Source organism: Myxocyprinus asiaticus, chromosome 25, assembly GCF_019703515.2.
Source record: "Myxocyprinus asiaticus isolate MX2 ecotype Aquarium Trade chromosome 25, UBuf_Myxa_2, whole genome shotgun sequence".
NCBI lineage: Eukaryota > Metazoa > Chordata > Actinopteri > Cypriniformes > Catostomidae > Myxocyprinus > Myxocyprinus asiaticus.
This window is the reverse complement of record NC_059368.1, coordinates 38,197,106-38,269,194: the sequence shown is the minus strand read 5'-3', so window position 1 is coordinate 38,269,194 and position 72,089 is coordinate 38,197,106. Positions and strand designations below refer to the sequence as shown.

The following is a 72,089-nucleotide window of genomic DNA, read 5'->3' as shown; positions in this document are numbered from 1 at the left end:
TTTATTTAAAAAAACAACAATATATAGATAGAGAACTGCGGAACATCCTTAACATTTAATATAAACTCCAAGTATGGATCTAAAACTCTACGCAAGTCCTGTTTTAGCGTGTTAGCTCAGATGCGCGAGTCGCTTTGTTGATAAAACAACACACAGGCCTCTCATGTCTAAAAGTTCATTTTACAACCAATGAACCCCTTAAACGCCTGCTACAGACAATTGCGCATATCTACGTGTTATGACCACAACGGGGAGAGCATTTAATGAGAATTAATGGAGAAAGCCCCATGACTGATGGACTCACAACATGGCTCCCCTGCACGAACCCCTAAACAAAAGCGGCAACAATTGACGCTCTTGCTCCTAAATATCCATCCCATCTACTCAAAGATACTCACGCGCGGTGTGTGATGTTCAAGGCCGATGCTTCGAGGTTGTGATGGACGCGGTGCTGTGTATAAGTTTAGTTTCCGTGGAGATGTGGTGTGTGTTTTAATGATTAGGTGTTGGAGACGCTTGTGTAGGAGTTTGGGAGGATTGGTGCCCTCCTCCCCTGTGCGCGCGTGCGCGCGCACACACACACACACACACACACACACACACACACGCACACACGCGGCGCATCCAACATCAGACCTGGGCACTGACATACACTATATTGCCAAAAGTATTCGCTCATCTGCCTTTAGACGCATATGAACTTAAGTGACATCCCATTCTTAATCCATAGGGTTTAATATGACGTCGGCCCACCCTTTGCAGCTATAACAGCTTCAACTCTTCTGGGAATGCTTTCCACAAGGTTTAGGAGTGTGTTTATGGGAATTTTTGACCATTCTTCCAGAAGCGCATTTGTGAGGTCAGACACTGATGTTGGACGAGAAGGCCTGGCTCGTAGTCTTCGCTCTAATTCATCCCAAAGGTGCTCTATCGGGTTGAGGTCAGGACTCTGTGCAGGCCAGTCAAGTTCTTCCACACCAAACTCACTCATCCATGTCTTTATGGACCTTGCTTTGTGCACTGGTGTGCAATCATGTTGGAACAGGAAGGGGCCATCCCCAAACTGTTCCCACAAAGTTGGGAGCATGGAATTGCCCAAAATCTCTTGGTATGCTGAAGCATTCAGAGTTCCTTTCACTGGAACTAAGGGGCCAAGCCCAGCTCCTGAAAAACAACCCCACACCATAATCCCCCCTTCACCAAACTTCACAGTTGGCACAATGCAGTCAGACAAGTACCGTTCTCCTGGCAACCACCAAACCCAGACTCGTCCATCAGATTGCCAGATGGAGAAGTGTGATTCGTCACTCCAGAGAACGCGTCTCCACTGCTCTAGAGTCCAGTGGCAGCGTGCTTTACACCACTGCATCCGACGCTTTGCATTGCACTTGGTGATGTATGGCTTGGATGCAGCTGCTCGGCCATGGAAACCCATTCCATGAAGCTCTCTACGCACTGTTCTTGAGCTAATCTGAAGGCCGCATGAACTTTGGAGGTCTGTAGCGATTGACTCTGCAGAAAGTTGGCGACCTCTGCGCACTATGCGCCTCAGCATCCGCTGACCCCGCTCTGTCATTTTACGTGGCCTACCACTTCGTGGCTGAGTTGCTGTCATTCCCAATCGCTTCCACTTTGTTATAATACCACTGACAGTTGACTGAGGAATATTTAGTAGTGAGGAAATTTCACGACTGGACTTGTTGCACAGGTGGCATCCTATCACAGTACCACGCTGGAATTCACTGAGCTCCTGAGAGCGGCCCATTCTTTCACAAATGTTTGTAGAAGCAGTCTGCATGCCTAGGTGCTTCATTTTATACACCTGTGGCCATGGAAGTGATTGGAACACCTGAATTCAATTATTTGGATGGGTGAGTGAATACTTTTGGCAATATAGTGTATCTGTAGATCACATTTATAATCACTTTTTTAGTCATGTAAACATACCGATTTGAATGCATTTGATGATGTTTGATATAAATGGCACAGGTTTGTCAAAATTCGACACTACTGGGTCATGTTAGTCTTTTATAAAAAAAAATTGCTTACTTTGTTTTGTTTTGTTTAAGTGCATCTATCTGTCTGTCTGTCTGTATTTCTATATAATAAACTCAGCAAAAAAATAAATGTCCCTTTTTCAGGACACTGTATTTTAAAGATAATTTTGTAAAAATCCAAATAACTTACAGATCTTTATTGTAAAGGGTTTACTTTAAACAATGTTTTCCATGCTTGTTCAATGAACCATAAACAATTAATGAACATGCACCTGTGGAACGGTCATTAAGACACTAAAAGCTTACAGACCGTAGGCGATTAATGTCGCAGTTATAAAAACTTAGGACACTAAAGAGACCTTTCTACTGACTCTGAAAAACACCAAAAGAAAGATGCCCAGGTTCCCAGTACAGCTGATCATCCTTGCAGTGGTAGACCACGTGTAACAACACCTGCACAGGATCGGTACATCCGAATATCACACCTGCAGGACAGGTACAGAATGGTAACAACAACTGCCCAAGTTACACCAGGAACGCACAATCCCTCCATCAGTGCTCAGACTGTTGGCAATAGGCTGAGAGAGGCTGGACTGAGGGCTTGTAGGCCTGTTGTAAGGCAGGTCCTTCCCAGACATCACCGGCAACAACGTCGTCTATGGGCACAAACCCATCTTCGCTGGAACAGACAGGACTAGCAAAAAGTGCTCTTCGCTGACTGAGTCATGGTTTTGTCTCACCAGGGGGTGATGGTCAGACTCTCATTTATTGACGGAGGAATGAGCGCTACACAGAGGCCTGTACTATAGAGTGGGATCGATTTGGAGGTGGAGGGTCCGTCATGGTCTTGGGCGGTGTGTCACAGCATCATCAGACTGAGCTTGTTGTCACTGAAGGCAGTGTCAATGCTGTGCGTTACAGGAAAGACATCCTCCTCCCTCATGTGGTATCCATCCTGACATGACCCTCCAGCATGACAATGCCACCAGCCATGCTGCTCGTTCTGTGCGTGATTCTTGCAAGACAGGAATGTCAGTGTTCTGCCATGGCCAGCGAAGAGCCCGGATCTCAATCCCATTGAGCAAGTCTGGGACCTGTTGGATTGGAGGGTGAGGACTAGGGCCATTCCCACTAGAAATGTCCGGGAACTTGCAAGTGCCTTGGAAGAGTGGGGTAACATCTCACAGCAAGAACTGGCAAATCTGGTGCAGTCCATGAGGAGGAGATGCACTGCAGTACTTAATGCAGCTGCTGGCCACATGAGATATTGACTGTTACTTGTTCAGTTTATGTCTCGGTTGTTGAATCTTTATTTTCATATAAATATTTACACATGTTAAGTTTGCTGAAAATAAAGGCAGTTGAAAGTGAGTGGACGTTTCTCTTTTTGCTGAGTTTATAAACCCTAATGTTGTCATTACTGTAAAAATTAAGTTGTCTTAATTAAAAATGACTCCGTGACAATCTTGGACTGTGTGGTGAAATCCATATCTTCTGAAGTGATATGATCTGTGTGCATGAGAAACCGATCAATATTTAAGTCCTTTTTTTACTATCAATCTCCACCGACCAGCCCCAACCAGTAGGTGGCTGAAAGTGTAAGTCACTTCTGCACCAGAATGTGGAAGTGAAAGTGAAAATATTGATCTGTTTCTCACCCACACATCTATAATAGTGCTTCTGAAAATGTGGATTTAACTACTGAAGTCTTATGGATCACTTTTATGCTGCCTTTATGTCTCTTATGGACCTTCAAAGTTCTGGTCACCACTCACGTTCATTGTATGGACCAACAGAGCTGAAATATTCTTTTAAAAATCTTTGTGTTCTGCTGAAGAAAGTCAGGCACATCTGGATGGCATGAGAGTAAGTAAATGATGGGAGACTTCTCTTTTGGGTGAACTATCCCTTTAAATGCTCGTTTTGTAGACACATTGTGCCTACATATTAATTTCTTTACTAATTACATATTTACAAAGTGTGTGTGTATATATATATATATATATATATATATATATATATATATATATATATATATATATATATATATACACACTGGCAGCCAAAAGTTTGGAATACAGATTTGTGTTGTTTCGGAGAGAAATTGGTACTTTAATTCACCAAAGTGGCATTCATCTGATCACAAAGTATAGTCAGGACATTACTGATGTAAAAAACAGCACCATCACTATTTGAAAAAAGTCATTTTTGATCAAATCTAGACAGGCCCCATTTCCAACAGCCATCACTCCAACACCTTATCCTTGAGTAATCATGCTAAATTGGTAATTTGGTACTAGAAAATCACTTGCGATGATATCAAACACAGTTGAAAGCTATTTGGTTCGTCAAATGAAGCTTAACATTGTCTTTGTGTTTGTTTTAGAGTTGCCATAGTATGCAATAGACTGGCATGTCTTAAGGTCAATATTAGGTCAAAAATGGCAAAAAAGAAACAGCTTTCTCTAGAAACTCGTCAGTCAATCATTGTTTTGAGGAATGAAGGCTACTATACAATGCTTAAAATTGCCAAAAGATTTCACACAAAGGTGTACACTACAGTCTTCAAAGACAAAGGACAACTGGCTCTAACAAGGACAGAAAGAGATGTAGAAGGTCAGATATACAACAAAACAAGAGGATAAGTACATCAGAGTCTCTAGTTTGAGAAATAGACGCCTCACATGTCCTCAGCTGACAGCTTCATTGAATTCTACCTGCTCAACACCAGTTTCATGTACAACAGTAAAGAGAAGACTCAGGGGTGCAGGCCTTATGGGAAGAATTGCAAAGAAAAAGCCACTTTTGAAACAGAAAAACAAAAAGAAAAGGTTAGAGTGGGCAAAGAAACACAGACATTGGACAACAGGGGAACAGGCAACAAGTGTTACTTACAAGGGAACGTCAATAATGCCAGGATGCCCCTCATGAAGTTGGTTGAGAGAACCTAGGCAAAGAAAAATATACTATATAGCTTTTATTTGTTTTTGTCTCTGTATTGGTCTTTTGTATATCTGTATTAGTCCAAACAGTGTGAGGGAAGTGCGCTAGTGAGCTCACATGAGTTAGTGCGGTCGGAATTTTTTTTTTCAACTCTCTCTCTCTCTCTCTCTCTCTCTCTCTCTCTCTCTCTCTCTCTCTCTCTTTCTCTTTCTCTTTCACAGTGATTGGGTCAGAATTGATCTTTAGCCTACTAGGAGTTAAGTATGTATATACATATTTCTCAAAATGCTTCGTGTTGGTCAATTCTGACCCAATCACTGTGAAATAGTAAAGGAAAAAAAAATTCCGACAGCACTGACTCGTGTCGAAAGAGTGAGCTCACTAGCGCACTTCCCTCACACTGATTGGACAGCTATATTAGGAACTCACAGAGCTCTTATAAAGTCAGCACTGACACATGTTAGATGTCCAAACACTTCTCCATCCGCATTAGAGAGCAGCACAGTCGAGCTACTAGTTCTTTATCAGTATCGTTCGCTGCTCACGGTTCGCGTAACCTTTTAACTAATGGCGAGTATTCGTAAAAAGCTGGTGGTGGTTGGGGACGGGGCATGTGGTAAGACGTGTCTGTTAATCGTCTTCAGCAAAGATGAATTCCCAGAGGTTTACGTGCCCACTGTGTTTGAAAACTACGTGGCGGACATCGAAGTGGATACCAAGCGAGTTCAGCTGGCTTTATGGGACACTGCGGGACAGGAGGACTACGACCGCCTGCGGCCCCTGTCCTATCCGGACACCGACGTCATCCTCATGTGCTTCTCGGTGGAGAGCCCGGACTCTCTGCAAAACATCCCGGAAAAGTGGGTGCCGGAGGTCAAACACTTCTGTCCTAACGTGCCAGTCATTTTGGTGGCGAATAAGAAGGATTTGCGGAGCGATGAGAATGTGAGAAGTGAGCTGTCGAAAATGAAACAGGAGCCCGTGAGGACGGAGGATGGACGCGCCATGGCTGCGCGCATCGGAGCGCATGATTACATGGAGTGCTCTGCCAAAACCAAAGAAGGGGTTCGGGAGGTGTTTGAAACCGCTACTCGAGCAGCCTTACAGAAGAGATCCAGACCGCCCACTGGCTGTTTGAAATGCTGCCTGTTGATGTGAATTATTTAATGATGCTGAAAAGTCATAAACTTCATGATGTCATGAAAAGTCAGGTTCGAACCTGTAACCTTTCGGTTATCAGCGGATGAGCTTACAATGCCAGAGACGATTGTAAATTTGGTGTTTGCTTTTGTAGGCAATATTTCAAAGCTTTTTAAAGTCATAAGATTCACCTTAAAGAAGAGATCCAGATTGCCCACTGGCTGTTGAACTGACTGATGTATAGACATTATGGCACAAGGGTCAAAACTAAAGGAATTGCTAATGGAGTTTATATCATCATTTGGAACTAATCTCAAAAGAACTGAATAAGAATTCAGTATGAATCAAATAAGATTATGCTGATATTTTGTTTCCATGTTCATTGGTCACTGAATTAAAATGCACTTGTGTTGTATTGATGCAGGTACTCTCTCAGAACTTGAAAGTTCACCTGTGTTTTATATGACAGCTGAGCCTTGTTTTAGATGTATGCCACCATCAAGTGTTGAACACAATGTTAACAGTAAATATAGCACTGTAAGGCAAATTATCTTTGCCCTGTTGTGCCATTTTCTTTGTGTTTATTTAAAGTTTCAAAAGGCAAAAAATGGCAAACAATAATTGAAAGAGAGCAGTCTATATACTTGTATATAGTGTATATACTTTTTCTCAGGCCATCCTAATATAACATGTCAATGTACGTTTACAGGAACCAATTACTGGACATGTCTTGTATTCAGTTTGTTACTGTGTTGAATAGGCCTCAACTGAACCATTTCAAAGCTTTGAATAAATTATTTTGTTCCGATTAATGTGACATCGTTTGCTGCTTTTAAGTACAACGTATTTATGGGATTTATAAGTTAGTGCCATTGAATTTTTAGCAACCATAGCAGGTGAAAATATTTCCTCTCCTTAAGGCTTCACATTTTGGTCCATTTGAATCCATGGGCGGTTTTGCTTGTGAATGACACTTATAAATAAAGATATATTTTAAAATTATGAGAGTGTCTGAAATATCTTTAATATAGAGGTTTTGACTTCTTTGGGTAAAACTTGGACTTCTACCACTTCTTAGAGACATTAGTGGATGATTTAGAGCACCGAAGTGGGACAACCCCACCCCCCAGCAAATTGTAAACTCATTTGTAGCACTATTTTTTTAAATGGGTAAGTGTGTCATAAAATCATTTAAATGAAATCAGTTGTAGCAGACCCTCAGGGTAAATTCAGTACTTGTTTGCACAGCTTCCTAAATTAAAGGGATAGTTCACCCAAAAATGAAAATTCACTCATTTACTTACCCTCATGACTTTCTTTCTTCAGCAGAACACAAACAAAGATTTTTAGAAGAATATCTCAGCACTGTAGGTCCATACAATGCAAGTGAATAGTGACCAGAATTCTGTAGCTCCAAAAATCACATAAATGAAACATAAAAGTAATTCATAAGACTCCAGTGTTTAAATCCATGTCTTCAGAGGTGAGAAACAGATTACATTTTAAGTCCTTTTTTACTCTAAATCTCCTTTTTCACTTTCACTTTTACATCTGAAAGTCATGTGGTGCCTGTTTAGTTTCCCTTTCACACCTAAAAGTGAAAGTTAATGTGGAGATTTAGAGTAAAAAAGGATTTAAATATTGATCTTTTTCTCACCCACACCTATTATCACTTCTAAAAGATATGGATTTAAACACTGGAGTCGTATGGATTACTTTTATGTTTCCTTTATGTGATCTTTGGAGTTACAAAGGTCTGATCACCATTCACTTGCATTGTATGGACCAACAGAGCTGGGATATTCTTCTAAAAATCTTTTCTGAGTTCTGCAAAAGAAAGAAAGTCATACACATCTGGGATGGCATGAGGATGAGTAAATAATAAGAGAATTTTCATTTCTGGGTGAATCCCTTTAATGTTTGAAGCTTTATGTATATCAAACTCATTGCAGAGCTTTATAATCCCGCTTTTAGCTGGACAGGCATTTAAACCTTGTGGTATCATCAAACCGTCATACTGCTCCCAAAAATAAGTCGGACTGAACATTACGGTCCATTAAACAATTTCTGTTACTGTATTGTAAGGCCCAAGAGTGATACACAGTTTAAGGCTCTCCGGGGTGTTCATTTTCAATAATTCAACAGTCCGTCATCAATTATTCCTTATAGTTACATAAATCCAATAATATCACTCCTTAATAGCTTATATCAAGCTAGTTTTATCACAACAAATAACATTACTCACTTACACATCTACAGCGAATTCGTCCTCCAATCAACCGTAATGGCTTTAAACAGCATGATGAGATAACTCAAGCGCTGGGTCAAATATTCCACTTGCGTATTGAGTCAACCGAGGAACCCAAATGCTGGGTCAGTGTAAGTGATAACAGAGAAAATAACCCAGCAAGATGTGTTAAAATGCTCAATCCAGCAAAAGAGTAGAAAAAATAACTTCAATTTTTCTAGAGTTATAATTTATAGAGTGAACTAAGTCTGGGGATCCCCATGGCCGGATTTGTTTCATTTCCAGGTTAAAGCATGATGCTTTTTCTTTTTCTTTTTTAAATGTCGTTTTGATTTTGACTATGGCAGAATTGTAATTCAACGATACATAATAAATGGGTCACATTCAGCTCATCATTTCATTATAAACAAAAAATTCTGATGCAGTATCAAACAAGGGGAAAAAACTTCCAATGTCTGGGCAAACAGGAAGTCTGGCAGTGCAATTTTCCTATTAAACAGCTTGAGATTACATGCAATGAGTCAGTTGTAAAGGCAATGAATAACTTGTCTGTTTTATTTTCCTGTTTATACTGCCGCATTAACTGGCATTGTTGTGTATTTTAATGTCTGTATCTTGTTATTGCCAGATGGATGTATCTAGAGTGCGATCTCAAGAAGGAATCTCCCTTTTCTGGGGGAAATTAGGTCTTTGAATCTTTTAAAGTTACCGGCCTTGTCTCAGATGTCATGACAGATAATTTGGTTCAAGGGTGGGCTGATTGGGTTGATGTGATTTGTACTTTAAAATTTGTATTATTTTTGTACTAAAATAGTTGAAATAGCAGTTTTTGGCAATAATAGGATTGTTCAAATTGTAGTCCGAAAACCCGGAAGAGAATTAGCATTTCCGAGCCATGTTCCCTCGGGATTTTCCTATGGGTTTTTATAATGGCAGTTTTGGATTTATAAGTAATATAAGGTATGTGGGAAACAATACTTTAAGATAGGTGGATGTTTTGTTCTACAACAGAAATTATACATTTTCATACCTCAAACATGAATTTAAAGCCGCATTAAGCAACATACTTAAAACACACACACACACACTTACACACACACACACACACACACACACACACACACACACACACATACAAACAGGGGCTTCAAAATTCACATTTGAGGTATGACAATGTGTCATTTATGTTGTAAAACAAAACTTCCATGTATCTTTAAGTAATGTTTACCACAGACCTTATTTTACTCTTAATTATAAAAACCCATATGAAATTCCCAAGGGAACCCATGGTGAATTGGCCTTCCAAGTTTGTCTACAAATTGACGTCACGGCTGAACCGCGTTATGGCATTTGGTCAGTAAATCATGCAAAATAAAAGATGAAGGAAGTGAAACAGTAGATAAGCTGACAAAAATATTCTATATTTTTGATTCGAGGGGAAGTACTTTGAACAAGCCCCTTTTTTACTCTTTAAGCAGAACTTTCTGTGCGTTATGCTTCATGGTGTGTATGGATTGCACACACACACACACACACACACCCACACACACGCACACACACACTAAAGATTTCATTATGAACCTCTATGGTTCTCTTTCCTAAACCAGCATGTGGTGGCCATGTGGTGTGAACAGCTGAATAATGAGTCACACGAGAACAGCAAGCTCCAGATTGGAAAGTATAACTGGGTGCAGGTGTAGAGAGGTACAATGTACAAAGTAAAAGGTACAGAACCTTTGGAGCCTGCTTCTAAATCAAGTGCCTTTTATTGTGGTTGCAAATGACTCAGAAGTCAAATTGTTTGTATTGAGAAGACGCATATTATGTGCCCTTCTCGTTGTGTCTCTCAAATTCATGGAAATATGTTATTTTATGTTAGAATTAGAATGTCAAGTTCTCATAAATGTTAATGTAGTTACTACTACACACAAATTTATCCCATGACCTTTACTTGTCTTTTTATATTGTTATCTGGTTTGTAATTTTGTGAAAATGGATACATCTGTGTTGAGTGTGAACATGGACACATTAACTCATGATCATCTGACATGACATAATGATGCCTGAGTTGAAATTCTTACTACAAAATATATTCACAGCAGATTCTTTAAACGATTTTGTTTAGTAGTATAAGAGGTAGTAAGAGCAATAAATGAGCAATTACTGAAGTTATAAAAGTCCTTCTTTTACAAGTGCTCAATGCATTATGTTTATGTTTTGTTGTTTGCTACTCTTCATTTAAAGCAGCACGCTAGGAACTGACTTTAAAGCTGATGCATGTAATTCCGGTGTTTTGTCGAAGTCTGTTCCCCCTATGTTTCCCTTTAGGTCAGTGTTGAAATCTGTTCCCCCATGTTTCCCCTTAGGTTAGTGTTCCCCATAGCGCCGTTAAACATTAAACTTAAGGGGAACAGACTTCGACACTAACCTAAGGGGAAACATAGGGGGAACAGACTTCGACACTAACCTAAGGGGAAACATAGGAGGAACAGACTTCTACACTAACATAACAGACTTCGACACTAACCTAAGGGGAAACATAAGGGGAAAAGACTTTGACACTATCCTAAGGGGAAACATAAGGGGAACAGACTTCGACACTAACCTAAGGGGAAACATAGGGGGAACAGAGTTCGACACTAACCTAAGAGGAAACATAGGAGGAACAGACTTTGACACTAACCTAAGGGGAACATAGGGGGAAAGACTTAGACACTAACCTAAGGGGAAACATAGGAGGAACAGACTTCGACACTAACCTAAAGGGAAACATGGGGGAATGGACTTCGAAACTAACCTAACAGACTTCGACACTAACCTAAGGGGAAACATAGGGGGAACAGATTTCAACACTAACCTAAGGTAAAACATAGGGGGAACAGATTTTGACACTAACCTAAGGGGAAACAAAGGGGGAACAGACTTCGACTCCAACCTAAGGGGAAACATAGGGGGAATAGTCTTCGACACTAACCTTACTGGAAACATGGGGGAACAGACTTTGACACTAACCTAAGGTGAAACATAGGGGGAACAGACCTTGACACTAACCTAAGGGGAAACAAAGGGGGAACAGACTTCAACACTAACCTAAGGGGAAACAAAGGGGGAACAGACTTCGACACTAACCTAAGGGGAAACATAGGGGAAACAGACTTCGACACTAACCTAAGGAGAAACATAGGGGGAACAGACTTCAACAATAACCTAAGGAGAAACATAGGGGGAACAGACTTCGACACTAACCTAAAAGACTTCAACACTAACCTTAGGGAAACATAGGAGGAACAGACTTTGACACTAACCTAACAGACTTTGACACTAACCTAAGGGGAAGCATAGGAGGAACAGACTTCAACACAAACCTAACAGACTTTGACACTAACCTAAGGGGAAACATTGGAGGAACAGACTTAAACACTAACCTAACAGACTTTGACACTAACCTAAGGGGAAACATAGGGGGAACAGAGTTCGACACTAACCTAAGAGGAAACATAGGAGGAACAGACTTTGACACTAACCTAAGGGGAACATAGGGGGAACAGACTTAGACACTAACCTAAGGGGAAACATAGGAGGAACAGACTTCGACACTAACCTAAGGGGAAACATGGGGGAACGGACTTCGAAACTAACCTAACAGACTTCGACACTAACCAAAGGGGAAACATAGGGGGAACAGATTTCGACACTAACCTAAGGTAAAACATAGGGGGAACAGATTTTGACACTAACCTAAGGGGAAACAAAGGGGGAACAGACTTTGACACTAACCTAAGGGGAAACAAAGGGGGAACAGACTTCGACACCAACCTAAGGGGAAACATAGGGGGAATAGTCTTCGACACTAACCTTACTGGAAACATGGGGGAACAGACTTCGACACTAACCTAAGGTGAAACATAGGGGGAACAGACTTTGACACTAACCTTACGGGAAATATGGGGGGGAACAGACTTCAACACCAACCTAAGGGGAAACATAGGGGGAACAGACTTTGACACTAACCTAAGGGGAAACAAAGGGGGAACAGACTTCAACACTAACCTAAGGGGAAACAAAGGGGGAACAGACTTCGACACTAACCTAAGGGGAAACATAGGGGAAACAGACTTCTACACTAACCTAAGGAGAAACATAGGGGGAACAGACTTCGACAATAACCTAAGGAGAAACATAGGGGAACAGACTTCGACACTAACCTAACAGACTTCAACACTAACCTTAGGGAAACATAGGAGGAACAGACTTTGACACTAACCTAACAGACTTCGACACTAACCTAAGGGGAAGCATAGGAGGAACAGACTTCAACACAAACCTAACAGACTTTGACACTAACCTAAGGGGAAACATTGGAGGAACAGACTTAAACACTAACCTAACAGACTTTGACACTAACCTAAGGGGAAACATAGGAAGAACAGACTTCAACATTAACCTAACAGACTTTGACACTAACCTAAGGGGAAACATTGGAGGAACAGACTTAAACACTAACCTAACAGACTTTGACACTAACCTAAGGGGAAACATAGGGGGAACAGACTTTGACAGAACACCGGCACCAATAGCGCCACCGAATGGAATTGCAAAAATAAACATAGTTTTCTAACAGTTTTTTAAACACGCCCCTAGGAAAATTGCACGAAACAACAGTGGCTACTCAGGTAAGTTTGAGTTCTGTTTCATTCCTTACTGACCGCCAGAGGCAGTGTTAAGCACTAATGGATAATCGCAGCGCCAGCTAGATAGGTCGAGAAAATATAACAACAAAGTCACGTCATGACGTAGACCAAGCAAGAATAAAATCCACAGTAGCTCAGTACTCGCTTTCCCGCTTTATGATAGGTTGTTTCTCTGCGCTGTTCAGTGCAGCTTACCTGAGTAGCGAGGACTTGCCCTCTCAAGCTGTGACAGCGCGCTCTTCACTATTCATCTGGACAGAACTTCATCTTTCGTGAGTGTATATTATTTCATTTTCTGATTGTTAGTGCTGGAGATACACTGCGCTTCACGGTACTATCCGATGGCTGGTATCTGACCACGTTACGGTAACGGTTGCCCTGTAACCTATATTATTTATCGATTCATCTGCCAATACATGGTTATTTCCAGTGATAACTTATTGCGGGCCATACGGTGCTATCCGACGGCCGGTTATTTCATTCTCGTGTTTCTCTGGCTTGCTCGTTCACAACTTACTATTTTTGGTTCTATCCGAAGATATAATTGATAGTCCAAGTTTTTATTGATTATATCTTGGCTGTCTGAATCCCTACGGTCCTAACCGAGGGCGTGCAGTTATCGGATGACTCATGGCTCATAGCTCCATTGTCACCGGCTTCCCGCTGAGCTGTAAGCTGTGTCCAAACACGCTTCTCCCTGATGACGGACACGATCGCTGCCCATCGTGTTGAGGAATCCAGCATTTAAGAGAAGCTTTGACGGATCCGTGTTTGCACTGTAGTATGCTGCCTATGCCAGAGAGACAGCTTCGCCTCGCCGAGTTAGATCCTCGCTCGCCTGTTAGCCTCGCACAGCATGTTTCAGCCCCACGGTGTGCTCAGAAGCGCCGTGTGTCGGCAACGGTTGGTGCTCTGCAGGCAAACAAGAAATCTGTTCTGCAAACCGACAATTCTGAGCATTTGCTGTCGAAGACTGTCACTAATCTCTCATCAGAAATGGCAGAAATGAAACATTTTCTTCAAGCTCTCCAACCTCCAGCATTACCTGCATCCTCTGGGAACACGCCAGTGGAAGAGGGTGACTTCCAGCCTCCACATAATATTGATTTGGATGTTTTCTCCATGAGTGCCTCCAATTCACATTTTCATGATGAGGAGTTGGTTGATACTGTTATAAATCCTCCTTCTCAGGAAGTTTTTCCAGCCTGTCTGCTACAGGTGGCTCGAGCGGGGGTTCGGCTCATTCACCCGGGATGGGCCCATCCTCTCCGGATGACACTTTGACAGTGCTTCAGATGGCAGTGGCACGTTTGGGCCTGGACAAGTCGCCTGTCCAACCCATTCATGCTAATGTGTTTTTCAAGCAAACATCAGATACAAATGCATTTGCCATGCCACCGTGTAAAGACTTTGTTTCAGAGTTTTCAAGCGCTCTGACAGGCTCCAATATGCCTAAAAGGAGATCAAAGATGGCCCGTACCCTAGCTTCAATGGCTAAGGCTGACTCCATAGTTGTGCGGCAGGCTCCAGAAATCGAACAACTGGTGGCAGCTTTAGTAGTTTCACCTTTAAACTACTTTAAAGACAATGTACTGTGTCCAAGCGCACAGTGTGGACGTACTTACACTCTATTAAAGAAGGCTTACAAATCAGTGGCCTATATAACTCGAGCAGAAAATACTGTCTGCCAGCTGCTTCTTGCCTGCAACACCACATTGGGGTCATCAAATGTAAACACTTTGGTACCTCAGTTCCCACAAACGGCTTTGTTGGCCATTTTTAGAAAAAAAAATATTGTTTGCAGAAGAGCTGGTAATGTGATTCTCACACTTTAAAGATTTATTTGTTGTGTGACTGAACAAATGTACTGGTTAAAATTATATTGGAAGCTATCAGACAAAGTGAAATGGATTGCACTTTAATTAAATTATTTTAGGCTTTACATTTAAATAAACATTAAAGCTTTAACAGTTTATAAAATTTAGATTTGTTTATGCTTTTAAAATGAATATGCCTGTATGTTATTATTATGAACCTATATAAATGTAGTTATTACACATTACATTCAGTTATTTTTTCCAGCAGTCACCGCAAACTTTCAAAGGCAGCAGCGGCTGTGTTTCTTCATGCTGTAATGTTGGGTGTCTAGGAGTGGAAGAGCAAGAGAGGAGACGCAGGAGTGGAATCTTTAAATCGTTTAATTGCATTGTTGGAGTAGGACAAATGCTGGAGTGGAAACAAACAAATGGCTTAACAATAGTAATCGCTGGAGTGGAACAAACGCTAACTCTTAATATCAAAAACGAAGCACAATGTAACACTTCAAGGACTGACAAATGATGAAGAAAACTAGAGGGTATTTATACACAGAACTAAATGAGGGAATGGAATACAGGTGAGGGTAATAAGGAACAGATGGAAGTGATGAGGGCAGTGTACTATGGGAAATGAAGTCCGGGGGAAAACTTCAAGGCTCTGGGGGCAGAGCCGTGGAAGACTCTGGAGGCAGAGCTGTGGAAGGCGGGGCCGTGGAAGGCAGGGCCATGGAAGCTCGAGAGATAAAGCTGTGGAAGACGGAGCCGTGAGAGGCTTGAGGGGCAAAGCTGTGGAAGGCAGAGCCGTGAGAGGCTCGAGGGGCAAAGCCGTGGAAGGCGGAGTCATGGGAGATGGACCCAGGGAAGGCGGAGCCGTGGAAGGCTCGAAGGGAAGAGCCATGGAAGGCGGAGCCATGGGAGGCTCGAGGGACAGAGCCGTGGAAGGAAGAGCCGTGGAAGGCTCGAGGGACAGAGCCATGGAAGGCGGAGCCATGGGAGGCTCGAGGGACAGAGTCAAGGAAGGTGGAGCCTTGGAAGACTCGGGGCTGAGAGCCGTGGAAGAGAGTACAGGCTGAGACTTGGGATCGACCTCCGCGGTCGAGAGCTCAGGTAGAGACTGGGGAACGACCTCCGTGGTCGTGAGCATGGGCAGAGACTGGGGAGGAGGAGTCAATTTCCTTCTCTTCCGGCCAGCAGGGAGCATAGATACGGGGACGGTCAAGGCTACAGGCACTGGCTCTGGAATTGTTCGAGGCTACAGGCACTGGTACTGGCTCATTAACCGTGGCAGGCTTGGGCACTGGTTCGTTAACTGTGGCAGGCTTGGTCACTGGTTGTGGCCTGGGGTTACCGCCATATTTCACAGAATATGGGAGAAATGCAACCTCCGTGGTCACTACCGCTGACTGTGGCGGGGAATCGACCAGCAGAGCTTGAAGAGGATGAGTCCCCCCCCCCCAAAAAAAACTATTTAGCGGGATTGTATGGAGAGGAGTTACCTTGGAGATAGGGGGTGTGGAAGATGTGGAGACAGGGGCCGTGGAAGGTGTGGAGACAGGGGACGTGGAAGGCGTGGGGTGAGGAGTAGTGGAAGGCTGGAGGATGATTCAAAGTCCTCATCCTCCAAATCCACAGTGAATGGTGAGCCACAAAGCTGCAGAGCCACCTCCACACAGTCGGAGATCGTCCAGTGAGGACCCGATGGAGGCATCAGCTCCTTCAATGCACTATTCAGGCCAGCCCTGAAGAAACTCATTAGAGCGTGGTCATCATAGTGCACAAAATTCGCGAGATGGAGAAACTCACATACATGATCCTCAACTGGACAGTCTCCTTGTTCTAGAAGGAGAATTGCTACTGCTGGCAGTAGATCCATTTGGTTCAGTCAGTCCTTCTGTAACACTGGGTGTCTAGGAGTGGAAGAGGAAGAGAGGAGATGCAGGAGTGGAATCTTTAAATCCTTTAATTGCAATCGTTGGAGTAGGACATACGCTGGAGTGGAAACAAACGCTAGAGTGGAAACAAACAAATGGCTCAACAATAGTAATCGCTGGAGTGGAACAAACGCTAACTCTTAATATCAAAAACAGAGCACAACGTAACACTTCTTAAACTCAATGTAACACTTCAAGGACTGACAAATGATGAAGAAAACCAGAGGGTATCTATACACAGAACTAAATGAGGGAATGGAATACAGGTGAGGGTAATAAGGAACAGATGGAAGTGATGAGGGCAGTGCACTATGGGAAATGAAGTACGGGGGAAAATGTCAAAATAAGAGTCCTTGAAGAAAATGAGGGAGACAGACTGTGACATGCTGTGTAAATGTTTAAATTCTTCATACTTTCATAATGATCTCTTGATCTTCAGCAGAGACGTAAATCACGCTGAATTTTTTGCGAGAAGTAAATTGTGCCGACTCTCTCAAGCTTGAGAACGTTTATAGTGAGCGTCTTGAGGTTGCTGAACTCGATATAAACCGATTTGGCTCAATCTGGTTTTGTCAACCTGAAACTTTGTCTGAAATTCTGAGTTTGTTCAACTAGCTTAGTGCAACAGGCCTCTGTCTGCTGATGATCAAAAAAACAGATAGTCCCACCCCTAACTCCCACCAATCAATGCTGAGTCAATGTTGTTGTGTCGGGCTGGACGGGTCGCAAGCAGAGGATTTGTATAGCGTCACAGTGTTTACAGTTTTCAAGAAAATGTTTCTGCAAATGGATTATTTATAGTTTTCTCTGCATATTAAGATGGGATTTTTAATTTTTTTTCATTTTTATTTTATCCCATTTTCATTCCATTTTGGAACGCCCAATTCCCACTACTTAGTATGTTCTCGTGGTGGCGCGGTTACTCACCTCAATCCAGGTGGCGGAGGACAAGTCTCAGTTGCCTCTGCTTCTGAGACAGTTAATCCGCACACCTTATCACATGGCTCGCTGTGCATGACACCGCGGAGACTCACAGAATGTGGAGGCTCATGCTATTCTCTGCAATCCATACACAACTTGCCACGTGCCCCATTGAGAGTGAGAACCACTAATCGCGACCACGAGGAGGTTACCCCATGTGACTCTACCCTCCCTAGCAACCGGGCCAATCTGGTTGCTTTGGAGACCTGGCTGGATTCACTCAGCACACCCTGGATTCAAACTCGCAACTCCAGGGGTGGTAGTCAGCATCAATACTTGCTGAGCTACCCAGGCCCCAGGAGAAAGTATTTTAACAGCGAAAAAATGACACACTTCAGCTTTAAGGGCAGACTGTTTTGTACTTTGGATTAAACCTGCAAGCTGCCCATTCAAGTCAAGGGAGAGGACATTACACTGACTTAATTGTGTTTCTTCAGCAGGAGAGAGATGTGAAATTTCAAACTGAACAGTGGCAAATGGAAACTACAGAAAACTCAATTTTTAAACACAGATGGAGAGTTGAGATGGAAAAAATAGCTTGGGCAGAGTCAGTTGGGTCAATACTTGATCAATGTGCCACATTATCTTGCACTTCAGCATTAGTTAGACAAACCTCAGCAAAGTCAAATCAGTTTTTAAAAGCAGAACATTTTGGGGATTAGAACATAACCATATTTAATGATCAATTAATAAGCTAAAACTAAGGTCATGGATTTTTTATTTTATTTAATCTACTGTATATGTAGTTAAAATTCACACTCCTGTAAATCCCTTTTGTAATAAAGCATCTGGCAAAAAGGTGATTAATGTGATATACACGTACCAAACACACAAACTTCCAATGTATTTATGCTGTTGTATATATATATATATATATATATATATATATATATATATAGATAGATAAATAGATAGATAGATATATGTGTGTGTGTGTGACTGTGTGTGTGTATATATATATATATATATATATAAGTATTTTAGTTCCTAAAATTAAAAAAAGCCTTGTGTTTGTATAACACCAATTCCGAAAAAGTTGGGACAGTCTGAAAAATGCTAATAAAAACAGAAAGCACTATTGAAAGCGCTAAACTACACATTATTTGATGTTTTACCTTGTTAATTTAATTGATATTTTTTTAATGTACAGTAATTTCAAATCAGATGATTGCAACACACTCCAAAAAATTTGGGACAGTCGAGTGTTTACCACTGTGAAACATCACCATTTCTTCTAATAACATTTATTAAGCATTTGGGCACTGAAGACACAAGTTTGCTAAGTTTAAAAAGTAGCATTTTCTCCCATTCATCCATTATGCAGGTCTTCAGCTGCACAATTGTACGGGGTCTTCGTTGCCATATTGTGCCCTTCATAATGCACCACACATTCTCAATTGGAGATGGTCAGGACTGCAGGCAGGCCAATCTAGCACCCACAATCTCTGCTTATTTGGCCAGTATGTGGTTTGAAGTTGTCCTGCTGAAAATGCCAGGACATCCCTGGAAAAAAGGTGCTGGATGGCAGTATATGCTGCTCCAAATTGTTTACATATCTGTCTGCATTAATGGTGCCCTCACAGATGTGCGAGTTACCCATGCCATGGGCACTGACACACCCCTGGCCCATACAGACACTGGCTTTTGGACCTGACGCTGATAACAGCTTGCTTGGTCCTTTTCCCGTTTGGCCCGGAGAACACGATGGCTGTGTTTTTCAAAAACTATTTGAAATGTGGACTCATTGGACCAAAAAACACGGTTCCACTGTTTTACTTCCCATCTAAGATGAGACTGAGCCCAGAGAAGTCGACAGTGCTTCTGGACAGTGTTGATGTAGGGCTTCTGCTTTGCATAGTAAAGTCTTAACTTGCATCTGTGGATGCAGCAGCGAGTGGTGTTGACTAACAAGGGTTTACTAAAGTTATCCCAAGCCCATGTTCATGATATCCATTACAGATGAATGATGTTTTTTAAGACAGTGATGTCTGAGGGATCAGAGCTCACACGCATTCAGAAATGGTTTTCGTCTTGCACTTTACGTGCCGATATTTGACCAGATTCCTTGAATCTTTTAACTGTATTGTGCACTGTAGAGGGTGAAATACCCAAAATATTTCCAATTTGTTTTGGGGAACAGTGTTTTCAAAGTGCTGGATTATTTGCTGAAGCATCTGTTGGCAAATTGGCAAGTCTTAAATGATCCTTGATCCTGAAGGACTAGGCTGTTTTTGGAGGCTCCTTATATACTATGATACGATTGCCTCACCTGTTTAACATCTCCTGCTTCACATCACCTTGTTATTTTAACTTGTCAAATTGTTATTAGTCTTGCCCCATCTCAGCTCCAAAAAAAAAAAAAAAAAAAAAAAAAAGAATTTCACAAGGTAAAACTTCATATAATGTGTAGTTGTAGTGCTTTCAATTTAGCAAAAGGTGAATATAATTTACAAATCACTCCTTTTAGTTTTTATTAGCATTTTTCATACTGTCCCAACTTTTTTAGAATCGGGGTTGTAGTTTCAGCAGAGGACTAAACAGTGAGTCAGCAGCTTCATGGTTTCCTTCGCCATCCCATCAGAAAGGGCATGGGAGGGCCCCATTGGCGGTGACCTCATCTGTGTCTGTGTGCACTATATTTAGATCTACAGTTGGACTTGACCATGTGACTTCAGTGGAAGAGTTACCACAGAGTGCTCTTGACTGTTGAGTGGAGAGTAAAGGTACAAAACAGAAAAAGAGACAAAAATGTGTATTGTTTTGACATTGACCTGTATTATTATTTACCAATTGTATTAAATAGTGGCATGGAATCTTTGATCAGTGATTATCTGCTAACTTGAGGATTGTGTTTTTTAGTTTAGTTTAGTTTAGTTTATCTGTTTTCCTCTGCTGTATAGTGACACCTAGTGGATACGTTCTGATAATTTATCTATGATGTTCAGAAAATGAAGATCAGTCTACTGCACATGTCCATTGCACAACAATGAATGAAGAGGAAAATTCATAATTGTAAATGTTGGGTAGATGTTATAATGTTGTTCCTCGCTGTTTCTCTGAGCCCTTCTTTTGAGTGCTGAAGCCATAGATATCTATGGCTGAATCATTTGTTTTCCATTTAATGAAGGTAAGAAGTGTGGCCTTTCTTTCTCCTGTAGGCTAATCTAATTAATTTCTTTATGTGGATATGTTGGCCATCCATGATACTTGATTTTATAACAGTTAAAGTGTTAGATAAGAGATTAATTTGTTATTTGTGGTAAATGGGTGTTTAAAGAAATAGTTCACCCGAAAATGAAAATTCTCTCATTTTGTCATGCTCATGTCATCATAGATATAACTTTCTCTCTTCTGGTGGACAAAAAAAAAATTTTTTTTAGAAAAATAGCTCAGCTCTGTTGGTCCTCGCAATGCAAGTGAATAGTGACAAAAATGTTGAATCTCTAAAAAAGCACATAAAGGCAGAATAAAAGTAAACCATAAGAGTCCATTGGTTAAATCTGTCTTCAAAAGCGATATAATAGGTCACTGATTCTTGAGGTAAGGGACAAAACATGTCTTACATTCAAAAGCCATCTTTTTGTTTCAAAACAAGAAATTCATAATAATAAAAATACTCAACTGAAGGAAAAGTTCAATTGAAAGAAAATGTGTATACTCAGGGCATTTATTACTTATATTCTAAAATAATTTCATTAGAATTTTTTTAAATGCTTACTCTATACCTGGAATCACATGTAATTTATCCTGTCCTCAACAAGAGGTCAAAATGTTAAACTGCCAAACATAGCAAACTGTAGCAAATGAATAAATATCAATATCAGATGAAAGGCAGGGATCTGTAAGATATCAAACAACACATAAAGTAAACTTTAAATTATGTTTTCCATAAAAAAAAAAAAAACTGCATATCAAAGTTGTGTCCTCACTTTGCGTAAACTCTGTCAGATTTTTTTAATAATCCTGAATAAATCAGACAGTGTCATGGTCAGCTGTAACTCTGAGGACCCCTTTCCCACTTCCTGCTCATGATGGATGCAACAGTAGGACACGTGATCTGGTAAATATTATATTTTTTTCATACATTGGCAAACAATGTTTAAGTCTCTGCTGTCACAGCGTCAACATGTCAACTCCGTCATTAACATTGTGATAATTTCTGTTAGAATTGTGAGATAAATGTTGGCATTTTAGTTATAGAGGCAGCTTCAGCTAAGGAAAAAAACAAACTGGCTCCAGTGTACAACACATGGTTAAGATGGAAAAATATTAAATTTTGTCAACTCCATCAGAATTTTCAGAATAGTATGAAAACTGGATATAATGTATTTTATCACTAAACTCCTTTAATGACTATTATTAGATCATTAAAAACTTTAAACTCTTGTTGGATGGATCAAATTAAAATAGCACACTTTCTAGTGTGCCTGTCAGAGCTGACACAAGTAGTGAGATGTAAGTTCTGAAGTGAATAAATGTCAATTTTCAGAAAAAAGCGTTTTTATAAAAATCTGTTCCCTTACATGGTTTGTTAGCTGAGACCTTTGTCTACAAATATATCCATTTCAAATTTATTTAATATTAAAAAATAAAAACGTAAACATATTTTGTCCCTTATCTCAAGAATCGGTAAGGTGTAAGAAACATTTTCCTTTTTTTTTTTTTTTTTTTACTATAAATTCTCCTCCCTGCCCAGGTTGTGATATGCACAAAGAATGTTAATCGCCAAAAACACAAGAAGAAGAATGTGAAAGTTGAGATTTAGCCTATAGTTTAAAAAGGGCTTAAATATTGATCTGTTTCTCACCCACACAAGTCATATCGCTTGGATTTAAAGGGTTCACCCAAAAATGAAAATTCTCTCATGATTTACTCACCCTCATGATATCCCAGGTGCGTATGACGTTCTTTCTTCTGCACAACACAAATGAAGATTTTTAGAGGAATATTTAAGCTCTGTAGGTCCATACAATGCAAGTGAATGGGTGCCAGAATTTTGAAGCTCCAAAATCCACATAAAGGGAGCATAAATGTAATCCATAAGACTCCAGTGGTTAAATACATTTGTTCAGACACTATATGATAGGTTTGGGTGAGATACAGATCAATATTTAAGACATATATGTTTTAAAATCATAAATTCTCCTCCCTTCCCAGTAGGGGGCAATATGCAAGAAGAATGTGAATCACCAAAAACAGAAGGAGGAGAATGTGAAAAGTGAAGTGGAGAATGACTGAGCAGGGAGGAGAATTTATAGTAAAAAAAGGACTTAAAAACTGATCTGTTTCTCACCCACGCCTATCATATCACTTCTGAAGACATGGATTTAACCGCCAGAGTCATCTGGAGTACTTGTGTTCATGTTGCCCTTGTGGATTTTGGAGCTTAACATTTTTGGCACCCATTCACTTGCATTGTATGGACCTACAGAGCGGAAATATTCTACAAAAAAATCTTCGTTTGTGTTCAGCAGATGAAAGAAAGTCATACACATCTTGGATGGCATGAGGATAAGTAAATGATGAAGGAATTTTCATTTTTGGGTGAACAAAGCCTTTTAAACACTTGAGTTGTATGATTTACTTTTATGCTGCCTTTATATGCTTTGTGAGCTTCATAATTTTGGTACCCATTCACTTGAATTGTATGGACCTACTCCTGCTGAGGTGAGATATTTTTCTAAAACAAATTGTTTGTGTTCAGCAGAAGAAAGTCATAAACATCTGGGATGACATGAGGATGAGTAAATGATGAAAGGATTCTCATATTTGGTTGAACTGTTCCTTTAAAGGCAGAATTTTTTTAATTTTAGAAAACCCCTATGACTGGTTCAAAGTCTGATTTAAAGATTTCTGGGTTAATTTTTCTATGTCAGTAAATTGATCTTTATTTCGTTTTTTTAAAATTATTTGTTTAATATGTTTATGAAATTATCATGTTTAATATACATTTTATACAATCCATATATAACTACATTTTATATTTTCATTTATCTATTTTTTTTTTTATGGAACTAGATTTATCTGTACCGTCACCTATATGTGCTTTCATTTTATCTAAAATAATTTTACTGAAAAAGGGTTATATTTATAAGGAGGTGTCACTGTAAGTGTTCTAATGTAAAAGGGGAGATCAATGTAGGGACATAAGATTGTATTCAACACCTTGTGCAGTACAAATGTTTTTTATTGGAACTTCACCATCATTGCTTTTTTTAAATACAATAAGAAATAGATTGTAACATTGAGACATTTACTTTAGAGAACACTATTCTAAATTAGTCACTTACAAAACAAAGAAATGGAACCAAAGCAGCTTGGGCACATGTTGTATATGCATAACACTTTTAATGAGGCAATATTTATAATTTCTCAGTAAATAGTTTAGCTTGAGAGTGTCTTGATGCAAGGATCAGAAAACACTCCACTGATGAAATTCCAAATAAATGGAAGAGGAATGTCAATGTCCAACTCTGTGTCACTCACTCTCACATATGATTGAACATCCTTGACGGCATCCTTAAGGGTCTCGATAAACTGGTTCATGAGAACTTCCAGATGGACTACAGTAGAATCAATCCAGGCCTGGATATCTGCAATCAGTTGCTCAGTGGTCATCTCAACAAAGATTTCCTGGGCCTTAGCTTTGACAGTTTTATAGTAGTCTTCAATAATTCTCCTAGACTTCTCAGCCTGCTCTTTTATCTCACTCAGGAAGTTGGAGTTGACAGCATCAGTGTAGACATTGCTGATCCAGCTGGAGAGCTTGTCCAGATTGTGAAATTTGATAGTGTTGAGGAGCTCTTCTGCCTTCTCCACACTGAATTTCAGTATTTCAGACAGTTTCTGCACAATGGTCTCAAAGCTAACATCTCCTAGACTCTTCACGATGGTGATCATTTGTGTTTGGATCTTCTGGAAAGCAGCATGGAAGTCATCCAACATTTCTCTTCCACTGATAATGTAGGTGGACCCAGGAATTGTGACTTCTACTTCTCTGATATACTCAATGACAGTCTCAGAATATGTGGCTAGGATCTCCGGTACCCTTGTGATGGCTTCTTCGATGACATCGGCAAAGAAGACACTGATTTTATTGTAGACCTCAAGTCCAGAGAGTTTCTCAGAGTGTCCAGGAAGCTGGAACTGGGTGTCTCTCATAAATGAGATGGCTGCTTCCAACAGGGTTTGAATATTCTTCTGGTATGCTCTTAGGATGATCACCATATTGTCAGAGATCTTACTGCAGATTCCTGTGAGGTCAGCAGCGGCAATCTTTTCAGCTGCTCTCCCGTACATGACTGTACCTTGATCCTTCATGTGATCAATGGTACTCTCTAGCTTCTCATACTTCTTGCTGATGTCATCATAAACTGCATTGATGTAATATGTTATTGTGTCTTTCACATCCTTTAAGAAAGCAACTTTCTCCTTCAGCCACAAGAGAATCTGACTGGGGACCTCCTTGTTCCACTCTGTCTGGAAGTTCAGCCTGTTTGAGTCCATTACCGCAACACTGACCTTCAGAATGTCCACATTTTCCTCAGACTGTAATGAAAAACAAAAAGCAATTTGGTCATGTCAACTGCTAATTGAAAGTTCTGAAGCACTATGAAGAATAATATGGAAAAAAACTAAATAAATTCCAATAAAATAAATTCCAATGAATTAATTCAAAATTATTTACCAGATGTGCGCCAAAAAGTCTTCCAGTATAGTGGGATAAGCTCTTGCTCTGCAGCTGAAGACCAAGGAGTCCAGCAGATGGGGAAGATACAGAGATAGTAAGGCCCTCTTTGGCATTTCCAGTTAATTTGTGGTAGAGCATAAATTTCACAGCTGGCAGATTGACTTTAGCAGCATTTGAAATAACAGCCTTCAAGACTTCTGTGTTGGACTGAAGAAGTCCAGTATAGTTATTCTCAAAATATTTATGCTCCACATTGAGCTTGCTAAACAATTTCATCCCTGAATTCCTGTTCAAGGTGGCAGAGCCACTGGTCATGCCATTGAAAATATCAAACTCTGAGGTTGCACGAGTTTCAAACTGAGCAACAGTCTCCTCCTGATTAAGGATCCCAGCCTTGGTGTTCATAGTAATCATAGCGGTTTTCAAAGAGAACTCATAGGTCAGGTCTCCCATGACAGGAATCATGATTGACTCCTGAATTTTTGGTAGAGTGATCACTGATAAATAATGGCATGAATATCTTTCTGATGTGATTTTGGCATTGAATTCTGGTGCAAAAATGGGTATTTTGATTTTCCTAATGAAAGCATTGAGGATTGGCTCCATGTTGAACATCTCAGAGTTCTTCACATACTTAAGCTGTGCATCCATATCAAGGGTCTGCTGAGGTGTAATCAATATTCTTTTAAGGCCTGCGTCCTCCCATAAAGAAAATCTCTCTACATACGGTGTTTCCTTATTAATAAATGGGATAGTCACTTTGGGAATGTTAACTGGAAAGGTAAGCACATTAAGGTCAGCCTCACCATTGACTGATGCAGAGATCTGAATTTCATTCTCACTGTTAGCCATATTGATGTAATGAGAGTACTTGTACTGATTGAACCTAGCAAGACCGGTCCAGCTGGCCTGCTGCACTGTGGGACTCAGAGTTAATGACATGTCATTCTGCAGATCAACTTTACCGGACAGCTTAAAGGGAAGCACAAGCTTTGTGTTTTCTTTGTTCTTGGTGTCAAAGATGATTTCATAAGGCAAAGCCTTGAAGTTAACTGAGTTGTAAATTGTACCCTCAACTTTGCCAATCAATTCAGCATTGTGGGACACACTCAGTTCAATCATGGGGTCCGTCACACGAATCTGCCCTTTTACAACTGCAATGCTGCTCTTGATGAAGGGAGTGTCTGTCTCTGCTTGTGCATCAAATGTTATCTGAGTAAAACCACCAGTCTCTGCATCCACTTTCTGCTTCATCTTGAGAAGACTGCTATCAGTAGCACCACTGAAGGTCAGTTTTATGGATTCTACATTCATCACTATCTTCAAGTCACTCTTGTGGGTTCCATCATCAGAGTAATCAAGGACAGAGTACTTGGCTTTGCCATCATTACCAAGGGTGAGGGTGATGATGCCAGATTCCAGATGAACAGAAGCCTTCTGGGTCATTGTGGCTTCACTGAAGATGTTGGCCACTGGCATGTTTATGCTGTGTCTGTAAGAAGTCTCCAAATTACCTGAGAATCCACTCTCCGTGCTCAGGAATGCATTGTTCACAAATTCAGCATTGTATGGTTCTGTGGTTGCCTTAGCAGTTGTCTTAGCAGATGCCTTGGCTGAAGCACCATTAATGAACAAGGATCCTTGGTGATCAAAAGAGAAAGCCATATGGTTGGCTTTCACTGTTTCTGTCAGGGACAGATCGCTCATTCTGGTGATGTTAAGGTGAGCAGTGGCATCAAAGGTGTAGGCCAAGAGATCAATAGGAGACTGGAACTGAGAATTCAGGTTAGCAGTGAGCTGAGAGTCATCAGAGCTGTCTGTGGCATTCTTCAGTTCAGCAGTGGTCTTCAGAGTGTGCTCGGGGGCTCTGATCTCAAACTCACCATACAGCATTCCAAAACAGGGGACTTTGCTTAGGTCAGTGACCATTTGCTTTACTTCATCAGCCAAGGTGTTATAATAAAAAACAATAATTTCTTTGGCTTTGGAATTTAGTTGTTTTATCAGCTCATTCATTTGTTCAAATAATTTGTTAAACACTGGTTTAATGTCAATAGATTTTAAATAACTTGCAGCTGATTGCATTGTTTCCCTTAGCTTGTATTGCTTCATTAGGTCCACAGCATCATCAATGATTTTCCCTACCATTGCCTCGATCTTATATTCTGCTAGAATCTCATCAATTTTGTTGTAGATTTCATTTATCTTGGTGATAATGCCAGTTCTTTGGTCCAAATGGTCAATCCAGTGCCTGACAGGCTGCAGGGTTTGTTCAATTTTCATTTCTGCCGAGTAGAAGCTGAAAAGCTTTACATCATCATAAAACGTCTCCACATCAAAATCTTCAATTACTTGCCGAAGTTCACTTCCTTTGTGCTGCAGAGTGGCTCTAATGTCATATTTTTCATCAATGCCATGAAACAGATCAATGCTCTGATCTTTCACGGTCAGCATTGCAGTTTTGATCTCCTCAGTGAGAGCAGGCAGCTTCTCAGTGAAAGGCAGGGAAATAAAATGACTGTCACTGTTCTTCTCATATTTCACAGCACTTGTGATGGCAAATTCCTGATTGTTGTTGTCTTTATTCAAGAGGCTGGTTGACACAATGCCTTTCAATGCAATACCAATGTTCTCTGGAGTGTTGAAGATCTGCAAGCTCTGGTCAAAGGCATGGTCATTAAGCTTAGACTCCATCTTAATGTTCAGTTTTTGCTGCTGAGGCGTGACAGCACTGGTTATTTCATTCTGGAAGTTAGTTTCAATGGAGTTTCCATTGTTCAGCTGGTGGAAGGTTGAGGCCTTGCATTCATGCTTGTGTGAGAAAGACTTAGGTTCGGCACGTAGGAGCAGTATGCTGTTCACCTGACCACTATGTTTTCCAAACAGGTTGAGCTCCCAATCGGAGTTAATGGAACTCTCAACATTCACGCTGAATGGTTCTGCTTTGGTGAGTACTTTGCTCTCCAGTCGGAGGGAGGGACATTTGAAGCGCACCTCATTGCTGAACTTTGTGGAAAATCCAACAATCTCAAGGTCAGAGCTCTGAGTCATCTGAGAGCTCAGGAGTTTTCCAGCGGTGCTGCATTTTGCGGTGGCTGTCTGGTCAACATAGGTGATATCATATGTATGTCTCAGCTCCTCTTCACCAAAGGTTCCCTTCAGCGTTCCAGTAAATTCCATCTTGTAGAGTTCTGCCTTCATCTGGGCATCATTGATAAAGTTGACACCAATGATCTTAAGATTATTATTGACATTGAAAAAAGCTGTGAAGTCATGAATGTCCACTGCAATGTTGTGCTTGTAAAAGTTGTTCTCATTCAGGAAGTTGTCAGACTCAGAGTTGATGGCCAGAGATTTGAGGGTAAGTATCAGAGAATCTGTGTTTTCTATTTTCATCTCCTGAAGTGATGCAATCAACTTGTTGGAGAGGTTCAGGCCCTCTTCATTCAACCTGAAAGTGATCCTGTTTCTAGTGTTGGCATTGAAGATGTCACCTTTATACATGCTGTTTAGGTATACCTCTGAGCTTGCAAGTCTTCCCTCAACTTTAAGTTCGGCGCTGTTCTCATGGACTGTTGCCTTAGTAGATACAGACATTGTAGCACCAGATGTGGCAATGCCACCATTAAAGATGTTTTCAAAGGTCACGGAACTGACCTGAGCATTGGTGGTACAGCTAGTGGTCAAGCCATCCTTGGTGAAGGACAGGGTGCCTTTGTGGGAGGCACGTTTGGCAGCAAAATTAATAGTGGCATCACTATTGAGCTCAAGTCCCTGAGTGTTCAGGGATCCAGCAAGCAGGGAGAAAGCACGGTTTGTGTTGTCGTCAGCCTGGGACTCAATCCTGATAGTGGCCTCCTCCATGCTTGCAGAGAAGTCCACCTGGTTGCGAAGCATGCGCTCATTCGCTTTGGTGACAGAATCTACCTTGAAAGTAAACTGAGCCTCCTTAAACTCAATGTTGAACTTTGTGGTGTGGCGAATTGGGTCATTGTTGATGTTTGTGTTTGACTCAAAAGAAAGTTCTCCATTGGCTGCTGTAGCTTTCATGTTGTTTTGGATTTGGAAAATGGGAGAGCTCACCCTGATAGAGGATTCAGCTCTTGCTTCTTTGCTTTTGGGTTGAAGTACAAATGTTTGGGTGGCAGTGGTGCTCGCAGACATGGGACCTACTTCCAATGATCCATCCAAATTGCCATCGCCTGCAATTTCAGAGGAGATAGAAGCCTGGGCTGTGTACACCAGAGACATCTTCATACCCAGAGGGCTGGAAGCTTCAATCTTGTAATTTCCTGTAGTCTTGACTGTATCTGTGATTTTGGCTGTTTCCATTATGCTAAAGCGTGCGTCTATGAGCTTATGGTGCAGGGAAGAACTGATGTCAACCTTTGCAAGGTCCTCAGGGATGTCAGCAATTTGGGCAGTTCCTGTATGTAACAGATTAAGTCATTAATTTTAGAAATGAAAGAAGAAAAATCCCACCCAAAGACCCATATCATATCAAATAGAATCTAATACTGTATAATATAATGTTATAGTATACTGTACAATCTAATGAGCTTACCTTCCACAGTAAAGGCAAGAAGTTCCACAGGGCTGTTAGCAGCAACTTTGTAACTAGCAATGTAGCTGGGTTCGTTGACAGTGTTGTTGCCACCAGAGAAAACTGCCTCAATTTCATAGAAGTTGGTGGTCACTTTTGCAGATACCTCTACCATTCCGAGTAGTGGTATTGAGAGGTCATAGCTGGAGGGGATGGAGAAGGTTGGTAGACTGAACTGTTTAGAGGGCAGTATTAGACCAATCTTAGGCATAGCCAGGTCCGGGGTGGCCATGGTAGGAGGAATTCTCAGGTCTTCAGATGTCTTTCCACCCAGAGGCAAAGGAATGGTAACAGTGAAACGATCCTTGTTGAACTTGTATTTGAATGTGCTCTCTCTAAAATAGAACAAATATGATTTTGAAGGTCAATGAATTTGCCAGGATTGTAGTTTTTGTGTGGATAACGTAGATAATAAGCAAAAAAAGAAAAAAAAGATAAAAGTGTTTAGAATTAATCTTACGTGTTCATGAACACCCTCTCAGGCATAGATGGAATAGTCATCTCAGGAATGTTTTCTCTTAACATCTGAAGGTAGGGCACATCCACAGACACCTTGTCCATCCAAATGAGGTAAGCCTGTAATAGCATTGAATATATTGGTATAAACATCCTTCCACAAATGAATCACGTCTTTAATAAAAATTGTGTTGAATGGGAGACAATCATACCTCCCAGAGTTTGGCATAAATGTGACGCAGCTTCATGTCAGTCTTGACAACTTTATGTTCCATGATGTTATCAAAGATCTGATGCAGGCGATTTTGAAGAGGTGCTGTGTTAGCCATCAGCTTCTGAATCTCTGAGTCCATGTCAGACTTCAGCTGAATGTTCATGTCATCATCAGCTGTTGTGAGAAGAATTTGTCACTTGTCACATTTTATGATAAAAATATCTTTATAATAATGATAACAACAATAATGCATTCAAAAGTTAACAAAAAACAATGAAAGGAGAAGGATTCACTACCATATTGGAAGGTGATCTTCTGCACAGAGTTTGTCTCTGGGAGCTTGATGTTACTCTTGAGTTCCAAAGTCAAATCTTCAGCATTGATGATGGTGGCAGTAAGAGTGGCTTCAGTGTTGAATGAAGGTACAATCAACTGAGCTTCCAACAAAGCTTCTCTCATGGCCTGAAGCCTGTTATTAGCAAAAACACATCTTTAGATGATTTCCTCCCAAAGAGATATTAATTTTGGGCACATTATAGTATAAAATCAGGAACTTGTTGAACTAGCTACACACACATATTAAGTATTGATTGTTGCATCTACTTTTAGGATCCAAAATGGTAATAAAGGTGACTAAAAGGAACATGCCTGTATAAAAGGTGTCTAAAAAGGAACATGGCAAGTGTTTTTTTCTGTGCTTACTTGGCACGACCGATCAGAGATAGTTGGGGAATGTTTTTGTTTGTGATATCAATAGTGATCTTCGTTCCCTTAGCAGTGCTGTCAGTGAAACCAACTTTGATTCCGGCCTCAACATCATAGTCTGGGATCTCAATGCTCGTGGTGAGAACATTTCTGTTCCTGTTGTATTTAATAGTGGCGGTGGCCTCAGTGGGCTCAGCACCTAATGATTAGAACAGAGAAAAAAGTTTATTCTCCTGAAACCAATGGAACAAATCAATTAATCAAAATCTCTTTGTACAACACTGTAAAAGGTGCAGTGGTTTCCGTAAAGCGATAGTTCACCCAAAATGGAAGTTCTGTCACCATTTACTCACCCTCATGTTTTTCCAACCCCATTGGTTTTCTTACCACCGTGAAACACAAAAGGAGATGTTAGGCATAATGATAGCCTCAGCCACTATTCACTTCAGGGTATGAAAAAATAATGCATTGAAAATGAATGGTGACTGAGGCTGAACATTTTGCCAAGCATTTCCTTTTGTGTTCCATGGGGAAAAAAATGATATATATATATATATATGGTTTTGGACCAACTAGATGCCTTTTTGGAACAACTAGATGCCTTGAATAAATTATGACAGAGTTTTAATTTTTTGGTGAACAGTAAAGATTACTTTCATTGGCGTTACCTCATGTAGTAAGATTCAGTCATTAAATTATGATTTAAAATTATCTGTTGTTGAGTTTGTACCTTCTGCTCTCAGAATCAATTTTAGAGAATCAACCTTCTGGCGGCCTTCCTTGCCCTCGTTCAAGACTTCATAGGCAAAGGTTGCAGTGTACTCGGTGACTTCACCGGTAGGCTCGATGTTTACAGCAAACCTGTGTGCAGGCAACAGGTTTAGTATAATGTGAGATTCATGGCAAAATTCTGTAAATAAATGAATGATTTAATGTGTTGTTGCACTCATGAAGTTTGATTCTTACATGGACTCTCCATTGAGAGGAAAGTGTGGAGCATTTGTCACAGCTCTGGAGTAGACAATGTTGGTGCAGTAATTGATACCAGAGATGAGGGGGCTGCACTTTTCAATGACGGTCCTGTCGCCTGTGTCAGGCACAAGTGCGATCTGGGTGTTGGACACCATCATAAGCTTGTTGCTGTTTGTGAAAAAATGCACAAAGTTTCTCATTAAGTCTTTTTAAAATAGGAGAATGACTTGACCAAATTCTCTTTTAGGTTATACAGAGTAAATATTTATATTGTTCACAATAAAGCATTTCGGTATGTTTCAGATATGCAATAAAATAGCTACCTGGCTCTGAAGAGTTGGGTAGTACCCTGAGGTGCAGGGATAGACAGCTTAATTTGACCATTGCCCATGGTGATCTTGGCATTTAGAGAGCTTTCATGGAACATGTTAGTGTGCATTTGCACTGCAGAGACAACAAACTTGGGGATGTGGACTCCCATATGGGTGACAAATTCAACTCCCATGGAGGGTGAGAAAGACAGTTCACGCTATGAAGAGAATAGTAAAACAATGAGCGATATAGGAGTGGAAATATTATTACAATGTATAACAAGTTTTTACACATCAATCAATTAGGAAATTGATCAAATAGTTATCAGGGACTGTATTTAATACCTTTCCAGGCTCCATACGCAGACCACCCTTTACTCCAGGTGCAAAGGTTCCAGACAGAGCAAACTTCAGGGGGAATCCAGAGGCAGTTGGCAGGGAGAACTCGTTATCCATAAAGATGTAGTGAGCAAAAAAGCTCTGATCCCCAGACATCAAGGCCTTTGTAATCTGAATAGAAACAGAAAAAAAGGTATTTAAAATATTCTGCAGACAATCTTAAATTAAACAATTCTTTGAATATCACATCAAATCTTTAAAATATCATTTTATCAATGCATGATATGTATGTAAAAATACAGCATATTTTAAGTACATACCCAAGCAGGTGAGGACTTGAGGGCTTGAATATATGTGGTCATCCTGTCGACAATGATAGACAGTTCACTGGTGCTCTTGATGTATCCCAGCTCAATTCCCATGATCCTCAAGTAGGCCATGGCCTCTGGGGAGTCCATGTTGTACAAATCCTTAGCAAGTTTATTGAAGTTGCGCACCATTTCCCTTACAATGTTCTCAGGAACCTGTCAAACAGAACCATGAAAATTCTTGTGATATTAACCAACCTTTGATGCTTTTATCAAAATATCAGTCATGTAAAATCAATCATTATGGTTGGAGTAACGGAGATAAGTACCTGTCTCTTAGTCTTCTCTGTTCTCAGGGGCTCAGCCCATTCCTGCAGAACCTCATTCATTTTGTTTGGCATCTTGTCCCCAACCCAGTACATTGCCTTGGAAATTGTGTCAGGGAAGAAGCCGTTGCTTCCAAAAAGTGTCTCAACAGTTGGCTCAAATCCTTTGCCCTCCATGCCAAACTTGGTGACAAAACAAAGTTTTACTTAGACATTCAAATTCACATTACAGCAAGTAGCATGTACATATAACAAGAACAAGTTAATCAAGAGTAAAAAGTACAGTACAAATAATAATTTTATCACATAACTATGAGTTACAATGGACTTTAATAAGGGTAGACGACATATTTATTTATTTATTGCGACTGAAAATGAGGCAGTGAGAGAAGTACAGTTCATTCAATGATCATTCAGTAGATGTAACATTTAAAATACTGTATGACTTGCCAAAAGAAATCCAAAACAAAAATCTCTAAGAACACACTGTTTGGGATAATTATACATTATGTAGAACATTTAGACAGTACAACCCATTGAATAGACTGTACATCAATCCCTCACAGCCTAGTTTTCAGTTGCAAACAAAATATTGTATCTACCCTGACTAAGGTCTGTTATTATATAAGCAATTAATTCAGTACAAGTACAGTAATAAGGTTTAGATAGACAATAATGCATGAAGTCTCCTACCTCCAGAAAGTCATGGTTGTAACCAAAGGCATTCAGGGTTGTCTCAAGCATGACCTCCCTTGGCAACTGGCTACTGGGGTCAAAGATGATGCTTCCCTGTGTGCTGGAGCCCATTGCATCCTTTGCTGGTATAAATGCATCCATCTTATAGTTACGAGAAAGCTGAGTGTAGTTAGAGTGGGTTAACACCTCATCGTCCTGCATGACCTCGACTATCTTTTTGCCCAACCTGGGAAGGAAAAATGTTACCGTGTTGAGGGGAGTACAAAGAGCAAACTGAATGGATAAACAGCACTTTATATCTCTTGCATTCAGCCTGAAAAAATGACAAAGTAACTAATATACATACTCGTGCATTTCAGGGTTCTTGGAATGGATGATGTTGTAGACATGGGAAGCCACAAAGGATCTGACTTGCAAATTCTGGTCCTGGGTGAGGATCTTCTTCACAACCTCCAGGTCGCTTGTCTCAGGTTTTCTCATCAAGATGAGATAGGCAGCCAGTCTCTTCTGAACAGAACCTTTGGCATAAAGGGCAACTCTTTGGATGTTGGAACGTACCTGGGGAAAAAAAGCCGGAAGACGTTTTAATACGATAGTTCCATACCTGGGGCTTGAGAGATGTTACTTTACTTGGCATAACACACAATTGGTTCTGAAGCTAAAATTAAATTGTCCTCAAATCCATTTTTAGGGAACTGGCAACACTTACATCAGAAGTCACAGACATGCGTCTGAAGGCCTGGATGGCAGCCATCTGGACAGACAGTGTGGTGGCAGGCTGTCTCATGCACTTGAGCAGGGTATTCTTAATGTTGGGATCAGCTGCTTCCATTGCCTCACCCATGTTTCCAACAACCTAAATAGGGCAGATATAAAGATCAGATAACTGTTCTCCCATTGTGAATTGGGAAAACGGTTCACAAAGGTAGATGTTCAGATATACACACCCTTAGGGTCAGGAAGGTCAGTTCCTTGTCTCCAGCACAGTCGGCACCAAGAAATGAGGTGATGAACTTATACACCTCCAGAATTTCAGAGGTGAGCTGACCCTCAGCTTGGAAGTGCCTAGAGGGATAAAGCATACATGCTCAGCTACAGTGGAGATACACAGCATAAAAGTACATACACTGATTTTTTTTTTTAGCTAAATGTGAATCAAACCCTGCTGAAAAGACCAGGATAGCTGGTCACCAGCATACTTGTTTTGGATTTTGGTCTGCTGATGTTGCTTGACTAGCTTAAACAGCGAGACTACCATGATCAACCAGCATTACCAGAAAGACCATGCAGGTCGACCACCTTCAGCTATGTTTTGCTGGTAACATATAGTAACATATATGCTGGTCCACCAGTTAGACCAGACACAAACATCACTAACCATCATAAACCAGCATTGATATTAATGTTGTTCTATGCTGGTCATTCCAGCAGGGAAGTAAAAAAAATAGATGGTCTAGAACCAGAACAAGACTTTGCTTACCTCCTTACAACATTACTGAGAGCATACATGATTGCCTTGCTCTGCTTGGTCTGGGCAATCTCAAGTATGTCCTTCACCAAGAGGCCAGTGGGGCTGTGCATCATTCCCAGAGCATAGACAGCAGCATCAACCTCAATGGTATCAGAGTCAAAGGTCTTGAGGATATGGAACATGGAGCTGGCACACTCTGAAGTGCCGCACTGGGTCAGAGACTGCCAGGTCAGGAGCTGGTCCTCCTCTACCATCTGGGTGGTGGCCTGTTTCAGAACTTCAATCTCCAGTCCACGGAGCTCAGACACCAGTCTCTGGAAAGTGCTGGCCCTCTGGTTGCCATGTGGTCTTTCGTGCATGGATTTCAACTCTCTGAATGTGGACAGCAAGGTCTCAGAGGTCTGGACTGGGGCCTTATCCTCCACAACCTCCAGAGCCAAGTATTTGCGGTCAGTAGAACCTGTATTAAATATGGGGAATGATATGTCACAACCAAGAGAAAAATGTAGTCAGTTTGTTTGGACTAAATGTAATATACTGCCCTGCAAAGGCAAAACGAAGTAACTTATGGCTGAAATCGTGTCTTTTAAGGATTTCATATACTTGGTTTTTCCACTTTCCAGATTGCCTCACACACGGTTGAGCACCCAACCTTTCAAAGTATACTCTTTTAACCGCATTTCAATACGAATGCGTTCGATATATACACAGTATGACTGCTTTGTGATACTCTTTTAGTACAGTCTACAGCAGGCATATGCGCTGATGATGCGCACAGCCAAGGACTGTCCACGTATCAAGAAAATCTAGGCAGCTTGGTCTAAATCCGAAGCTTTGGCTTTGACAGCGTACTGTCCAGTAACGGCCTTCCAGCCGGGTGCCTTCCAGTGGCCCAAACAGGGAATTAAGTATTTGGGAATTTTAGTCCCAGCAAATTTGTCTGATTTAGTCAGAGTTAATTTTGATCCCTTAATAAAAAGGTTTTCGAATGATGTGGACAGATGGGCTTCATTACACTTATCGATGATTGGGAAGGTTAATGTTATTAAAATGAATTGCATTCCAAAACTACCTGCTACAATCTCTCCCTGTAGATGTCCCCCTCTCTTATTTCAAGCAATTTGATAGCATAATGAAGTCCTTCATTTGGAATGGTAAACGTCCCAGGTTACATTTCAGTAAGTTAAATAGGCCGACTGACAAAGGTGGGTTAGGCCTACCCAAGATTTTGTTTTATTATTATGCATTCAGTTTTAGACATTTGGTTCATTGGTTGCTTCCACCTGAGAGAGCTCCTCCCTGGTTTTGTATTGAAAAGGAAGTTCTTGCCCCTATCTCGCCACTGCAAAGCCTTTCGATTAAACTATCTGGAGAGGTTAAGTCGCACCCCGTTATTTTGCATTTGCACTCGATATGGACAAAAGTGTCCAGAGTGTTTAATTCTGATATTTATTTAAACGTAGCCTCGAGCATATGGCTGAACCCTAAACTATGTATTAATAAGTCCCCTTTCTGTTGGTCAGATTGGATTGTGAGGGGGGTTAATACACTTGGTGACCTGTATGAGGGTGGAGTATTGAGATCTTTTGAAAATTTGATTCAATATTTTGGGATTCCCAGATCTCAATTTTATAAGTATTTACAGCTGTGCCACCTGCTCTACTCTGTTTCTGGGAGTAGCATACACCCCCCTAGAGCGGCAGATACTCTGGAAGTGGTGATTGCTGCTTTTGGGAAGGGTCATGAGGCATCAGTGTATTACTCCTTGTTAATTCAGAGTCTGGGGACGGAGCTTTAAATTCTCTCAAAAGATTATGGGAGAAAGATTTAAACTTGGTATTGGAGGAGGGAGTGTGGGCTAGGATTCTAAAAAACATAAAGTCTGCATCTAGAGATGCAAGGGTTCACCTTATGCAATTTAAGATTTTACATAGATTTTATTTGACCCCCTCTAGATTGTATAGGCTTGGTCTTAAGGACACACCCATCTGCTGGCGATGCCATACTGAAGATGGAAACATCATCCATGTTTTTTGGGGGTGCCTTAAGATCCAAGAATTTTGGCTGAAGGTGCAAAGTTTTGTGCACTCAGGTCTCGTTCTGCTCCAGACTCTGTATTTTGGGAGATGGGGAGGTCATGGATTTGGTAGATAAGTACATGAAGGACTGGGTTTTGACCGGTGTGATGATTGATAGGCAGGTTATTTTGAGGAGTTGGAAGTCGGATGTAGCACCCTCGTTCCCGGAGTGGTGCGCGGAGATGGGGAGGGTGGCTGCCTTCGAGGAGGGGTCAAGCATTAGGATGGGGGTTAGGGAAACTTACAATAAGAAATGGGGCAATTATTTAGCATTTTTGAGGGAATCTCGAGGTGGGGTGGTGGAGGGAGTAATTTAGAGTTTAGTTTTTATTTTTTTATTTTTTTTTATTATACTTGATTATTTTATGTTATTTTATGTTGTTGTTTTAGTTTTCTGTGTGTGTGTCTATATTCTATTGACCACAGGGGTGTTCGTGGGGGGGTCAGTGTGGGTTGAGAGTTTGTTAGGGGGAGGGGATATAGTGGGGGTTTAATGTTTAAAGTTTTTGATTTATTATATAGATGTTGTTGTATTTTTTGTGTTAATTTATGAATCAATAAAAAAAAAAAAAAATCTAGGCAGCAAGCGGACAGTCGGCACAGACTCCTAATGACAAAATTTGCATCACGCATACTGTGCATGTTTCCATCAACAATGCGGACAACAGACAGAAACTTTAGACTATGATTTTTCCTGTGAAAGATGTTTGGCTCAACTATGCCCAGTTCCGGAGAAAACAGAGTGAGATTATTTTATTATCCACATTTGGGTTGACAATACAAAAACTTTAAAGCTATTTTCTTGAGTTTTGGCTTTTTAGGGCAGTATAGTGTTTGAGCTGGTAAATCTAATTGGAAATCCCTAATATTTTTGAGATTGAAGTAGAAATGGGATACTCACGGTAATCAAAAACTCTGTTATTGATCTTGCTGGTTCCCAGAAGAGTTAGGGTTTGCTTCACAAGGGAAGAGATGCCATACTCATTCCTGCACAGACAATTAAATGAGATTGAGGAAATCAGAATTTGACATTCCACTTATACACACATTGTATTAGCAATTGGGAAGTGAGACTGTCATTGTCACTCACTGGTTAGAGAAAGGAAGGAAGATGTGCTTCTCTGTGCATGTGGCAGAGGTCATGTGATATTTCTGGTTGTCAAACTTATAGCTGCAGATCTGGGTGCTGCCAATCAGCTTGGACAGAGGGTATTGCTGTTGAAAAACAGATTTGTATTATTTTATTAAATATGGCAATAATTTTTGAAACTTCTGGTGGGTAAGGTGCAATCTTAATTGATCCTGGCCACAGTCAAGGTAATTTTAAGCATTTGTAAATATTGGTTAGAGGCACTTTGCTTTAGCATTATCTCATTGTTTTTCCATATTAAGTAATTGATTTAATAAGTTAATTCCATGGCTAAAACTGACCAAAAAAAATAAAATAAATAATAATAATAAATAAAATCTTATAAGCCATAATTGATGTCCTTCAACCAACAGAGGATGTGATATAGTGTGAATGTCTTACCAAGCCAGTAATGATGGCCAAGGGGCTGTTGTGGCTTCTTTGGGTTTTGAAGCCATCACATCCAGACAGGTCCCTAGTGATGGTGACATCAGTGGCAATATCCTCCCTGGTGTTGACCTTGACATCAGTGGCACAGATTCCATGGACAGTGGCCTATATCAATGAAATAATGTAATTAAAATCAGTGCGCATAAACTTGTTGAAGGCTTAAAACAAGCCTTTAATACTTCAGTACAATGATTGCAAAAGCTGCCCATTTCAATCATTTCAATCCTATTGTGAGGTTCATGTTGATATACTGTACAGGCAATATCATGATATCATGTAGATCAGTTATCAGTTGACAGTAAGTTAAGATGACCATGTTCTTCGGTGGAATTTATTTTTCCAGATAAGAAAAAATGAATCTTATCTGCTCAGTTATTAAGTAGGTTTCGATAACGGCAATGCTAAGATTTAAATTAAGTTCATCTGACCAGTAGTACAATGTTTGACGAATGGAAGTTTATTTTTTACCATGTCTTTGCTCTGCTCCTTCTCCATGACAGGCACAATCAGAGAGGAGATGATACCCCTCTTGAAGTTCAGGATGTCAGCATCATCACCATCAGGGTAGAGTGTCACACCAGTCTCACCCTCAACTACAAACTTCAGTGTATTCCTTTTCAAAGAGAAGGAAAAATTATTGAATCCATGTTGTCGCTTGTTGAAAACTGTGGCTAAAATGTCAGTTTCTGATCAGTTTTTAAAAATGAGCAATATACATTTGAGACTAAAGGCTAGTTCACACTGCCCCAACAAATACCAACAAACACCAACCATAAACATATATTTTTTTATGTAGTTTTTATAATATATATACTCCACAGGAGGTTTGATGTGCTCATTTTAAATATCATGAATTTGTAGACAGACCCAATTGCAGGTATTTTTCTGTAGCTGTGAGGTGTCAATCAAACATACTTCTCCATGGCAGCTTGGAAGGCCAGGGCTTCAGCAGCAGGTGCATAGGTGGGTGTCCCATCTGCGGCCACTCCCTCAAACTCGGTCAGGGAGCACTCACTGGTGTGGAGCGCAAAACTGCATGCTTGGGGAACGTCAATCTCAACCTATGGATGAACAGGAGTTAATGACTTTAAGGGATGAAAAAAGTCCTAGACGTTACAAAACGGGGAAGAAATGCAGTACTAAAAGATCAGCCTCCACTGAGGCATATTTAATTACAGAGAGATGCATCTCATGAATCCTGTCAAGACCACGTCCAGGTTATATTTCACATTTTGCTTAAAGAAAATTGGGTATTATTTATTTATTTGTAGATTTTTTCTATTGTGACATTAAAGGAATAGTTCACCCAAAAATTAAAATTCTCTCATCATTTACTCACCATCATGCCATCCCAGATGTGTATGACTTTCTTTCATCTGCTGAACTCAAATGAAGGTTTTTAGAAGAATGTCTCAGCTCTGTAGGTCCTCACAATGCAAGTGAATGGGTGCCAAAATTTTGAAGCTCCAAAAATTACACAAATCAGTATAAAACTAATCCAAAAGACTCCAGTGGTTAAATCAATGCCTTCAGAAGTGATATGATAGGTGTGGGTGAGAAAAAGATCACTTTCACATTCTTATTGTTTTTGGTTATTCACATTTTTCATGCATATTGCCGCCAACTGGGTGTGGAGAAGAATTTATGGTAAAAAAAAAAAAAAAAAAGACTTAAATATTGATCTGTTTCTCACCCACACCTATCATATCACTTCTGAAGATATATATTTAACCACTTGCGATATATGGATTACCTTTATGCTGCCTTTATGTGCTTTTGGGAGCATCACAATTTTGGCCCCCATTCACTTGCATTGTATTGGACTTACAGAGCTGAAATATTCTTCTAAAAATGATAATTTGTGTTCAGCAGAAGAAAAAAAGTCATACACATCTGGGATGGCATGAGGGTGAGTAAATGATGAGAGAATTTTCATTTTTGGGTGAACGATCCCATTAATTCATGAATATTACGCACATTTTCCATCAATTCTCATACTGTAATACAAAATGTAATTGAAAACAATCCAATGGATGGATTAGTTAAAATGTAAAGAATTGTATTCATCATTATAGAATTTGCTGTACTGCCTTCCATTTAGGCTGATCTGAAAAAACATCAAAATAAAAACTATTGTCTTACAGTAATTATTTTCTTACTCTAATGCAGTCAAAACATTTAGATGCGAATCTAAAGAGAAGCACCATTGAGAATAAAGTACAATGTCTGGATGCATTACTGTAATTAAATTGGGGTGTGTGCTTAATACTCTCAAGAAAAGAATACATTTTTTTTTTTTAATTTTTTTTTTTAAGTGAAACATAATCTGGACATGACCTGGTTTTTGTGAGATTCACCCAACAAGTGACAAAAGAGATAGAATATTGAGAGACGATTTCTCAAATTTAAATGTACCTTGCAGGAGACTTTGGGGCCATTCGTGAGGTGGGACGTCCCCTTTACACTATTCTGGATCTCTGCGTCATACTGATATGTATATTTTTTGTAGATCTTAAATCTTTTAGACACTGCAGGTTAAACAAACACAAAGACAATGTAAAGACGAGATATCCTTAACAACAAAAAGTGGTATATTGACGGTATTGTATAAAATTATTTTTTACATTTATAGTTTTAGGTTTAATTGTATCGCATTTTATTGCATTATCTAATCAGGGCGAGCAATTAAAAAACCTGGACTCTGACATCTGGACTCAAGCACTGTCCAATGTTGATTAAGAGTACAGTAAATGGCAAACCCATATTAGACTGGTGATGTCATTTATTGCAGGGTCAAAGTAACTGACAACAACAATGGGTACAGTAAGTCAAGTAGGTAAAGGGTAAGGATAAGGAGGGATGCTTCCAAAAAAACAAAACAATACAATTTCATAAAAGTTTGAGAAAGAAAAGAAAGAAACAAACTTACAGTGACATTCGGGATGAGAACTGGACTCTTCTTGCTCTGGTGAAAAAAGTCAATTAATTTTAATTAAAAAAATGTGTAATCAAAATTAGATAGGCTACATCAAAAGATAAATCAAATGTGAATTTTTTTTAAAGTGAAAATAACCATACAAACAAATGAATAGCATCAAATCATAGAGTAACTGCAGAAAACAGTGTACTAAAATAAAAAACAGGCTAAAACAGAATCAATGAAATGTTTTCAGTGCATCTAGGTAGCCTAGCATCAGTGCGAACAGAATGCAAAAGGAGCATTATACTCACGGGCTACGGCATAGGTGCTGAGTAGCAGCAATAGGCAGAGCTTCATATTCCCCATCATGGGTCAGAAGAAGCTCAGAAAGCCCTGGGTCTAAAGCGAGTCCTTCTTGGAGACTGACACTGGTCTTTTGGCTCACACCTTTTATACTCAGCTCTACTAGGTCAACTTAAGGGGTTAAAGAAGGGTTGCAACAGGTCCAAAGTTCCATTAGTGTGGCAGGCCAAAGGCAAAGGCTGTTTCATAAATACCTCCCAAGACTGGCCCATCAGCAATGGGGCCGATGGAACTTACTGATTGCATCGGCGCAACAGCAACTACTGCTTTGCTTAATTGATTTTCTTTTCTTTCATGTGAAATCTGGCTCAGGCCAAAGGTTGTTGCTGGGGATGACGACCAAACAAGCACTGTGACGTTTTGTAGATTACATTTGAAGTTTTCTTTATATGTTACTTTCCTGGATTATAATAGGTCTAGGTCTGGGACAAGGGTTAAACAAAAAAGTCTAAACATGAGAGGCATTTGAGAATAGCCAAATTATATGATGAAGGCACGATGGCATCTTTTAAAATCCTTTTTAATATACTTTTAAATGTCTTTTGATAGACATTTTTAGTCTATTAATCTGATTTTCATTTAAAAAAATAAATAAATACAAATTGTTGAAATCTGTTAGTTTTTATAAAATCAACCCCTGGGTTATAAAAGTGCCCACTGTTGTAAATAAATCTGTAAACACATTTTATGTAGCCCTAATGATATTTTAAAAAATGCATGTATTTATTGCTGTTATAAAATTCTTTCTACATATTAGAAATATCAAAGGCATATATTTTCAAAAGTGTTTAAAATTACACTATTTTGTCAAGCAAACTGAAATCGGAAATAATAGGTTGAACTTTCTTTAGCTAAAATCAGTCTGTTCTTACCGAAATGTGAAACGCTGCCCCCAGTGGCCAAAGTGGTAAGTGTTGTTGGGCGTATGTGCACATGTGAGCTCCATTTTCCGAGTGTAATGTCCACAGAGGGGCGCCAGAAGCGAGTTGTGAAGCAAGTTGTTTTCAGGTGTACAGTATGTAATATAGTGAAAAAGGAATGCAGACTTTGTAAACTGTACCCTTCAATTCAAACCCCAAAACTAAACCTAACCATCAGAGGAATAAAACTGTAATGTTAAAGGGGAAAATGCAACCTCTTAATCAAGCTCACCATTGATTATGTGAACACAATTACTAACTGGTTTCAACACAGGATGTGAACTTGGGTCTCCCACTGATGCGAAAATGTCTGATGGGAGATACCGCTTGTCAGTGAGCTGATCCTAGGGTACTGGAACTTTCGTATATAACATGCCGACTTCCTGCATGATCATATTGAAGATACAGTCCTGACATGTAAACTAAGGTTAATAGTTGGTCTATATGAGTGCTGCGTAGGTGGACAGATGTTGCATTATAGTCTTTACTATACAGTGTATTTTAACATGTCTGGAATGCTATTTTGACTTAACAGGATCCAGGACCAGAACTATCCAGTTTATAAAACCTCTTACTTTTTGAAACATTTAAATAGGAGATGCTCTGAATTAAATCACATCCCAGCAGTTAGTGCCAATTACTGATTTCTGCAGTGATACATATTTGAGTCATGTCCTAATCAGAATTATTGTCAAGGAACATGTCCTCTCCCAATTTACAACCCTTATCATGTGAAACCAAGGCAGTGTGCAAAAGTTCACAGAACATTTCTACCATTTAGGATCCCACAATATCTATCCAGAATGATCTACAGCATCATTATAGGATCCTATGGGAAATGAGTGTGTTTTGATTTGAAATCTTTAATTTCATGGTGAACTTTTAAAAACCATGGTTTCAGAAACTACTTTAAAAGCATAATGTTTATTTTGCTTAGTTTTGCTTCTTCAAATTCAATCAAATTGGGAACATGGTTTGATCAGAGTCTAACAGCCATGCTGAATCCTGAGAGGCAGTTAAGCAAATCATAGTGATTTGAGAAGTGTTGCTTTCATCATTTTGAGTGAGGTCATTGAGAGAAGAGATAACTTATTCAGAGAAGAGTACACCAAGATGAGTTACATAAGACTGAAGATTCGCTGAAGATGCTGAAATGTTTTTATGTTACTTCCAGTACAATAGGGGAAAAAATTAGTTAAGTAGTTCCTCTACAACAAGACAAACAGTATTCTGAGTCTGAAACAGAATACACTAACCTAAAAAAAAAAGGTAACCTAAAAAAATCTGCGTCATGTGGTCACAACTAAATTAACTAGTTTTATTTAAGTAAAAATGTTATTTAACAACTACATCAACCTGACAATATGTTACACCAACAAACACCAATTTTTTACAGGTTAAATCAAGCGGAAATATATTTAACGTCAAATTCAAATTGAAACATCAACATCTAAATGCAAATTGTTCCAAACGAAGTGTGATTTGAAGTAACATAAGGCATTTAATCAAACGGAAATTCCAAGTGAATTTTGAGATTTGAAAAAGCTAAAGAAGAACGAGCCACCAGTCAATCATTACAGCCATTTTAGGTGATTGGTTGCATTTGCAACTCAAAACTATGACGTAATGCTAAATTATATGAACATTTGCTTTGGCGAAATTCAGAAACTTTCTGTGCACATTCTTTCATCATGGTTAAAGTTGTTTCTAATTATATGCTCTGACAGACTGTTTAACAGTAGCAACACATGCAAATAGAAAACATATATTTAGCATTTATTTCATTTTTAGATTTTATAACAAATAAGTGGCAATGAGATCAGTGCCAGACTAACTTATCAACCTTAAAAGCAGAAGCATGTCTTGCTTCTTGTTATTGAGTTTCTGGCCAATAAAGAGAAGCTGTCCTGTGCTTTGTTCTGTTTAAAGTCGAACTGCTCTAATACAACTTGAATGTTTAACTGTTCTATATTCATGACTTGTGAATTTAACAGCATTTCGTTTTTCAAAGGTGTTGGTGGTTGTTCTGTTGCTACAGTATGTAATTTGTCAGTGCTGTGAAAAAGTAAATGATTTCTTCTGTTTTTGATTTTTATCTCATACAAAATCTAACATAAAACAAAGGCAATCTGAGTAAATACATAATAGTTTTTAAATTATAATGTTATTTATTGAAGCAACAAAGTTTTCCAATACCAACTAGGCCTGTGTGAAAAAGTATTTAGTTACTAAATCCCCAAATCTATGAAACGGCATTCATAATGGGGTTTAGCTGGACTAGACACACCCAGGCCTGATTACTGCCAGCCCTGTTCAATCAAATCAACACCTAAATAGAACTTTTTAAGCAGCATGAAGTTGGCTAAAAGGTCTCACCCAGTAGCACACTATGACAAGGTCGAAAGAAATTCCAGAAATGATGAAAAAGTTGATTGGTTACAAAGCTATTTGAAAGGCTCTGGGACTCCAAAGAACCACAGTGAGAGACATTATCTCCAAATGGAGAAAACTTGGCACAGTAGTGAACCTTCCCAGAAGTGGCCGACATACCAAAATTCCTCCAAGAGCACAGCGATGACTCATCTAGGGAGTCACAAAAAATCCAAGGACAACATCCAAGGAACTGCAGGCCTCTCTCGCATCAATAAAGGTCACTGTTCATGACTCCACTATGAGAAAGACACTGGGCAAAAATTCCATCCATGGAAGAGTGGCGAGGTGAAAACCACTACTAACCCAGAAGAACATTAAGACTCGTCTGAATTTTACCAAAACACACCTTGATGATCCTCAAACCTGTTGGGAGAATGTTCTGTGGACTGAGTTGAAAGTGGAACTGTTTGGAAGACAGGGGTCCCGTTACATCTGGTGTAATTCAAACACAGAATTCCACAAAAAGAACATCATACCTACGGTCAAGCATGGTGGTGGTAGTGTGATGGTGTGGGGATGCTTTGCTACTTCAGGGCCAGTGCGACTTGCAATAATTGAGGGAAACATGAATTCTGCTCTTCTCCTAAAGGAGAACGACCGGTCATCAGTCCGTGAGTTGAAGCTCAAGCGCAACTGGATTATGCAGCAAGACAATGATCCAAAGCATAGGATTAAGACCTCCTCTGAATGGCTCAAAAGAAGCAAAATTAAAGTTCTGGAGTGGCCTAGTCAAATCCTGACTTGAACCCGATTGAGATACTGTGGCAGGACCTTAAATGGGCAGTTCATGCTCGAAAATCCTCCAGTGTAGCTGAACTAAAGCAGTTCTGCAAAGAAGAGTGGGCCAAAATTCCACCACAGCATTGTGAAAGACTGATCTCCAGTTATCGGAAGCAGTTATTGGTTGGTCCAGTTATTAGTTTCAGTTGTTGCTGCTAAAAGTGGCACAACCAGCTGTTAAGTTTAAGGGGGCAGTTCGTTTTTCACATGGGTGATATAGGTGTTGGATCACTTTTTTGTAGTTTGTGTTTACTCAGGTTGCATTTGTTTTATGTTATATCTCGTTTGAAGATCTTAAACAATTTAGAATGAAAAATACACCAAAAATAGAAGAAATCAGGACAAATACTTTTTCACAGCACTGTATCTATCCAGGACAATTGAAAATAAGGCCAAATAAAACATTTAAAAAAAGGTTGAGCTAAAACAATGATAAGCAGCGTCATTTTTATCAGTATATCTCTGGATAATTAGTCTGTGCATGAGTCAGATCAACCCTGTTAACAAGTACAAACTGAGTTCATTCAAGACTTGTGCTCTATGACCACTTATGACATATTTCTGGTTTGCATCGATAACGCTGAAAATCTCACAGTTTGAGACTTAACAATAGACAATGTGACACCTAAAGTACCAGATAGCCGATGCACTTCTTAATTGTCTGAATTATATTGTCCACATTTGTTTCATAGCACTATAATCGTACTCTATTAACTTTTGTCTCAGACAAAGCTGATATTTAAAAGATACATAACTCAGAGCTCAATTAAGTCTTCTGAGCTACAAAAGCAGCATTTTAAGCAGTACAAGTTTTTAAGGCACTCAGCACAAGGTTGATCAAGGAATATGGTAAATGGTAAATCAAATGGTAAAAATGTATGGTAAAACGCTTTGGATAAAAGCACCTGCTAAATGAAAACCATGGTAAGTAAGTTTCTTTGTTAAGAAATCATCTGCAAAGAATATATAGAAAATGTAAATGAAAATGTGAAATATTCTACTAATCATTTTCATCTTTATATTACTTTGATATATTTCACACAGTTGCTGCATCTGAAAGCTATGACAGCTGCCTTGATGCCTCACTGCCCAGTAGGGCAATGCACTCACAGGCATTTTTTTATGAAGTGTTGTGTCTTTGTTTAACAAACTAACTTTTGTGAATTTTTTTTTTAATTTTTTGCTTGAAAAGTGTGCTTATGCTATCTTTATTTAAAATAAATGACACTTTGACATGTTTCAGCTTTAAAATATGATAAATAAAAATGTAATTAATATTTTTACATATTTAATATAAAAAAAGAGTGAAATGAACATTAATCATTTTCATATTGTTTCAAAATTTTAATCAATTTCTATACAAATTACACCCCTTCATCATGACAAACAACTTCTGCTACAATTGAAACTTGAGTAAAAGTTGTCAAGTGTTGTTGTTTTTACCTTTTTAGTCAACATCATATGAAACATGTGATGTGTGAAGAAAAATCTATTTTCTTGAGCTTCCCGTGCTGTGAGTCTCTGCGGTGTCATGTACAACGAGCCACGTGATAAGATGCGTTGATTGACTGTCTCAAAAGCAGCGGCAACAGAGACTTGTCCTCCGCCACCCGGATTGAGGTGAGTAACCGAGCCACCATGAGGACCTACTAAGTAGTGGGAATTGGGCATTCCAAATTGGGAGAAAAAAAACAAAAACACAAGGCATTTCCGTCTGCCAAACTGCCGCTCACTGGATGTCTTTTTGTTTTTGGCACCATTCTGAGTAAATTCTAGAGACTGTTGTGTGTGAAAATCCCAGGAGATCAGCAGTTACAGAAATACTCAAACCAGCCCATCTGGCGACAACTATCATCCATGCGACTATCTAATCAACCAATCGTGTGGCAGCAGTGCAGTGCATAAAATCATGCAGATACAGGCGAGGAGCTTCTATTAATGTTCACATCAACCATCAGAATGGGGAAAAAAATGTGATCTCTGTGATTTGGAGCGTGGCATGATTGTTGGTGCAAGATGGGCTGGTTTGAGTATTTCTGTAACTGCTGATCTCCTGGGATTTTCACACAAAACAGTCTCTAGAATTTACTCCAAATGGTGCCAAAAACAAAAAAACATCCAGTGAGTGGCAGTTCTGTGGACAAAAACGCCTTGTTGATGCCTCCCTCCGATTATCCACAACTCATGTTGTCTGGAGTTCTTTGTATACTGAATGTTCTTGGACAGATATTTTATCAATGTTTTGTCTGCAGAACAATCCAAAAAACACTTGAGCTGACCACACATGCAGCAAGCATTTTTCCTTTTATTAAAATAAAAGTCAGGTTCACACACTGCACAGTAAAACATAAGCTGCTTGTCACCATGCCGTAGTGAAAAGTAGTGATAATATACCCTTTCATTATTACACCTCACATGTAATAAAAACATTACTATATCAAATACAGTTATTCAAAAACAAAACAAAATGTACATAATGAACAGCTGTTACAGTAAATGTTACGCAAGGAATAATATATGACGGACTGCTGAATTATTGAAAAATAATTCACAACCCAAGGTGGTAATGTGGCCACGATGCGCAGTGGAAGTGTGCGTTATTTTTCAATAATTCAAAGGCCCAGAGTCAATTATTCTCCTTAAACCACAATTACCACACCTTAAGACATCTTTCAGGGTTTCATCTCAAGACATTTTCTGGTTTTTGTCCCTAAAACGCTCGTGAGTGGAACTACTTTCTTCCGCCACAGGTTTAGTGTCTTGCATTGACACAGCCCAAGTTGCTGATTGCTAGTTCAAAAACGTCATTTTAGAACTAGTAACGGAGGCTTGAGGCTTGCGCTGTGTGTTTGTGTGTGAGAGAGAGAGAAATCAGAGAGATAATGTGTGGGATTATTACCTCTCTTTGCTGTGGCTCTCATCAATTATATCTCTTCAAAAAGTTTAAGTTTACTTAGCAGAATTTCTTGTATTCTTTCCAGAATTTGCTACACAACTGTTTTTAAGTCACTGGGGCCCATTGTCATCAAGGCCTGTGTCCGGCTCATGAGTATGTGTGTATTATTCTGTATAATATAGAAACTGCTGTATTGACCAAGTCACGGCGATGTAGTTATTCAGACTTGGCTGGAGTCACTCAACACGCCCTGGATTTGAACTTGTGACTCCAGGGGTGGTAGTCAGCGTCAATACTCGCTGAACTACCCAGGCCCACCCCCCTTAGGACAACCTTTTAAAGTTCCACAAAGAACTTGTGAAGTTGTTGAGAAAACATTTTAGTGAACCATCAGTGTACTGGTGCATAAAGGACACTTTTTTTCACAGCTGCACCACAAGGAACCATTTTATAATAGTTGTTGTAAGGAAGTAGACTTTCTGAACATCCAACATAAGACACTTTATTGTCAGCACTTTTCAGTGTAACAAAGACATTCAACACCACTGCTTTTCAGCTGCATGGACACACATTAACAAGGTGCTTTTCAGCTCCACATACACACACAGCTTCGTTGTATCTCTCTCTCTCCTGGTGTCTCTCTCGACTGCAGCTCTCGATGCAGCTTTATCCGCTGCCCACCAACACCGCAATCACCAACAGCTGGGCGGGATAATTCGCTCTGGGTATCCATCCCGGCCTCGCTCCGCACAATCGTCGCTCGGCCCGTCCCGCTCTCCACAGTTGTCTTCAGCTATTGTGTAAAATTCAGTTAGCTGCTGCCTTAGGATTACTATTCAATCAAGCAATTCATACAGTTTTATATTTGATCATCATTACAGTTCTGCTTTAGTCTTGGACAATAAATGTGATCAGGTCAGACAGTAGATTTAATGTTTGACAGTCTGGCTGTAAAAGGATGATGAGAAGGGAAAACCCAACCTCTTGTTACTCCTCCCCAACCCTAGACTGGGGCAGGTCGTAGCACTGTCATTAAACATGCAAATATTTCTCTTACGGACAATGCAGGGTAATGAATCCAGCACATAGCACAGGAGGAAAGGGTAGTTCCTTGAAATAGCATAATGTCCGAATGTTTGTTAATATTATTCTAGACAGCACACGTACTGTACATCTCAAAAATGTCTGTTTCATTTGGAAAGCATTGCATTCTAATTAACATCTGCTAAACACCTTAAAAAGAGCGGATGAAACATTACAATGTAGCATTCTAACTCATAGATGTCTCAAAGACATCTGCCGAATGTCTTATTGACATACATCTTATAGACGCATAGCAGATGCGCAAACAACAGGAAAAAAATCCAGTCTTCGAGAGCACACACATTTAATACATGTCTGGGTGATGTGCGTGTGCTATCAGGGTTAATGAAGGTTAAAATACAGTGTTCCTGTTAAAAACTAGCATTTTTTATTAGGTGGTCCTTGGGTTGCCTGAGATCTGAGCAGAGGGTCCCTGGGTTGAAAATGTTTGTCAGGGGTGAAGCCCTGTTCAATAAGACTGTATAAAAGGATTCTTTTATTAGATGATTTAGTTATGGTTTATAAAGACATTTGTGCACAAGACAGATTGTTTACTGTAATAACTGGATACTGAGAATGCATTAAATCTGTAAATGTGTTTTCTTCAAAATGTGGATATGTTATTCAATATTTTAAATATGGTATGACTGCTTTTTTATGTAACAAAGTATTTATCTATCAACTAACTATTAATAGTGTTTTAAACCACGGGTCTGTTAAATGCTTGATTCTGATTGGTTGACTGGCGTTAAGGTGTGCAATAATTTTTCAGTAAATGCACGGCTATGAAATAGTTCCAGTTCTTGACCGCAGAACAGTTACAGATCACTTTGCCAAATCATTTAAATTATTTCAAAGAGCCCCATAGGTTACCACCAAAAAAACAATTAAAACAAAGACATTGGTTAACATACATACAGGTTCACAGAAGGAATGCTACAAATCACATATGCTACTGTTTACACCACCCTATCCCCTTGCAAAATGAGAATGAAAAAGTAAATCTGAGAAACAACATTTTATTTAGTTTACACAGAGCCAAGGCTTTTTAACATACAATTTTTTGTCACACAATAAATATAATGTCTAATCGCCTACCCATGTCTTTTGATTTCCAAACTCTTTATTTCTGGCTTGTCAGGTTCAAGTTATTTGATGGCCAATTTGTCTGAATTTGCAATAGAAACGACACGCTGTTACACTCGTGTACATCGACTGGGCTCGCCATATTCGCACTTCTGGCGCACATTAATACAAAATTTAGTCAAGTTAAGTAGTTACGTTTGGTTTGGCACTACGTTTAAGGTCAGATTAATTTCTGCCCCCAATGCATCCCAATTAGGGTTCGTTGCAGTACCATATTTGACCACAGATTTCAATTGGAAAAAATGGGGGCGCTGTGGAGTTCAGGAGGGCAGCAGATTCTCTGCCCCACATGCACACATACTGTATCTATCAAACACAGTGTAATGGAGGTTTCAGCTACATGATGACTTAAAAAAAAAAAGAATAAAAAAATTATACAAGGGATGCTTTTAAACACATATGTCAGCATTTTGAACAAATTTACGGGTAAACAAATTACATTATTGGCAGTTTGTAGAATGGATTTATGTATCCAAGTGGTTGAATATTTAGGTGGGGATCTGCCCTACCTGCCCATATAGACGAGCCGCGCCTGGAAAACGAGCATAATAATAAGATGTTTATCCAGAGTGGGTAACTGAAATATAAAACTTATGAAAGTGTTGCGTGCATGTTACTGCTTGGTTAACTTGCATCTTTTTTTATTTTTTTTTAATTTTAGGTCAATGGGTGAGTAGTTAAGTACGCTATTTTATATTAATTTATAAAAGCCTTTATTGTTAAAGATTGTGTTGATAAATATGTTTATAGCACATTTTCAACATGTTTTCTGTTGATTAAAAAAGGCTGAGTGCCTCATCTCTCCTCTCATTGCAACTTCAGGGATGCAGCACCGCATGCACGGTCATCGTAAAGACTGTAACCTGAAGACACAGTTTGCGTAAAACAGCCCTAACAAAAGTAAAACTCTGATCCTGGCATCTTCCATCGGTGTTGTTGATGCTACTGAATCGTGCGTGCAAACAACGTCAGAAGAAAAATGGTCCAAAAAAATTACGTCACTAATGGGCTTTTTTGTGTGTGAGCAAATCAGGGTTCCCACTCAATGAATTCACCAATGAATTTACATGGCTTTCCATGACTTGAAAGCTAATTTCCATTCTCAAACATTTAGCTTTTAAGTCTGATAATGGCACCAAAATCATATAATCGCAAATTTGTAAAAAAACAAAAAAAAAACACCATTGTTTCATAAGTTAAACTGAAAACATTTAATTAATAAATTACTACAAATAACTAAAACTTGTAAGTTCCAAGTGGATAGACTAATTTACAACAGGTGAGATTTTCCAGCATGTGCAATTAAACTGATGCAGTATTCAAATATACTATATATATATATATATATATATATATATATATATATATATATATATATATATATATATATATATATAAGAAACACCAACAATTGTCTAAATGACATTTGCACATTTTAAAGTCTTTAGGTCCAGCTGCACAAGATCTCCTTTAAGTTTGGTTTGAGTTTAATGTTTTTATATATAGTGTTTGTTAAAGGTGCACTCGGTAATTCTAATCCAATACAGTTGTCAAATTCTGCAATATATCCTCACAGTCTGCTAGCTGTCCGTTCTGTGGGTGGGCTGAAAAAAAATCTAGTATTTGTACACAGCCCTGGCTCTATAAATGGGACAAAAAGTGGATCAGACCAATCCACACAACACTACTCCAGCCAATCAGCAACAGGGGGTGGTTTTTGCATGTGCACAGGATGGGGGGTGGGGGCAGAGCGAGAGGGAAATCATTGTAGGTTCTGGGAACGTGACGTCAGCAACGCAATGCATGTTGGGACTTTAGGACACAGAAGCTGTGGTGGATACTGTTGTTGTATTGGAAATAGACGGTATAGTTTGTATTATACAGATAAAAATACGTAACAATGGTGAATGCTTTTGTAATTAACTGCCATAATCGCACTCACGACCGGCATGAAAACCGTATTTCAAATGGAGTGCGATTTTTCAGCTTTCCTGCCTGGAAACAAACACGTTGGAACTCAGGTCTCTGAGTTAACAAAGCAGCGTCGCATGGCATGGGTAGCAGCAGTAAGACGGAAAAACATCACCTTCAACATTTCCCACATGTTTGTTTGTTCACGGCATTTTCACAAAGGTAAGATATAATCAGAGCACATATAACTGTTTTTGTTGTTACCGCTAGCAATGCGAACATGGCCTAGAGTTGTTGCTACACCGCTAACTTTGCACTAGTAACTGGCTGCATAGCTACATAACTAATCAAATAAATTCAGCCTTTTCTTTTTAGGCAAACCAGCCTATGAAATGCTATAGTGTGATCCTGACTGGGTGCCATCATTACATCTCGGGCACACAGAAGTTAAAGCAACGCACTCTGGGCGGTTTAACCGGAGAACACAGAGACAGCAAGCTGTCACAGGGACTAACGCCGCACCTGCACCACTTGATCTAGCTGACCAGAGATGGATGAAGCTGCAACACCAGATGGTGCTTCACAGATTGATGACACTGGTTCAAAAGACAACACTGCAGAAAAATGTATTTTTTGTAGCTGCAGGCGTGCCGAAATTAACCACTTGTTTAAGGAGAACAGGAGACTCTCTCAAAAGAAGATGGATGAGTATTTTTTAAAAAGATGACGTGAAGGTCAGGTACTACACTGGGCTTCCATGTTTTGCGGTTCTGATGGGTGTGCTGACACAGCTTCTTCCCTGCCTGCCACAGACCTGCAGAAAACTTTCACCTTTTCAGATGCTCCTCTCAACTCTGATGCGCCTGAGGCTGAATCTGCCATGCGGTACCTCGTTAAGATCATCGGACCACTCTTCGTACGGATCGAGCCCGTTGATTACCACAACTTTGCTTCCATGTTGAGCTTTTCTCTATATAGAATCTTGCACTTGGTCTTCGTTTGGTCCATTATTGGTTTTTTTTCTGTTTATTATCGCTGATAACTGATGAGCATGTCTTAAAACATGGCGGCAACTACCCAGAATGCAATGCGAAGTGACGTAGTTTCCCAAGCTCTATAAGAGCGACGGCAAATCTGGCTGATGCAAACTTTCTAAACTCCAAGGAGGACAAATGGCTGAGAAACAGACCAAGATAAAAAGGTCAGACGAATATAAACTAAAAAAGAATTATGACAAGTCGAGGGCTAGGAGCCACGTCAACTTTGGTGAGGCCTTTCAGTGGTGGAGAGACCTCCGAAAGGTAAAAGGAATTAATTTGCCTGCATGAATGTGGGGGGCAGAGCTTCCAAAGGAGCACTGAAGGGAGGGGTGTGTTTGTTTTGGCAGCTGAGTTCGAATATCAACAGTGTTTCTCAAGAATCGAGAAAGAACTGGCAAGACTTCGCACAGAATGATAGAACTCCAGGGCTTAAATACACAGATAATGAGTAATAATGAAAAGGTGTGAGAGATAATGGGAGGAGGCAATGCATGATGGGGGTTGTAGTCCAGTGAGGGGTTAGTATTCAGGGTATGAGGATTGTGTGAACTGGCTAGGAGAAGAGACAGCAGATGATGTGACACTTACTTTAATAATCTTACCTGTAGCAAATTAGTCTATCCACTGGCAACTTACTACAACCTTTGAAATGTGAAAATACTGCACTTTTACTGGGTTTTTTATGTTATCTTGCATGTTAACAGCATAGTGGGTGGAATTTTCAGATGGTCCCTTGCGTATGCTAGGCAATGAAAGCACATCGGTGCACGTTCAGTCATAATTCTGCAGCCACACCAAGTGATGACTGTTCTGTGTACAGTGCTTTATGGCCCTTGTAGTACAGTTATATACCCTTTAGGCCAACTGTTCAAACGATATTTTTGTCGCCTTCAGAGAGCGTGGGAAGAATATCCAACGAATATCGAGCCTTAAACTATCTTTAGCTGACTTCATATAGGTCTTTTTTAGCCCTTTACATCAACAAAAAAATATTTTGTCTAGGGAACGAGATTATCACATTAGGCCACAACATATTATCACATTCCCACAAGTTACTATAATGTGGTAAGACAAATCTAAGTGAATCTAATCGGTCCCTTCCCGTACCCACCGTAGGATCCCGATACTTTGCCAGCCATTTTTCATACCTTGCCATGCTGAGCAAGGCATTGTTAAAGGTGCACTATCCTGGCATGCTAAACTTAACTGTAAAAGCTAATTTTACATCCTAAAGTAGGTTACATGAAAATTAGTAAAGAGAGACACACATCACTGAAATAAGCGGGTAAATGACAATTAGCCTGAAAAAGTGAATCCTAAAATGGGCGGGGATTAGTGGAACGTTGTTGTCTCTATTGGTCAGGTATTCTATAAAAAATATTTCATGATTTTTCCATGAGTTTTCCAGATCTGGAAATCACCATTTTAAAATTTCCTGATATTTCCAGGTGTTCCATGACATTGGGAACCCTGGCAAATGCAAGAGGTAAAAGTGTCCTTGGGTGTGCCATTCCTCTTGAGTTCTCATCGAGAAGGTTACTAAGGGGAAAACACCGCAACTATATATGTGGGAAAGGGGCTATATGAAACCCTTTGTGATGCAACCTTCATTTTAAAGAGTGAACTGGGCTATATTCTTTCACATTAGTCCATAAAAGCTTCTGTAGGTCCTTGAATTCATTTTCTTAAAGTGATGATATGATGCGAAGTCCTTTTATACGATATAGCAATCCATCAATAAAGTCCTGTGAGGAAACAGAAAGATGTCGTTAAGAATGGCCTTAAAAAATAAAGACATTACTGTGCTTGGTGGTATTTGACTTGTTAAGAGTTTATTTTGTCTTTCATGCATCCTTTTATTACCTCATTAGGTTTGCCACAATCGCAGAGAAAGTCCTGTGAAAATAATAAAAATCCTACTATGTTAAAACAAATTTTCACCATCAGCAGTGGAGAATAGAGAGAATAAAACAGTAGAGTGAAACATGATCACACGGGAAATCAGTGTGAGAGTTCTGAATGTTTTTCGTACTCAAATGTTTCTGAAAATTAGATGTGCTGTGCCTTTCACATCATATCCATTCAAAGAAGTAAGTGAAAGAGTTCAGTTGTGCAAGGATCGAAGGTTAGCATGCGCACAAATATAGTTCCAACTTCAACCACTGGGGGAGCTCATTCGGAAAGCGTAGATCGATTTCAAGTAGGCATTAGTGATGTCCAGTTTGTGAACTAATCGTTCACCAAATTGGACTGAATCATTTGAAAAGTTTGCATCGTGAGTTAACACTGATCCACAAGTTACTCTATCTTAACCTGTCTCTTGGATGTGCCTGACACTCTGACTCGAAATGAACCGATAACCGGGAGTAATATGATCCTAGAATTGGTGATATCTGCTTTTCCCAGCTCTTCTTTGCAATGAACCACTCCAAGTTATTCACATATTGGACTGAACACTCATGTCACAACAGTTCTCGAGTCAACAGTACAATGAGTCGCTCGTAACAATTCTCGAGTCAACAGTACACTGAACTGAGAATCGCCTCTTTCAGAGGTGTCCGACATACTGAGAACCAATGAGCTGCTGACATTAAGCATGCGTGTGATTAAGGGGCAAAATGAATGTTTCTGGTGTATTTTGCTGAACAGCAGAAAATTTAACAAATAAAACTTACTGGAAATATGTTTATGACTTGATTGTATTACCGTTTTATCAAATTATGAAGATGATCCGGTCAACAGTTCTTGAGTCAACAGTACACTGATCTGGGGACAGCAGCTCACGAGCCAACAGTACACTGAACTGAGAATTGCCTCTTTCGGACATAATACTGAGAACTGCTGATCATTGAGCTGCTGATGAGCATGCGTGAACTGAGGACTTGAATGAACTTGAACGTTTCAATCGAGAGATGTAAATTAATTTTACTATTGAATATTGTGCATGCAGATTATATTTGAAGTTGTTATGAGCTGGATCATAAAAAAAGGGTGAGTTGATTAAAACTAGTTTAATAATTTTATATGCTTTAGAAACGTAGAACATCTGCGTTTGTATATCAGTGTCAGTATCGGTTGCTTTAGGTGCAAAACTTTAATGTAGGATGTATTGTAAGATCACTGAATGAAACACTGATGACAATAAACCCCCTTATTATTAAAACTTAATTAAATAATATGTAATAATCATGCGCTTACATATGGCTTTATTGAATGTGTTTGAGCATGTATTCTATGATGCCGGCATATTAGCATTATGTGTAGTGACGTCATTATGCGATGACGTAAAAGAACTGTAGTGTAATGTAGTGATTCCTTAAGAGCTGGTTGGTTTGATTCAATGCATAAAACTCTTTAATCGAGTTTTTTATTATTTATCTCTATGTAGAAAAAGAAAGCAATATAAAGGATGCAGAAAAAATTGGATGGTCACTGTGGCGCTCTATTAGTAAATCTGCAAAATAGTTTTACATTCAGGTGAGTCAGCAAGGGCTACTTCTATGAAAATGTGTGAGCGGGATAATGTGTACCGAATATTACATACCACCTGCAGTTCTGATCTCTGCTCACAGTCTGACAGTTCCAACAGTTCATCAATGTCAATCTCCAGCTGAGGAATGTCATCTTCCTGGGAAAGAAGATTTTATCACATGCAACTTAGCTTTGGTATCACTGGGCTTGGGAATACTTTACAAATACTTTAAAGAGGCCCTATTATGCTTTTTGGGATTTTACCTTTCCTTTAGTGTGTAATATAGCTCTTTGTGCCGCCTAAGGGCTACTTTGGCCCGCCCTCAAACAAACGTAGTTATAGCTGAGGCCAGGATGAGTTGGGTTAGTGTTGGGTAGTGTTGTTAGACATTGTTTTCTTCACTGCGAAAGCAAAATCTCTTCCAAAGGCAAATTGAAGAAGCAGTGGTTAAAATGTATTTTAATTATTTAGCAGTACAACCACAACCAATGCCGGATTTTCAAGTCGGTTACTCCTGAAAGATGGTGCAGTTCCCACTTTGTTGGGACAATCTGCGCTTCAGGATCACAACCTGTAAGTATGCTTGATTATTTGTGGATTTATCTGCTGCTGAGAGTTCAAATGCAGAGTTTTGTGTTGTAGCTACGGTGTACAACCAGTGCACAGCTGTAGGCCTCTGCTAACCTGCTAGCTAATGTTATTGTGTTGAAATAGTTTTGCTAATCAGCTGCAGGCCCACTTTTACCTACAGTTGTGTAGAATTATGCAGATTGTTTGTTGTTCTTACTATCATGAATAGTGATATTCAAGTGTGGAGATGGATTTATTTTTACAAATGGTAATTTTACGTCTGCAGTCCACGGCTAACTTGCTATTTAATGTTATTGTTTTGGTAAGGGTTTACTATTCAGCTGTGGGCCGGCTTTTGTGTAACAAAATGGTCGATCTCAAGAGTCTTATATAATTATATAATTACAAGCTGTAATGTTACGGCCGCTATCCACGGTAGTCCATAGCTAACTTGCTCACTAACTTTCACTATACACTAACAGTGTACTTGTAAAAAAGCTACAAAATTAAAACTTACCACTGTGAAACGTCCTGCTCAAGTCATGCTTGCGAAGGTGGTTCGGGTCGATCAGCTTGTTCTTCCAAACCTACATTATCGGACTCTGACTCAAATTGGTATGGCAAAAACCGACGCCATTGTTACCTTAGTACAATAGTGTTTACAGCTGTTAAGGAAGCCTGAAATTCAGTTATGGTAAGGGGTGTTACATTTCCGACACACACTCTACGTGGTTGACCAATCACAACAGACTGGGCCAGCTGACCAATCAGAGCAGACTGGGCTTTTCGGAAAGCGGGCTTTAAAGAGACAGGACCTAAATCAGAGCGTTTGAGCAGAGGATGAAAATAGGTTTAGCAGCAATGTACAGTATGAGAAAAAGAATATGTTTTTGAACATTAAAGCATGTAAAATTATTCTAGCAGACCCCCAAAATAAAATCATGAACCTGTAAATTAGCATAATATGGGCTCTTTAATACTTGGGGGAATTCACTAAGAATAAAATGCACCTTACTTATAATGTGTTTTATTTGTGTGATCTGTTTGTGTTGTTTTAGCACCCAAATCACTAAAGGGATCATGCAAATCAGGTAATCAGGCAAAGCATCTCTTTTTAATACAGTTCTGTTGACTGCTTGCTTTCCCTGGGCGGTAATAGCGCAACATTAAAGGAATAGTTCACCCAAAAATTATAATTCTCTCATTTAATCACCGTTATGCCGTCCCAAACTCCTATGACTTCCTTTTTCTTAGGAACAGAAACAATTTGAAAAAGGAGTCATTTTGGTCTGTTTCTCACCCAAAACAGATTGTATCGCTTCAGAGTATATGGGTTTAATCACATGAGTCGTATGGATTACCATTATGCTGAAGCCTTTATGTCCTTTTTGGAGCTTGAAAGTTTTGGACCCCATTGACTTGCATTGTGTGGATTTAAGCACATCATATCTCTATGAAAAAATTAGATGAAAGTCATATGAGTTTGAGACGGGATAAGGGTGAGTAAATGATGAGAGAGTTTTCATTTTTGGGTGAACTCTTCCTTTAAAGGGTTAGTTCACCCAAAAATGTTCTAATCATTTACTCACCCTCATGATATCCCAGGAATGTATGACTCCCTTTCTTATACTGAACACATTTGAAGAGAAATAGAGAAATATTTTAGCTCAGTAGGTCCTTAAAATGCAAGTGGATGGTGATCCGACTTTTGAAGCTCCAAATATCACAGACGGTCAGCATAAACGTCATCCATACGACTCCAGCGGTTAAATTAATGTCTTATAAAGCAAAATGATCGCTTTTGGTGTGAAAAAGATCAACATTTACATATTTAACTATAAAGCATTGCTTCCGGTTAGCAGCGGTATGCTTGTGTGACGTAATCGCGTTGACATGTTCACACGAGAACTAACGCATGTGCAACACACCAGGAAGAGCAGCTCTGTTTACAACTGAGAAGGAGGAACGCTGTACAGAAGCTTTGTTGGTTTTGGTTTCAATCTGTATTTATCTGTTTCTTTACTCACAATGGTGCATTTGTTGCTTATCCTGGATGTCTCTACCGAGAGAAGAATGTGAGATTACATCCGTAACATGCCAACACAAATTCCTCACACGAGAGACCACATGAACTCAGCGTTCTCACAATTATGTCACACGCTCATACTGCTGCTGACCGATTTATAATTAAAAAGTACTTAAATATTTATCTTAGAATGTTATTGTCAGTAACCATTCACTGTCATTGCATAGTCAGTGAAAGTGAATGGTGACTGAGGCTAAATTTTCTTTTGTGTTCCATAGAGGAAAAAACGTTTGGGTTTAGATGGGTTGATAGGTTTGAAAAACGGTTTTGGAATAGATGGCATAAGGGTGAGTAAATGATGATTGAATTTTTATTTTTGGGTGAACTATCCCTTTATTTTTTAGCTCATTTTGTGCCTGTTTAAACTGAATGGCAGGTGGTTAGTGAATAAGATCCAGGTTTCATGTGCAAAAGTGGCACAACTGTGAATTTGCCCCTTGTGGTGTTTCACAGGCTATATCCGAGCTGAAGCAATGTGCTTGTTTGTTAAAAAAGAATGCATTTATTTATTTTCTTTTTATTTATTTTTTTATGTGAAAAGCAGCTACTGTACTGGAAAAGAAGTCCAAAGTGCTACTATCAGCATGCAAATATACCTTTAGTCTCTGTGCCGACCATTAATAATTGCATACAGAACAACCTTGTACTGTAGCTGTACACTAAATATGCTTTGTAAGTGAAAGCCACAGCAGACAGAATACTGACTAGTTGCAGAAAAGCAGCATTTTTCAGTCTCACAATGACGAACATATACTTTGTTTAGGACACAGTACTATATGTTCTTGAGTCTTGAAAGCTAGGCATTACCCAGCATGCCCTCTGCCTCCGCTCTGACCCTGAATTGCATTGATACTGTACACTGGCTCAATGGTGGAGCACCAATATACAATTACAATGACTTACCACAACTTTGTTTTAATGTTGATGACATGAACACTTTTTATCAGTTTATGCCCTCTTATAATAATGATGTATTGAGAGTCAAAACAGACTCTCAGGATACATGTGATTAACTAACATTAAAGGGATAGTTCACCCAAAAATGAAAATTCTTTCATTTGCACACACTCATATCTTTAGAAACCTTATTTTTAGTCCAAGCGATGCCCAAGCTTCTCTTTTGTGTACAAACAATGACAGTGAATGGTGGCCATAACTGTCAAGCAATATTTTTTGTGAATAACAGCTTAAATGTCAGTCTGTTCCTCACACAAAGCTATCATATGGCTTAAGAAGACCTGGATTATAGTGCACAAGGCATATTGACCACTTTTATCATGCTTTTATGGTGCATTTTTGTAACTCGACAGCCCCTGGTCCCCATCCACTTTTAGAAGAGAGCAGCTCAGACATTCCGCTAAACTCCTCCTCTGGTGTTCCATGGAAGAAAGAAAATCATATGGGTTTGGAACAACATGAGGGTGAGTGATAATTTTTGAGTGAACTGTCTTTAATTCAATGGGGAGAGGTCCAGTTGGTAGCTTACAGAAGTTCAGTAGTAAAGCAGTAAAGGTTATTTAATGAAGGCAACAGACTGCCATCGGAACAGCCTTATTTTTTTTAGCAGCTGTGCCAAAATAGCCATCAACACAGAAAAATAGAAAAACTTTAATGGCTTTAGCTCACTTATGATGATTCATCATGCTCATGGGAATTCTCATGGAAGTGAATCTATCTGATTTGAAGTGGATCCACTTTGATCTTATAGCTGTCAAACTGATTTTTATATAAAGCATTGAATTTTACTGCTTTGTGAACTGGTTTGTGGTTTACAGTTGCAAAAATAAAATAAAAAATAAAAAACCCTGCAATTATCAGAATATTATGTCTCAGAATGAATATTGAACAAAAAGAATATTGTCAATCAAATACTTGAGCTCATGTAAGATACAATATTTCAAACACCTCCTTAAAGGTGCAGTGTGTCATTTCTTCACCACAAACAAAACTGCAAAAATATGACCGTTTTCAAACAAGTTTCTCAAGCACTCCCCCATCTGCCACTGGTCGGAAAACAGATAGCCCCGCCCCAAACTCACACCATTGGTTGAAGCAGTGCTGCTGTTGTGCTGGTTGGACCGCTTTTCAGGGAACTCAACTTACTGTACAGTATAGGTGACTCTGCATATTAAACTGGATAGGAGATGTATTTTAAAATTGGAAATACACAGACAACTGTTTTGTCCATTATTTTAGTGTCCTCAAAAGGAGCCATGCTCTCCACTGGCTCATTAGAGTTGCATTGGAAGCATGTGAATAACCCCCATGCTCGGTCATGTCCTCCTCACACAGGGAGTTTCATTCACTGACAAAGAAACAAGTACAGTATTTCCTCCAGACAATCAGGGAGAGAAATTCCCATGACCAACTGGGGAGAAGAGAAGCACGGCGTATTGTGGAGTTCTGTACATGAACGATATTATGATATATAGTGTGAGCTGGGCTTCAGCAACTGTCCACATGCAGATTAAAAAAGTTGTTTAATACAAACTGTCATAATAGGAGTGTTATACATATTTGTTGGCTAGTTAAGCAGCTTTAGCTGATGAATTTATTTCTACAGTTATTTATATAGTTTGTGCATGATAAACCACAATGTTGTAAGGATTATGCACCATAGTCTCATGACAATTGTTAAATTTAGTTAGAAATGGTGAAATCGTAATATATATCCTCCTGATACCCAGCAAAAAAATAGTTTTTTTCAATTTCATATTTTGTCATGCCAATGTAGTCCACCCTCTCGTGAAGCATTGGATTATAGTTAAAAAGTACTTAAATCTTTTTTCGCACCAAAAGCGATCATGTCACTTTAGAAGACATTAATTTAACAGCTGGTGTCGTATGGATGATGTTTCTACTGACTGTCTGTGATTTTTGGAGCTTCAAAAGAGAAATCTCCATTCACTTGCATTTTAAGGACCTACTGAGCTGAGATTATTTCCTAATTTTCTTCAAATGTGTTCTGGTGAAGAAAGAAAGTCACCTGGGATATCATGAGGGTGAGTAAATAATGAGAGAATTTTCATTTTTGGGTGAACTATCCCTTTAACGTCAGTGTCATGCGGCTCTAATCAAATTGTCACTATACCACATTCAAAGGGACAGATATCCAACCAGGTCTCTTTGTAGGTGTTTGCTAGAATGATTATAGAAGCTTATGTGAGTGTGCTCTATGGTGTGATGGTTGTTGAAAAGATCTTAGTAGATTTGCTATCATGGGAAACCCAGTATTCATGGCTCAAACATGTAATCATAAGCTTCTTTGTAGTGAAATTGATGTGCTGGCACTTAGACAAGGTGGTGCATTGAACTGGCATTATTATGGAACAGTCAGTGCCAGCTTTCATAGTCTGATAAATACTCTAAAGTAGGTCATCCATTCATGAGAGCCCCCCCCCCAAACAAAAAAAAAAAATCATCATTTACTCACCCTAATGTCATTCCAAACTTTCTTTCTTGAGACACCAAAGAAGTTTAGCTTAATTTCTGAGCTGTTACAATATAATGAAAGTGGATGGGGACCAGAGGCTGTCAAGCTACAAAAAGAACCATGTATATGGAAAAAGTGAATGGTGGCCAGAACTTTGAAACTCTAAAAAGCATATAAACGCATCATAAATGTAATCCGTATGACTGCAGTGTTTTAATCCATATTTTCAGAAGTGATATGATAGGTGTGGGTGAGAAAAAAATAAATATTTAAGTCCTTTTTACTATAAATTCTCCTCCCTGCCCAGTAGGTGGTGATATGCACATGCTTAGTAGGGCTGGTTAAAGAAAAAAAATATTAAAAAGGGCTTAAATATTGATCTGTTTCTCACCCACACCTATCATATCACTTCTGAAGGCATGGATTAAATCACTGGAGTCGTATGGATACTTTTATGCTTCCTTTATATGCTTTTTGAGCTTTGAAGTTCTGGCCACAATTCATTTGCATTGTATGGACCAACAGAGCAGAAATATCTTTCTAAAAATATACAGTGCATCCGGAAAGTATTCACAGTGCTTCACTTTTTCCACATTTTGTTATGTTACAGCCTTATTCCAAAATGGATTAAATTCATTATTTTCCTCAAAATTCTACAAACAATACCCCATAATGACAACGTGAAAGAAGTTTGTTTGAAATCTTTGCAAATTTATTAAAAATAAAAAACAAAACAAATCACATGTACAAAAGTATTCACAGCCTTTGCCATGACACTCAAAATTGAGCTCAGGTGCATCCTGTTTCCACTGATCATCCTTGAGATGTTTCTACAACTTGATTGGAGTCCACCTGTAGTAAATTCAGTTGATTGGACATGATTTGGAAAGGCACACACCTGTCTATATAAGGTCCCACAGTTAACAGTGTATGTCAGAGCACAAACCAAGCCATGAAGTCCAAGGAATTGTCTGTAGACTTCTGAGACAGGATTGTATCAAGGCACAGATCTGGGGAAGGGTACAGAAAAAGTTCTGCAGTATTGAAGGTCCCAATGAGCACAGTGGCTTCCATCATCCGTAAATGGAAGAAGTTTAGAACCACCAGGACTCTTCCTAGAGCTGGCCGCCTGGCCAAACTGAGAGATCTGGGGAGAAGGGCCTTAGTCAGGGAGATGACCAAGAACCCGATGGTCACTCTGACAAAGCTCCAGCATTTCTCTGTGGAGAGAGGAGAACCTTCCAGAAGAACAACCATCTCTGCAGCACTCCACCAATCAGGCCTGTATAGTAGAGTGGCCAGACGGAAGCTACTCCTCAGTAAAAGGCACATGACAGCCCGCCTGGAGTTTGCCAAAAGGCACCTGAAGGACTCTCAGACCATGAGAAACAAAGATTGAATTATTTGGCCTGAATGTCAAGCATCATGTCTGGAGGAAACCAGGCATCGCTCATCACCAGGCCAATACCATCCCTACAGTGAAGCATGGTGGTGGCAGCATCATGCTGTGGGGATGTTTTTCAGCGGCAGGAACTGGGAGACTAGTCAGGATCGAGGGAAAGATGAATGCAGTAATGTACAGAGACATCCTTGATGAAAACCTGCTCTGGACCTCGGACTGGGGCAAAGGTTCATCTTTCAGCAGGACAACGACCCTAAGCACACAGCCAAGATAACAAAGGAGTGGCTCCGGGACAACTCTGTGAATGTCCTTGAGTGGCCCAGCCAGAGCCCAGACTTGAACCCGATTGAACATCTCTGGAGAGATCTGAAAATGGCTGTGCACTGACGCTCCCCATCCAACCTGATGGAGCTTGAGAGGTCCTGCAAAGAAGAATGGGAGAAACTGCCCAAAAATAGGTGTGCCAAGCTTGTAGCATCATACTCAAAGACTTGAGGCTGTAATTGGTACTAAAGGTGCTTCAACAAAGTATTGAGCAAATGCTGTGAATACTTATGTACATGTGATTTTATCTTATTTTTTCGTTTTTTATTTTTAATACATTTGCAAAGATTTCAAAAACTTCTTTCACATTGGCATTATGGGGTATTGTTTGTAGAATTTTGAGGAAAATAATGAATTTAATCAATTTTGGAATAAGGCTGTAACAAAACAAAATGTGGAAAAAGTGAAGCGCTGTGAATACTTTCTGGATGCACTGTATATATATATATAATTTTTTTTTTTTTTTAGTTCAGCGAAATAAAGAAAGTCATACACATCTGTGGCATGAAAATGAGAGAATTTACATTTCTGGGTGAACTATTCCTTTAAGGCAACACAGAACAGTTTACCTCTGCAATCTTACTCTCTTTGTTTAAAATCTGCATGTTAAATACTAGTCAGTCATCAGTGTATCCCTCCAATAAATTGATGTGCCTCACCTCGCAGTCAAACAGCAGATGCAACTGACTATCAATCCATTCCTCGATGTCCAGCCTCCGCTGCTGGTCCTTACGGTCGTATTTGACAGTCAGCTTCCCAAGCCTGCGCTGAGGGGCTTTATTGTCCTCCTCCTCCCTTGTTGGAGTGTGGAACATCACTCTGGGCTGACTCATGCCTGTGAAACGCTCTCACTGCCTTGAAGAAAGACAGTATGGAGGAAACTTGATACAAAAAAGTCTCTCTCTCTCTCTCTCTCTCTCTCTCTGTCCCTTTTTACTCCCAGCTGGCAGGGAGCTCCACCTCTCTTTCCATCTCCCTTCTCAGCTTTTCATCTTCATTTCACTTACATTTCCTTAGTTTTATGTACTTGCTCAGGATTGTTCCATAAGAAGGGAGAAAAAAAAAAAAAAATCAGGAAAGACATCAAGCAAACTAATCTGTCACTGCAACACAATTACACAGGAGACCACGGCTGGTTGTCACATGGGGACAGGTACACAAATATGTTTTTTTTTTTTTTTTTTTTTTGTTCTCTAGTAGAGGTTATGCATGTTGTTTTCAAATAACTACCTCAAAACCCTTATAAATTATAATCTTTTTAGAAACCTTATAGAATTTTTATTTTTTTATTTTTTATTTTTTTGTGAATTCTATCCTCCAAACTAAATTCAAATACCACTTTTTTTTTTTTTTTATAGTTGTGAACACAATAAAACCTGCACATGCATTCCAAACCACCAAATAAAAACATAATATTCAGTGGTTTGATATTCTTGTGTTACCTTTTACACACTTTCTGTTTCAAGATTTTTCTTTTCTTTTATATATATATATATATATATACACACACTGGCAGTATATACACTTTTATTACAAAAGTTTGGAATAATGTACAGATTTTGCTGTTTCGAAAGGAAATTGGTACTTTAATCCATCTAAGTGGCATTCAACTGATCACAAAGTATAGTCAGGACATTACTGATGTAAAAAACAGCACCATCACTATTTGAAAAATGTTATTTTTGAACAAATCTAGAGAGGCCCCATTTCCAGCAACCATCACTCCAACACCTCATCCTTGAGTAATCATGCTAAATTGCTAATTTGGTACTAGAAAATCACTTGCCATTATATCAGACACAGTTGAAATCTATTTGGTTCGTCAAATGAAGCTTAACATTGTCTTTGTGTTTGCTTTTGAGTTGCCACAGTATGCAATAGACTGGCATGTCTTAAGGTCAATATTAGGTCAAAAATGGCAAAAAAGAAACAGTTTTCTCTAGAACCTCATCAGTCAATCATTGTTTTGAGGAATGAAGGCTATACAATGCTTGAAATTGCCAAAAAAACTGAAGATTTCATACAAAGGTGTACACTACAGTCTTCAAAGACAAAGGACAACTGGCTCTAACAAGGACAGATAGAGATGTAGAAGGCCAGATGTACAACTACACAAGAGGATAAGTACATCAGAGTCTCTAGTTTGAGAAATAGACACCTCACATGTCCTCAGCTGACAGCTTCATTGAATTCTACCCGGTCAACACCAGTTTCATGTACAACAGTAAAGAGAAGACTCAGGAGTGCAGGCCTTATGGGAAGAATTGCAAAGAAAAAGCCACTTATGAAACAGAAAAACAAAAAGAAAAGGTTAGAGTGGGTAAAGAAACACAGACATTGGACAACAGATAATTGGAAAAGAGTGTTATGGATCTTAACTCCATTGAGCTTTTGTGGAATCAGCTAAACTGTAAGGTGTGTGAGAAGTGCCCAATAAGACAACCACATCTAGGTGCTACAGGAAGCGTGGGGTGAAATTTCACTTGAGTATCTGGAGAAACTGACAGCTGGAATACCAAGGATCTACAAAGCTGTCATTGCTGCATGTGGAGGATTTTTTTGATGAGAACTCTTTGAAGTAGTTTAAGAAGTTCTGATCATTTTTTTCAAATTGTAATAGTAATTTTTCACATTATTAATGTCCTGATTATACATTGTGATCAGTTGAATGCCACTTTGGTGAATTACAGTACCAATTTCTTTCCATAAGAGCAAAATCTGTACATTATTCCAAACTTTTGGCCACCAGTGTATATGTAATTGTTTGACTGAAAAACCTGTTTAATAACACGTTTTATTGTGACAATATGTCTCGCTATTGGGTCATGTTGTCACCAAAGGTCAGTACGTGTTCAAGTAACTGTTCCAATAACTTTATTTATTTAATTATTTTTGTGGCCATTAATGTATGTAATGTGCATTTTCAAACATACTATTATTTTATTTTTGGATACTATTATTTATTTATTACTATTACTAAATAGTATGCTATGTACTGTATATACTGCTATTGTATTTGTATATAATTGTACATTTTTTATATATTTTTTTATTTTATAAATGTGAATTATATATAAATGCCTATAATAAATATAAAAATAAAATAATTATTAATAATTAAATAAATTAACATTTTTATTAAAATAATTTTCAGAATAATCATCATAATAAATATCATATTTCAAGTGAACAGGTATTCAAAACAAATAATTGTAGGCATTAAAACTGGACTGAGAGCACCTTCACAACTAAAGAGCTTTTATGATCAGGAATTGTGCAATGTATATAAATAATATGGTTGTGTTTTATTAGTTTCACTTTTAGGTCCAATTAAAGAGTTCTGAGTTTGTTTGTTTGTTTGTTTGTTTGTTTGTTTGTTTGTTTTTTAAAAAGAGTGTAAAGACACCTGTATGATGCCCAAAAATGCTGTCTAGCTAGCAAGCTCATAATGTTTTGTGACACAGCTGTAAACTACGTCACTGCTTTACTTCCTCACTTTAACAGGTAAAACACACCTGAGCTCTCAAACAGGACTTGGGAGAATGTGTTTGCTAGGACAAGCTTTGAAAATAAATCCATAATTTTTAGATAAAAGTCAGGACAGGACACGATGATAAACAAATGTTTGACATCCTTACAGTTTGGTTCGGTTAAACTGCAGTTTACTAGTCTGTTGACGTACACAGTACAACTACACAGCTTCCATCAGGATTCCTGGGTTTCCTTCAGAAATGAGTTCGTGCTGATTCGTTTTCGCCTTGCTTCTGGTCGCTGCTGTTTACAGAGGAGGAACCCAGGCCGACACATCTGGACAAGCCTAACGATGTGTGAAAACCTTAATTCCGGGTCGGAAAGCATTTGTTTTGGACACAAATGAGTCGATCAAGGATGGAGCCAGGGCCGTTTCTAAGCATAGGCGAACTAGGCGGTCGCCTAGGGTGCCACCTGCTGGGGGGGCACCAAAGAGAAGGCTCATTCACAACCCTGAAAACCACCAGTCCTCAGACCATAACCAAATACTAAGTATAGACGAAATATAGATTACCTTGAGAACTATATATACAGTATATATATATATATATATACCACGATCAGCCACAACATTAAAACCACCTGCCTAATATTGTGTAAGTCTCCCTCATGCCGCCAAAACTGCGCCAACCCGCATCTCAGAATAGCATTTTGAGATGCTATTCTTCTCACCACAATTGTATAGAGCGGTTATCTGAGTTACCGTAGACTTTGTCAGTTCGAACCAGTCTGAACATTCTCTGTTGACCTCTCTCATCAACAAGACATTTCCATCCACAGAACTGCCGCTCACTGGATGTTTTTTGTTTTTGGCACCATTCAGAGTAAAATCTAGAGACTGTTGTGTATGAAAATCCCAGGAGATCATCAGTTCCAGAAATACTCAAACAGCCCGTCTGGCACCAACAATCATCCATGCGATTATGTAATCAGCCAATCGTGTGGCAGCAGTGTAATGTATAAAAGCATGCAGATACGGGTCAGGAGCTTCAGTTTGGAAGCTCCTGTCACCAAGACAAATTCCTTGTATGTGTAAGCATACCTGGTAATAAAGCTGATTCTGATTAATGTTCACATCAACCATCAGAATGGGGAAAAATGTGATCTCAGTGATTTCGACCGTGGCATGATTGTTGGTGCCAGATGGGCAGGTTTGAGTATTTCTGTAACTGCTGATCTCCTGGGATTTTCATGCACCGCTGTCTCTAGAATTTACTCCGAATGGTGCCAAAAACAAAAAACATCCAGTAAGCGGCAGTTCTGTGTACGGAAATGCCTTGTTGATGAGAAAGGTCAACAGAGAATGGCCATACTGGTTCGAACTGACAAAGTCCACGATAACTTCAAAAAGTTAAAAATAAAACTCTGCACAGACCTTCAGACTGTTCTGACTATAGTTGCTTTCACACATAACACACTGGTGCATCCATTGATGCAACGCAATGGCTTGAGGCTGTATACGCTGGACGCATCATCACGAATATTCTTAACCATTTATTTGTGTTGTTGGCAGTAGTAGTGCCATAGTATGCTGCGCAAAGTGGAATGGGACACCCGTTTACTGTTGGCGTGACGCGTTGCAACGGACGCTTTCAGTGTAGACAGCAGGATTGATTATAATGGGTTCTATTGCTTTTTGAATCGATGTGACGTGCCGCACACGTTCGATGTAGATGGGGTGTAAAGCTTGTTCCAGAAAATTAACTGCAAGTTTTAGTTTAGAGTTTGTGTGTGAATATGACCTGTTCGAAAATACCGGTACATTTTGCACTGGCTATTTCCCTGAAGGAGAAGTTGTAACATTACCTGCAAAGTTCATACATCTTTCCTTACCAATCAGAATAACAGTTTTCACATAGCAGACAATCAAAAATCTGAAAAAACCCATAAGGTGCGTCCCAAACCGCACACTTCTGCACTATTTTATCCCATTTTGAAGTGTAAGTAGTGCGAGTAGTATGTTTAAGTACCTGGATAATGCACTTTTTCAACCGTCAAAACGAAATCTGGAATGTACTGTGGAACTTCATGCACTCAAAGCACATGGCTTGCCATACATAGCAGAAGGGGCAGAGTTACCAGCAGCAAAACAATTGTAAATAATGGCAAATATGACACTAGCGAAACTTCTGTGAAGACAGAACCTTGCAAAAGTGAGTTAAACGCTTTACCATCATATCATGCTGTGTGAATATGTTTATTAATGAGATATTAGTGTTGAACTGAGGGTGGATAGCGCGCTAAAGCGAGCTGCAACACAAGCTTGGGTTTGAAACGTCACTT

General features: G+C 39.4%; 4 protein-coding genes across 7 annotated transcripts in view; 1 reads left to right on the top strand and 3 right to left on the bottom strand.

Annotated features, from left to right (window-relative positions):
• LOC127415780 (pumilio homolog 2-like) overlaps positions 1 to 564 on the bottom strand; it is a 60,799-nt gene extending 60,235 nt beyond the window's left edge. For all 4 annotated transcript variants that reach the window (XM_051654690.1, XM_051654693.1, XM_051654691.1 and 1 more), the window contains exon 1: positions 399 to 564. The gene's annotated coding sequence lies outside the window, so the exon portion shown is untranslated. The remainder of the gene's footprint in view (positions 1 to 398) is intronic.
• Positions 565 to 5,397: 4,833 nt separating this feature from the next.
• Positions 5,398 to 7,075, top strand: LOC127415873 (rho-related GTP-binding protein RhoB-like). The gene has a single exon (XM_051654885.1). It carries the CDS (start codon positions 5,508 to 5,510, stop codon positions 6,096 to 6,098), a length of 591 nt encoding a protein of 196 aa, XP_051510845.1. The 5' UTR covers positions 5,398 to 5,507; the 3' UTR covers positions 6,099 to 7,075.
• Positions 7,076 to 23,923: 16,848 nt separating this feature from the next.
• Positions 23,924 to 42,809, bottom strand: LOC127416005 (apolipoprotein B-100-like). Its single transcript, XM_051655083.1, has 26 exons — positions 42,728 to 42,809; positions 42,426 to 42,461; positions 41,912 to 42,024; positions 40,412 to 40,557; positions 39,965 to 40,109; positions 39,449 to 39,601; positions 39,008 to 39,132; positions 38,819 to 38,904; positions 35,849 to 36,299; positions 35,316 to 35,433; positions 35,078 to 35,224; positions 34,715 to 34,926; positions 34,366 to 34,594; positions 33,676 to 33,855; positions 33,359 to 33,562; positions 33,045 to 33,209; positions 32,712 to 32,917; positions 32,383 to 32,556; positions 32,147 to 32,277; positions 31,414 to 31,615; positions 31,008 to 31,180; positions 30,710 to 30,885; positions 30,502 to 30,617; positions 30,003 to 30,376; positions 25,436 to 29,865; positions 23,924 to 25,296 (listed from the first exon to the last, which is right to left on the bottom strand). The coding sequence occupies exons 1-26, from the start codon at positions 42,783 to 42,785 to the stop codon at positions 24,133 to 24,135; spliced, it is 9,714 nt and encodes a 3,237-aa protein (XP_051511043.1). The 5' UTR covers positions 42,786 to 42,809; the 3' UTR covers positions 23,924 to 24,132.
• Positions 42,810 to 53,486: 10,677 nt separating this feature from the next.
• Positions 53,487 to 67,108, bottom strand: LOC127416004 (protein phosphatase 1 regulatory subunit 14B-like). Its single transcript, XM_051655081.1, has 4 exons — positions 66,935 to 67,108; positions 58,533 to 58,616; positions 56,852 to 56,884; positions 53,487 to 56,733 (listed from the first exon to the last, which is right to left on the bottom strand). Exons 1-4 carry the CDS (start codon positions 67,106 to 67,108, stop codon positions 56,674 to 56,676), a joined length of 351 nt encoding a protein of 116 aa, XP_051511041.1. The 3' UTR covers positions 53,487 to 56,673.
• Between the last annotated feature and the right edge of the window lie 4,981 nt (positions 67,109 to 72,089).

Excerpts from the sequence above, each read along its gene's own strand:
- LOC127415873 (XM_051654885.1), top strand. The coding sequence starts at position 5,508 with ATGGCGAGTATTCGTAAAAAGCTGGTGGTGGTTGGGGACGGGGCATGT.
- LOC127416004 (XM_051655081.1), bottom strand. The coding sequence starts at position 67,108 with ATGAGTCAGCCCAGAGTGATGTTCCACACTCCAACAAGGGAGGAGGAG. Across the intron at positions 58,617-66,934 it reads ATCTGCTGTTTGACTGCGAG|GAAGATGACATTCCTCAGCT; the intron begins GTGAGGCACATC and ends CTTCTTTCCCAG. Across the intron at positions 56,734-56,851 it reads ATTGTGGCAAACCTAATGAG|GACTTTATTGATGGATTGCT; the intron begins GTAATAAAAGGA and ends GTTTCCTCACAG.
- LOC127416005 (XM_051655083.1), bottom strand. The coding sequence starts at position 42,785 with ATGATGGGGAATATGAAGCTCTGCCTATTGCTGCTACTCAGCACCTAT. Across the intron at positions 33,856-34,365 it reads ACAACCATGACTTTCTGGAG|TTTGGCATGGAGGGCAAAGG; the intron begins GTAGGAGACTTC and ends TTTGTCACCAAG. Across the intron at positions 32,557-32,711 it reads ACCCAACTCTTCAGAGCCAG|CAACAAGCTTATGATGGTGT; the intron begins GTAGCTATTTTA and ends TTTCACAAACAG.